This window comes from Lactuca saligna, chromosome 1, assembly GCF_052625555.1.
Source record: "Lactuca saligna cultivar CGN05327 chromosome 1, ASM5262555v1, whole genome shotgun sequence".
NCBI classification, from domain to species: domain Eukaryota; kingdom Viridiplantae; phylum Streptophyta; class Magnoliopsida; order Asterales; family Asteraceae; genus Lactuca; species Lactuca saligna.
Window position 1 is genome coordinate 176,872,675 of NC_136417.1, and position 72,089 is coordinate 176,944,763.

At 34.7% G+C, this 72,089-nt stretch overlaps 1 protein-coding gene across 1 annotated transcript; it reads right to left on the minus strand.

Moving 5' to 3' along the window:
- Positions 1-31,216: 31,216 nt before the first annotated feature.
- Positions 31,217-33,388, minus strand: LOC145014120 (uncharacterized). The gene has a single exon (XM_078972493.1). The coding sequence runs from the start codon at positions 33,386-33,388 to the stop codon at positions 31,217-31,219; it is 2,172 nt and encodes a 723-aa protein (XP_078828619.1).
- Positions 33,389-72,089: the final 38,701 nt, after the last annotated feature.

Sequence of the window (72,089 nt, forward strand, 5' to 3'; positions counted from 1 at the left end):
GCACTCGACGAGCTCCACCCCAGACAACATATTTTCGAGTTTTTTGGCTAGAAATGGACTAGGAACATTACCCTAAGTTGTTTTTGAACTTATAAACTTGTTTTTGTTGTGGTAATGTTCATGCTAATCCATTTTCAAAGATAATTGTCAATAGATTCATGTTTTGTATTAGTTTAAAGGTTAGACTAATTACATGAAAAAGTTTGATTTGAATTATCTTGTTCTTATGAGTTGCTTAGATTAATAGAAAAGTTAATTGAAATAGTTGCTTTCAATCCATTTTAATCTAAGAGTTGAGTATAAAATGTGTTTGTGTAACTTGTCCTCAAGTTACATGAAGAGTCACATTAAAGACTCATAAAACTCATAAAGTTGGCAAAGGTTACAAAAATGAAGAGTCTAGTTCTAATTAATTGGAGTTATGACTCCATAATTTGTCCTCAAGTTATGGAGGACCAAGAGTCTCTTCATTAAATAAATAAAAAAAAATAAAAAAATGTAACTTTAATTAATTTCATAAGTTATAAAATAAAGAAAAAGTTAATTCTTTATTAGTTTAAAGTCTTCCATAATTTGTCCTCAAGTTATGGAACTTGAAGAGTTTTTGGATTAAAACTACTTTAAACACATAAGTTATGGAATTAATTAGTTTTGAATAGTTTCAAAACTTGCCCTCAAGTTTTGGAATTTGTAAAGTTTTCTCTTATGAATACTTTAATTCCAAGTTAGCCCTTAGAATTTTAAAAGTTAAAATTCAACCCTTATACTTTATAATATTATAAGTTAATAATATATATATATATATATATATATATATATATATATATATATATATATATATATATATATATATATATATATATATATGTATGTATAAGAGTAAAGTTGGTCTTACCGCTAGTACGCCTCATTCACGAAGTCGATCTATAAGGTGGGTATAAGGTTGTTGCCTATAAAATGACAACTTAATGGGTGTCCACTCTCACCCACCGCTTGCTTGACCGGTGGAGGGTCGTTAGCCGAACGGGTTTGACAGGACTATAATTCTCCTTTCATTAAAAGTATTAATGATAAATACTAAGTAACTAAACTCTTAAAAAATACCCAATCTTAGTTACTTAGGAAAATGTGAAGAAGGTGCTAATCCATGAAATTACACTTTGCACTTTGTTTAAGTCGGTTAGTGGAGCGTGTGTGGTTAACCGGCACACTAACTCGTATTTAACAAGGTAGGCAAAGGGTAACTTAATGTTTATCATAGTATCGATGGAGCGTGTGTGGTTAACCGGCACATCGATTGAGGGGTAAACACTTAAGGGTACCAAGTAATTTGCATGGTTACTTCACACCTTGTTTTGTGATCCTCGGCATCCCAGTCATAAAACCTGAAGGGCACACTCGAGATTGAAACATGCCATTGAACAGTTCAATGAATCTCAAAAGATCTAGGAGTTTCAAAAACCAATTAAAACCTAATAATACATTTCGTTTATCTTGGTGGAAATTGGTGAATCGTCATTCACCTACCTTCAAATTGTTTTATTGCTTGGATTACGGCATACCTCTTCTAAGTTATAAAATAGTTTGTTGGGTCCTAGCCTTAATATTTCAAATTGGGTGTCATATTAAGGACTTTAGATCAACTATCTTGAATATCTCCCAAAACATGTCTGGTTTTGACATTTATGATCTTCCCAAATCTCTTGAAACAAGCTTTCCTAAATGAAGTTGATGCCCCATGGATATCATACTTCTTTCTCCTCCTCCAATTATTCTCCCTAACCCACAAGTTCTTGAAAAGTTTAAGATCACTCAAGCCCTATTGGCAAGGCAAGGTCTAGGTGTGATCACATCTTGGAGATGTAGTCACATATTGACAAGCCGGGAGAGTTGGGTGTCAAATTCTTGAGAAACTTGGTGGTTCAATCACTTTCTAAGTCACATAGTGAGTTCTCTTGGAACACCTATGAAACAGACAATGACAAGACCCTTAATGATCTTATCTATTTGCTAAGATCAACTTCCTGAAACTTTATGGACTTTGACAATAGTGACACAGGAAATCCAGAAAAGCATTCTCTTCCCAGTGGAAAGGGATTGACCATAGTCAACTAGGTTGAACAAATGGTAAAGAGAAAAGCTAAGTCTGTGATAGTCTCGTGTACCATTATCAAAGGGTCCATATGTTTATATTGCCAAAGGAAGGGGCATTGGTTGCGAAGCTGTCAAGTTTACCTAAGAATGTTAAAGTCAATAAGTTCGACTCTACTTCAGGTAAAGTCCACTAATCTAACTCTGTTAAGTTTCTATTCTGAGATTCCCGATACATGATGTGACTGGGTCACATGGTAATGTTTTAAGAATCAAAGAAAAGTAAAGGAACTTAAAGAAAGAATATGCTGAATCTGATCGCATAGATGGATTTCTATCGCGCAGTTTGAAAATCGGATTCTTGAGCTAATTCTTAGGAGTTATGAGATATTGCTAAGGAATAGATAACAACAGGTTTTCATATGGATTGTAAGGATAAGTTTTTCCGCATAGTTTTAAAATAAAAGAAAATTTTTTATTTTAGTTATTTTAAAATATCCTTACAATGGCATTAGAGGAAAAATTGTTGCTTATATGATTCCATTAATAGCAAGAGTGGAAGTATGAAATTGATTCTTTCATTTGTGGTAATGTCTAAATTTATCAAATAAAGGAAAGATTCTCATCACCCAAGTCTCAATTGGACCGGAACTTGGAATCATGCAAGGTGTATAGCATGATGAATGAGAACTTTCAAGTATTGGAAAATTAAGACTAATTACTTATTCATATGGATGTGTGAGTCAAGTAATGGACTAAGGGATCGAGTACATAGTCATGTGCACTGATTAAGTCCACCACAAAAGATTGATAAGACTATTCGTCATAGTTTACTAAAGCTCAGTAAATATGATTATACTTACAAGCTTAAGTGTAACTCTAAGACATTGGAAAAGGTTCCAATGCATGGCAGAGCGGATAAGAAGAATCAAATTAGGCAGAAGGATAAAAGTTTCTCAAATCTGAAAACATGGGAGAGTACTTTAGTATCAGTTTTGTGATCATCTTAATGATTAAGAAACCATATCAAAATTAGTTATCTAAGGAAGTCTTAGTGCATTCTTATGACTAAGAAGAAGGGATCTTGAATTGTTGAAATGGTTAAATCAAGAAGATGCGTCATACTTCGTTCCAATACAAGTCTTAGAGTCATACTCCAAGATTGTAATTTGAGTGACATGTCTTTAAGAAGGTTTAAAACACGTGTCAAATGTAAGAGTAAAAGTTTTCTACTCTTGTACATTTGAAATTGGTAAGTTGTGATGTTTTGGATAAAACAAAGACCAACTTAGGCCAATTGTGTGAAGTGTTTATCTTGGTTAGAATCCACACTATTCTTGGATGTTTGACAAGGGAGTCTTATAGGTCAAGAGGACAGTAGGAGTCTTAAAGGTCTTGAAAGTCTCAAGAACTAATCAAGAATAAAACCTGAAGTTCTTCACTAGCACACGACTTAAGGTTTATAGGCTATCGTGTTGACATATTTTGTGCCCATTCCAGTTAAAGTTGGATTTGCATATGAGTTCTTAAAGTTCTCAATTGGTTGCACAACAACTTGGAAGCAATGGTAGGCCCTTGAGCTGCCGGGTGGCAAGAAATTAAGATTGAGTTCAGTCCATATGAGTTCAGATTTCTCATTATCCTTGTCTTGTGACTATGGCTTTGACAATTCACATGGATAAGAACACATACACCATTAAATCTAAGTGTCATAAGTTTTCTCTCCGATTCATGAAAATGATGGTGAGGAAACACTTTCACTAAGCAGATTTTAGATAGATAGCAATTGTGATATTTGCATTCTCAAAGTCGTTAGTGGAGCATGTGTGGTTTACCGGCACACTAACCTGGACTTGTGAGAAGTTGCAAAAAGGTCTAACCATTATGATTACGGCATCCCTCTTCATAATTGTTTAGACACACAAGTGTGCTATCTAAGGGAAGGTGTATGATTTTGATAAAGTTCTATCAAAACAATCCAGTATCAGAAATCTGAACTTTGGTAAGAAAGTCAATAAAGTATTGATTTCTAGAAGTCCAGCTGATTTCTGAGTACATGTCAAAGCTAGTGGGAGCATAAGTGTTATGCTAATAATCATCATGTTAGTGGGAGCATGATAATTATGATAAAGATTGCAAGTTAGCAATGTTAATTATAGAAAACAAAAGGTTTCAATTGGGAAAAAGTTGTTTTTCTATAATTAAGGGAGAGGAAATTATACTTCATCTCAAATCTATAAGCTTAGATCGTGAGGTTTTAATCATTTAGTCAAGGATATATATGAATTTCATGTTGGAATGGCTCAACATAAGGAAATTCTGTATATGGGTCCATTATTTGCGTTCTAAAATTCGATTATGATTACGGCATCCCTTTTTATAATCTGAATTATGAGAACTTGGCAAATAGAAATGGAAATGTTATAGCAAAAGACTGGTTTAGTCTTTATGTGAGACATCATGAATCGTGTCCCATATGCTTCGGATATAGGATCGATTACATGTGCTATATTCATCCTTTCTAAAATTTTCCAAATGCCTAGGGCATTAAGAAGGGAAAAGGTTTAGAACTGGATATGACTAAAAGGATTAAACAATTGTCGAGGACAATCTAAGGTTTACCAAAGATTGGTTGCTCAAGGACAGTTGGAAGTGTAGTGATAATTTTAGAAGGACCATATTGACATAATCTGTAAGGAGGAAACTCTTGTTCAGAAGTGATAGTCAAAATGGAATCTGGAAATGTTTCAAAGTTAGAATTTTCAATCTGTTTAAGATTAGGAAGCTTAATGCAAGAAGGAAGTTTCCAAGGATTTGATCTCGTTTGGAATGCTCTGTAAAGGTTGTTCTCAAGTCTTTATGACTTTGTGCATAATCATTACAAGAGGATCAATGCATATAAGTTTAGAATCTAACAGATTTCAGTAAATGACATGAATTTGGAATTCTTGTATTTACAGTAAGGATTTGGGAGTGTGAAAAGAGAATCATTGAAGTTATCTTCAATTGATCTAGTTCACAAAGTAAAGATCATAGACAAACATAGTATGCATACTTGGTGTGTGGCATGACTAGTGTTTAGAAAAACATAGTGTACATGCTTGGAGCATGGGACAACTATTGTTTTAAATTCAAGAATAAAGTTGATAGCTGAAACAGTATACAATGAATAATGTGTAATCATATGGTGATAAATAAAAGGTGTTTTATTTATGTTCATAGGTTTTGATACCATATTGGATTCAATTATTATTGTGTTTCATTTTGCATGTTTTGACTTCCCGAATAAACTAGGTTATTCTTCCGGAATGACTAAGTTATTCAAACCATCCACAGTCGGTCATATGTTGGAAGTAGATATGAATTAAGACTGTCATGGGTTGGCTTGTAGAGGTCTAAGGTGTTGGACAAATGGCTACAACACTCATGAGTGCTCATAAGTTCTGAGTATTGGATTCAACCCGCGCTCATTGGAATCACTTCATGGGTTTTATCACGAGTGATCATGAGACGATAATATCTTATATTCTTCAAACCTAGAGATATGAGTTGTTACTATGAGTTGGTTGTACATTGATTGCACGAAACACATTGGTAACTCGATGTTATAAAACGTGCCTTTGTGTATGATTCAACAAGTAGTAGTACAAGCCATATCAGTCGAAGTTTATCCATTCCTTTTACCTTCGGGATAAAAGTGATACCTGTGGGCCCCTCGATGATTTGATGATGACAAATGGAAGTGCTCGGCCAGGCCAGGACTGATTTGATTTGTTCAATTAGTCAGTCGTCATAAATCGGAAATCGGGAAACAACAAATGGACAGAGAGAATGATTATAATCCATGTCTCAGTCCATATGATATCTAGAATGGAGGAATATATGATCCCTTATCTAATGGACAAGTCATTGACAAGATCAGAGTTCATCTACAAGGTCAGAGTTCGACAGAAGCTTTTGAGAGCTACGATTGCCAGTTGGTTCCTGAAGTCATACGCAATAATAGTTTTAGACTTATCCAAGTGGGAGACTGTTGGATTAATGTCTAAGTCCATAACTATAATTGGTAAAACTTGACCCGACCCGGCATGGTCCATTTGGGTTGCATACCATCATGCACTTGGATAGACTAAATGAGAGAAATAAGACACTTATGGTTATTAATATATTATAAGTTCCAGTATATTAATAATAAGAATAATGAGATTATTTAATTAGTATTGATCAAGAATTAATCTAGCATTAATTGAGTGATCAAAAGAAGACTAATTAAATATGTGGGTTGATTATGTAAATCATCCATACTTGTATAGTGGGCTAATGCTCCATGGATTATCTAGTTGGGCCAAAACCCATATGATGCTCCATGGATGCTCCATGGTGTATTTTAACCCATGGATCCAAGGAAATGGAAAGTCATGACAATTAGGGTTTACCCTAATTGTATAACTATATAAGCATCTTATTCTTGAGGAAAAGCGGCCACTAGTGAGAATAAGAGAGGGCTAGCTGATTTCATGAAGTGTAGAATTCTCTCTAAGTTATTCTAAGTGTTTTGATGATTGTGAACCATTTGAGGTGTCACACTTGGGGCACTAGGCACTCAAGCTTCATGAAGACAAGCACAATTAAAAGAGGTATGTATTCTATCTTGTTATATTGATATTTTGTATGCTAGATTAGGATAATACCTTGGATGTTCATATTTGCATGTATAATAGAGAAAACATAGATCCAAGGTATTTAGGGTTGCATGTACACTTAGGAGTGTTAGAATGCTCATAACCCAACATTTCCCTCTCGTTAGCTGGGTGTCTCCTACCTCAGCCCAGCACAACGGTGATCTACATTTACGCCCATATAATGCTTCGTAAGGAGCAACTTTGATACTCGAGTGATAATTGTAGTTATATAAGAACTCGATCAAAGGCAAATGGGTATCCCACGATTTTCCAAAGTCGATCACACACGCGCGAAGCATGTCGAATACCGTTTGAATGGTTCGCTCACTTTGACCATCCGTTTGTGGGTGGTAGGCAGTGCTCATATCGAGTTATGTTCCCATATCTTTCTGAAGCGATTGCCAAAAGCGTGAAGTAAATATACTATCTCTATATGAGATGATTGATACCAGTACTGCGTGGAGTCTCACGATTTCCTTGATGTAGATTATTGTCAGGCGCTCCATCTTGTATGATTCTTTTATTGGTAGGAAATGGGCGGATTTCGTTAGTCTATCAACTATTACCCAAATTGTATCAAAACTGTCCGTCAACTTGGGTAGTTTGGTCACAAAATCCATGGTGATCCTTTCCCATTTCCACTTGAGAATTACTGGCTGCTGTAGTAATCTAGACGGCTTCTGATATTCCACCTTTACTTTAGCACAAGTGAGGCACTTGCTCACGTAAGTGGCAATCTCTGCCTTCATATTTGGCCACCAATAATGTTGCTTAACATCCAAGTACATTTTGTCTGAACCTGGATGGATGGAGTATTGCGTCTTGTGGGCTTCGTTCATGACTACCTCTCTGAATCCCCCAATTTTAGGAACCCATATGTGGTTCATGAAGTAATATGCCCCATCTTCCTTCACCTCCGAGTTCTTCTCCATCCCACGCAGCGCTTCACTTGTTTTGTTTTCCGCCTTCATGGCATCTGACTAGGCTGTCCTGATTTGCGAGGTTAGGTGGGATTGGATGGTTATTGAGAGAGTTTTCACACGATGATTTGAGTATTCTTTTCGACTCAAGGCATCAGCCACAACATTAGCCTTGCCTAGATGGTACTTGATTTCGCATTCGTAGTTGTTTAGCAGTTCGACCCATCTTAGTTGCCTCATGTTTAGCTCCTTTTGGTTCAAGATGTGCTGAAGACTCTTGTGGTCAGTGAAGATAGTGCACTTGGTACCGTAAAGGTAGTGCCTCCAAATCTTCAGGGCGAAGACCACTGCTCCCAGCTCTAGATCGTGGGTCGTGTAATTCACTTCGTGAGTCTTTAGTTGTCGGGACGCGTAAGCTATCACCTTTCCACGCTGCATGAGTACACAGCCTAAACCCTGATTTGACGCATCGCAGTAGACTATAAAGTCTTCCGTTCCTTCGGGTAGTGATAGCACCGGCGCACTGGAATGTGCTTGCTTCAAAGATCGAAATGCGACTTCCTACTTGTCCGTCCATACAAAGGGTACGCCCTTTTGTGTGATCATGGTAAGCGGTTTGGCCGACTTAGAGAAGTTTTGGATGAATCTCCTGTAATAGCCTGCGAGACCCAGAAATTGGCGAATTTCGGTGGGTGTTGTTGGGATTGCCCATCCTTCGATAGCTTGGATTTTAGAAGGATCCACTTGAATTCCTTCCTGACTAATAACATGTCCCAAAAAGTTCACACTTCGGAGCTAAAACTCGCACTTGGAGAGTTTTGCGTATTACTTTTCGGTTCGTAGGGTTTCCATGATTTGTCGAAGATGTTGGCCGTGTTCCTCTTCGCTTCGGGAATATACTAGGATAACATCGATGAAAATGATTACGAAATTATCAAGAAAAGGTCGGTAGATTCGATTCATTAGGTCCATGAATGCGGCAGGAGCATTCGTTAGACCGAAGAGCATTACGACAAATTCATAATGTCCGTAACGAGTTCGGAAGGCGGTTTTTGGAATATCCTCCTCCCGTACCTTGAGTTGGTGGTATCCAGATCGTAGATCTATCTTTGAGAAGTGACTAGCTCCTTGGAGCTGGTCGAATAGGTCATCGATTCATGGAAATGGATATCGGTTTTTGATAGTGAGCTTGTTAAGTTCTCTGTAGTCGACACACATCCTGAATGTACCGTATTTCTTCTTGACAAAGAGAACTGGAGCTCCCCAAGGTGAGAAACTGGGTCGGATGAATCCTTTATCCAAAAGCTTGCTGAGTTGGCTGGACAGCTCTTGCATCTCCGCAGGAGCCAATCTGTAGGGCGATTTGGCGATGGCGGTAGCTCCTGGTACAAGGTCAATTCGAAACTCCACTTGTCTTTCTGGGGGTATCCCCGGAAGATCATCAGGAAACTCATTTAGGAAGTCACAAGCTACTGGAATGTCTTGAATGTTGACTTCTTTCTTGGATTTGTCTACTATGTGAGCCAGGAATTTCCAGTCCTTCTTTCGTAGGTGCTTCTGCGCTTTAATGCATGAGATAAGACGAAGGTTCGTGTTGGGTTTGTCCCTGTAAACAACTAGGTTTTCGCGATTTGGGAGATGAAGGCAAACGGCCATCTCGTGACACATAATTTCAGCATGGTGGGGGCTTAACCAATCCATTCCGATAATCACACCAAAATTCCTAATGGAAACAGGCATTAAGTTTATTTGAAAGACGTGGTGATTTAAGACTAGGGTACATCCGATATAGATTTCCCTAGTGGATTCTGTCTTCCCATTAGCCATTTCCACCGTGAAGGTTTCATTAAGCTTCTGGGGTTTTTTATTTAACAAGTGTTTGAATTTATTGCTCACGAAACATCGTTCTGCTCCGATATCAAATAAGATGCATGCATAAGTGTGGTTTAGAAGAAACGTACCAGTAACAAGAGTGTGATCCTGAACCGCTTCTCCCTGACCCATAGCTAGCACCCTTCCTGTTCTTGCGTTCACAGGGTTGTTGGTCTTGGGGAAATTCTGATGGTTATGCCCTGTCCTTCCACATCCGTAGCAAGTGGGGCTTGATCCCGTGTTATTACTGTTGTTGTTGGTGTTGTTGTTGTTGTTGCGGTTGTTGTTGTTGTTGTTGTTGTTGTTGTTGTTGTTGTTGTTTTTTCCTTGTGGTTGATTCTGGGGAGGATAGGTCCTGCAATACTTTACAGTGTGACCCTTCCGATTGCAACTGGTGCAATGCATTTCCCAGCATTCTCCATTATGGTGGTAGTTGTACTTGTTGCACTTTGGGAGATTCCTAGAATACTGCCTAGGAGCTCTTGGATTAGCTGAGGCTGGAGCATGTGGTGTGAAGGGTACTTGAGTGGTTGCAGCATTGACAGTCACCATTTGTTGCTTCTTTGCCAATTCCGAGCCTTGTCGCCATTTTCTCTTGTTGTGCTTTCCTTTCTTGTTATCATTCTCTTTCTTGTCTTCAATCTCCACTGGCTTCTTGCCCTTTTGTTGTTGTGGTCGTTCAGCTTCTTGGCCAATCTCTTGGCGCTGTCGAACATTTCAAGTTTGGCAGCGATCACATTTCCTTGGACCGGGGAGGTCAATCCCCAGATGAATCGTTCGATTTTCTTTCCTTTAGACGTAATCATGCCAGGTCACAATAATGACAACTCGCTGAACATTGATATATATGCATCTATATCAGAGTTTCGGATAGTGAGATCCCACAGCTCTTGCTCCATCTTCTGAATTTCGCCACGAGGGCAGTACTCAGCCATAAGCATTTCCTTCAGCTCCGTCCATGGCACCGAGTTGGCTACAGGGAGAGTCATGGCCTCTATATGTCCATTCCACCAGGTGAGAGCCTGGTCGACAAAGTTGCACGCGAAAAACTTCACTTTCAATTCCTTGGGGCATTCACATATTTCGAACACCGATTCCACCTTTTCGAGGCTATCACACCACCCGTGCCATTAAAGCTTCGCGGCATGGCATTGGTGAAATCCTTGTAGGAGCATGTTTTGGTCGGGCCTTGATTGATCCCGTTGTTCGAACTTTCTGCCCCTTGTCTGTTGACTCCTCCATTGTTCCCTTGGTGAATATGTGTCATTGTTGCGGTGACCGAAGCAGACACAGCTGCTTGGAATGCAACTGAGCCAACTTCTGGAGGGGTTGGTCTAGGGTTACCGCGAGTGGGTCAAGGCATCTTTCTGTCATGGAATGGAAAGATGTTGAGTGCCTATGGTTTTGTGAGATTGTGATCCTATAAACTAGGTGTGTAGCACGGATTTAAGCAATTTCACAACTTAGCATACAATCATGGACATATAACACATAGCAGATTACAACATCACAGTAGAACACATAAAACCTTTCATTAATATTATCCGCATTTTTGATACATGAAAATTCTGCTCGAAAGAGCATACATAAGTGGTGCAATTTCAGCAGCATAACGGCTCTATGAGTAGTGCAATCACTTAAACATAGAGTCGGGGTACATAGCATAGATCCTAATACTAGTAGGGTAAGTCTACTCCTAACACTCGATGGAGCGTCTTACGACTACAACGAGGTCATATGCCAAAGTGTTGTGCTAACAACTGGGCCATCTCAGTCATATCCCCAATGACTTCGTCCCTCTCATGCTAAGCTCGCACTGCTCATGTTTCCATAGCGAATAACTGTTGCCGCAGGGCGGCAATCTCAGCTTCTAGGGAGCGGTTCTCCCTTGTGGGATTTACTGGTGAGGCGGGATGGTCCGGCTGCGCCTCGCTGACAGGTTCCGTGGTAGTGTCCTCACCAGTGTCTTGTTCCTCCTCCATGTCGTCCTCAGCCTCATCGAACTCGTAATCAGTTTCTGTATACTCGTCAGGTCCCACGTTGTGTGCTACCCCCTGATCTCCTTCCGGCTCATCTTTGATCATCCCGTGGGCTACTAGGACTTGATGAAACTGAATGCCCTGGTTTTCTCCTTCCATGTCGACTGAGAGGGGCATGCGAATAACTATCATTACTCCTATGACGCTTCTATTATTGTATAGATTGAGTTGCGGTTCTCTTTTTGGTGATAAAGGGGTATGCTTTTAGGTTTTCCTACCATCACGGTTTCCTCGGGACACGTGATAGTTGTACCTTGGAGGAAATGTAGTTGATCAGGCTACATTCTCTCCTTGATACAACCATGTACAGTCTCGGCTCACCCGAGATGGTAGTATTATCTTGTTTGGTTTGGTATTATATTCTCTTTCGTAATTCACACAGGCAAAGATGTTTTATAGTTGTGTTTTATTTGTTTTGTTTTGTTCAGAGTTGGGCTAGTCCCTTTTTGGTTTATAGTTGCATATCAATGTGTGGTTAGATATGCTAGTTCACTATAAACAATGCTCTGATACCAACCTGTCACACCCCCGAACCAGACAGCGGAAACGTCCAAGGGCTAGAGTGACTTTAATTAAATACCTTCACAATGAATATACATGAATCATAACATAAACGTCACCACGCATCAATATATTACAACTGGAATTGTTCACATCAAGTACATTGTTTTAACATTACACATTCATACATAAATAGTTTGAGTGTTATCAACAACTTAACATCTAACATTACTTCATAATATTGTTCTGCTTACCTGATACCTAAGAATACAAGTTATTTTGGAAAAACGTCAACATATGAAATGTTGGTGAGTTCATAAGCAATGTTGTAATAAAATGATTTGTGTAGTTTTGTAAAAACCTAGAAAATCCGATATTTTCTGAAAAGACTTTTGTTTATCACAGTGTGAGATCCATAAGTTGATGCATGAATGATTTCAATATATATATATATATATATATATATATATATATATATATATATATATATATATATATATATATATATGAAGGGTATTTTGTATTATAGTTATAAGATTTCGAACGAGTAGTATTGAATTCCCCGGAAAACCCGATGTTTTCTGATATTGAAATGTATTCATGATTTCTGATTTTTTTTTATTGTCTTAGCGAATGAATATTGCTTAATCCACATAGTATATCGTCCTAATTTTGTCTACTTTGATTTCTCGTAAGCATTAGTGAACGAAGAGAAGGGGGGCATTATGTCCCACTACTATCGTAAGTACCTTAGGCTGTCGTGGATGCGAAGGACACAATGGTCCAACTCGCATTTGATTACTGTGACCTTACTAGCTTTTCTAATGGGACACTTTGGCCCACTAGCACATAAAAGCTATTGAAAGTTCTTTTATAAAATATTGGGTCATTGAAGGCCCAATAACATATAAGCATTATCCCTTTGGGCCCAAAGATCATGTTGGTGGGCTTGCAAGGCCCAACAAGCATGATTTGAAACTCATAAGCCCAAAGTTTGTAGGTTTATTCTTTTTAGTCATCACATATCTATTGGGGAGTTTTGTTTTAGCGATTGTTGTTTTGTGTTGATTCGAGACCAAATCAATTCGTTTATAACGATATTTGGTATTGAAGGTGTATTCGTTTTCCGTTTTGTCGCTAGTCGGGTATCTTGTATTTTGTCTTAATGAATTAATTTGTTTAAAAGTATGTTTTTTTTGCCTTTTCACTACCTTTCATTTATAAGAATGACACTTTTAGCCCCTTTATATAAAAGAATTTCGTTTTTAGTCCTTAAAACATTTTCTTGACACTTTTGTATCATAAACTTGTTGAAAAGACATTTTTAACCTAAAATTTATTTTGTAAACAGCTTTAGCCCTTCCAGAATGGTGTTTTCTCGGTTAGAACCCCAAATTTCGCAACTTTTATAGTTTTGGCCCAAAATATAAAAAGTTTACATTTTTTATCCTTTTTGAATTTGAAAAGCATTTTTGACCCTTGAAATAGTTTTATTTTACTTCAAATCCCCAGTTTTACATAATGTTAGAATTCAGCCCCTTAAAACTCCAAATTTCGCAATTTTGGGCTTATTGGGCCGAAAAGCCCATATTTAGCTCAATAACCTAAATTTTTGCATTTTAAGTCCTTTGAAAATTCTAATATTCAGAAAAATGATTATAAAAGCTGTTTCGACTCTTTTGACCCTCAAGAAACCGTGACTTGACAGTTTTTAACCCAAGTTTTGTATTTTTGACAATTTAAGCCCTAAAATGGGTTTTATGTTAGAATATGTTCCTCATAACCTTTTAAGCTATTTTTCTTGACTTTTTCAGTGTAAAATAACTTAGATTATGTTTGTTTCCTTTCTTAAGTCATAGATCTCGAATTATCACTCCTTTTTGTTACATATTTATCACAAAAACACATAACATCACACACATACATGCATAAAATCACACATAGCATACACATACACATAGATCTGCACATTTTCTTGTATTCTCCCCCATAAAACATATGAAAACCGAAAAAGAGGGGTATGAAGCTCACCTTGAGTTGTGTTTTCGGTTTTGAAGAAAGAAAAGAAGAAGATTTCGATCCTAGCAAGTCTTCTTGGTAGATCTCGAGTTTAGTGACTTCTAAGGTGCAAGATCACAAGTTGGAATAGATTTAGAAGAGATTTTTGATAAAACAAAGAGTCTAAGTCATAGATCCAAGTATGAACTTACCTTAGATGATGAGTTTTGTGGAGAAATCTCTTTGGAAGCTTCCTAGATCTCGAAAATTTGGAGAGGAATGGAGAGAGTTTCCTTGAGAGAGCTTGAGGGAATAGAAGGAATTTTTTTGAGTGTGTGTGTGTTGTGTTCGGCCGAGAGAAGAAGAGAGGAGAGAAGAGAGAAGGTTGATGAGATAGGTGTATGGAAGTATGAAAGTATGCATGGAAGTCCACTAAATAAAAATAAGTTGGCACACACAAGTCAACTCTTCCTTCTTGGTGGGCTTGGGCCGAGAATGGAGAGGGAAAGAGAAAGATTTGGGTCTTGAGTGCTTAGCCCTTATTATGACTCACTATAGATGAGGTTTGGGCCCAAATAAATCAAAGTGTAATTTTTATGACCTAATAGGGCTAAATTAATTTGGTTGTGACCCAATAAGGCCCAAAATATTATGTTTCATGTATATGGGTCCATTTAGGGCCCATTAGAGAGTTCTAGATTCAAGATGAATAATTTGGAAGTTTTTTAGTCCATTAGGCCCAATAAGGAAGTCCTAGTCCAAATTGGACTTAAACCGGGATTTCAAAGGTTTCCAATCCTTTGTTGATCTTTTGTAGTGCTAAAATGAAGTATTTGGTGAATTTTTGTTGTTATAGAATAATTATCATGCATGTTTTCTTGTTATTGATTAATAATTGTTATAAGTGTATTAGTTACAAGGCCTCAAAATTCCTAGTTGTGACATATTAGTAGGTCTATAATGATTGAGTGCATACGCTAAGGTTATATATATTCAAAGATATTATAGACTTAGAATTTATGACTATTTCTCTACTTCCTGTTCCTTGTTTGGTTGTGGACTTAGAGTAGAGTCATTTATTTGAAGGTCTATTCTATCCCAGATTATGTATAACTGGTATGCACTATGTGATTATAGAAGTGACTAATCAGGATCACCCCTATAAGTAATTGTAGGATTAGACGTCTATTAATTATCTCTTCTACCCCTATTCTTGCACGAACAACATGGCGGGAGCTCAACTACCAGGAGACCCCTATTCTCCTAACCAGGAAGACGGTGGCTAGAATGAAGAAAATCCTGAAGAGGATCCTGAGGAAATAATAGAAGAAGGTCCCGAAGATGATCCAAAGGAGGATCCGGATGAAGCGAAACCAAAAGAAGACCAAGACAAGAAGAAATGGGAGAAGACTCCAACGAGGAGCCCGAAGTCTATAGTACATCCCCAGTCAGCACACCTCGAAGAGATTTCCATGGTCTGGCACCTTGATGAGACGTAGATTTACAGAGATGGAGGTAGGAACAAGTTCAACGCCCTTCCTACAAGTATGCAAATAGGCTTCTACAACCTCAACAGAGGAGGATGAGTAGACATGGCCCTTCTTGTCATAATACGCAACATCTCTACCAGAAGGTACAAACACGAGCATCGGTCAGCCGAATCATGAAGGTTGGAGCTACCACCAAAACCACCGCAATTCACCTTCATCACCTGGATGGAGGCCATGAACAGATCAAAAACTACATCAAGCTTCTAGAGAGAAGTGACCGCAACTCGAGCCGAGATTAGAGAGTATCGGGAACGTCAAACAGCGTTAGAGAAAACGCGTGATAAAGGCAAAACATCAAATGACAGAAGCCAGGGCGGAGGTTATGGCAATGCAGACTTTCATGTCTTCATCCTATGGCCCACTAAACATCCCCGTCGTGAGTAGTACGCACACTACTGACATATTGATACAGACTCAGACTACTAGAATGCATTTAAATACTGCCCCTTCACATACATAAATTCGACCCTTCAAATTTAGGGACTACATTCTTCCAAGGGGTCGTGTCACTTCTAAAAGTTTTCCTTACATTAATGAAATGTAGACCTAATATAAGGTCAGACCCTCCCGGACTCTATGTACTAGAAGATATCAATGAAATTGGCATGCATTTTATTTCATTCGGAATTTACAATATATTTCATAAATTGGTATTACAAACAATTTGCGTGTGGTAACTCTGGGATTACTTAATGTATACCTCAAGGTTATGTTTAATTAAGAGACGATCGACTTAGAAATGGTGAGTCCGCCTTGGGTCCTGTTCCTTGTTTGGTTGTGGGCCTAGGGCAGACTCATTAAGTTCAACGGCCTATTAGACCTTAATTATACGCAACTCGTATATGTCAAGTGATCTTGGGAGTGGATCAAGAATGGAACAAATCACAAGATTACATTCGATTCACTACTATTAAATTCATAAGTTTATTTATGTGGTTTTCGTTATGAATTGCATGCAAGATACTTTTAAGTCGGAACATAATACAGAAAAATCTAGTTCAATAACATCCGACTTGTCACTGCTATTGGAGACTTACCGTCTGTCCGTCTTTAAAAACTTATGACAGAACTATGCCGCCGAAGAAAAATTCCATACCTTCCGACAGCGCACCAACACCACCTCCGCCACCACCTCCACAGTTAGATTCCGCAATGTTCCAAGTTGCAGTAACAACAGTCGTGGCAGCCGCAATGTCACAAATTGGTACGAATGGTACCGGTGGTGCTAGATCTGGCGCCACAAACTCTAACCACGGGGAGATTACAGGGCATACGAAGGAATATTCGTACAAGGATTTTACTAGTGGCAAACCCGATTCTTTCGATGGAAGCAGGGGCGCCATCACACTGATGCAATGGTTCGAGAAGACCGAATCGGTCTTCGAAATTTGTGCATGCCCCGAAGCAAGCAAGGTCTAATTTGCAGCTTGCACTTTCTCTGTCCGGGCCCTTACTTGGTGGAAAGGCCACGTTAAGTCACTGACGCTTGCAGTGGCTAACTCGTTAAGCTGGGAGGACTTAAAGACGATAATGCTGAAAGAGTACTTCCCAAGGGGCGAAGTGCAAAAACTATATCAAGAACTGTGGAATATCAAGATGATAGGCTCTGACCTTGCAGCTTACACTCACTAATTCTATGATCTAGCACTCCTTTGTCCCGCTATGGTCACCCCGGAAGACAAAAAGTTGGAACGATACGTCTGGGGATTATCTCCCCAAATTCAAGATATCGTGTTAGCCTCGAGACCGACTACCTTTGACAGCGCCAAGGAGTTGGCACAACAATTCATAGATCATAGTGTTGGCCATGACATGGTGACAACCGCCCCTGAGCAAGACGGAAGGGGAAACAACAAAAGGAAGTTCTGGAACGATAAGAAGAACCAACCGGACCATGACTCCACCAAGAAACAACATACTGTTTCTATGCATGCTGCCACAACCCGTGCCACTCCAGCACCCATTAATCGATATGCTGGAACCCTTACGAAATGTAACAAGTGTAACTTCCATCACACTGGGGTCTGTCGGGAGATGCATTGCAAAAATTGCAACAAGAAGGGACACATTGTCCGTTTCTGTAAGGCGCCGGTGCGACCCATCAACCAGATCCCCGACATGGGAGTAAGCCCATCTTGTTACGAGTGCGGTGAAACAGGACACTATAAGAGAGACTGTCCAAGGACAAGGAATGTTGGTGACGGTGGAAGGGTGCTTATGATCACCGTAGGAGAAACTTCCCCAGAACCACCCTTGAATATCGGTACGTGCTTCTAACCACCACATGTAGGATTTAAATTTTACTAAAACTAGTGTCAATTTAGGTTTTATCAACCATGGATCTAGAGAACATGACAAAACCCAAATAAGTCTTATCACGTATATAAAAACACAAGCTTTTTACTAGTGAATCTATGATGGCTAGTGTAAACATTATGGTCATATATCATTAAGATTCTATGGACTTATAATGTATAATTCCACCTTACTTCCTGTTCCTTTTTTGGTTGTGGGCTTAAGGCGGAGTCACTTATTCGAATGCCCTTGCAATCTTAATGATATACGACTAGTTTACACCAAGCGATTATAAAAGATCTGGTAGGACTTATTTTGCAAATTCGTCATTAATTGTCAAAGTACTCGTACTTCTAGTACTGACTAATTATATTATAAAATATTCATAGTAGTAATACCAAGGATAAAGCGGAGAGTATAAAGGCATATACATAGAATACACTATCATCCCCAAAACAAACACTTCTAGTTATAAATCAACTTAGCGTTGGCTACAATAATATGTCCCTACATCACTATGTAACATAAGCTAACTTGGTCCTCACCATATCAATTTCATGTGCGGCAAAAAGTACCCCCATCTTTTCCCCAAATTCTTGAAGTCCCAATCAAAACACCAATTTTGGGACGAAATTCCTTCTAACGGGGGGATGATGTGACAACCATCAATTTTTGGTCAGCTCAAAGTCAATTAAAGTCAACAAGTCAAACCGGTCAACTCAGCTAACCCTTGTATTTTGGGGGTTTGCAATATGTTTCCTATTATACAACTCGCAATCCTAATACAAAGTATCACTTAGAGCTTTCACGTGTTCGGAAATTCTAAACCCTAATCAGGGTACGTGATGAAACTACTCAATAAAACATTATCCCATACCCCACGAGGGCGTATAACGTTCATAACAAGGCTTAACGGGGTGTACAAACCTTGCATTACGAAGCCAAACACCTAAAAAGGTCACAAACGAAACCTCTCTCAATCTCTTTCACTCTATCTCTCTCTATCTAAAATCTCTCCCAAATCTCTCCTAAATCTCTCTCAAAATCTCTTTTAACTTTATAGAATCACTCGGGTCATCCCGACCCTTAACGGAGCTAAAAATCGCTCGAAACAAGAGGTTACTTGAAAAACAACCTTATAGGGCCGAAGATCCTATTAGGACCAAAGCTCCATTAGAGCCGAAACCCTTAAGAACCGAAACCCTATAGACCGAAACTGCTGGACCGAGCCGAACCTGCTGGACCGAACCGAACCGAACCTCGGAGGACCGAAGGTCCCTTCGGACCGAACCTCCTTTCGAGCTATTTCTCCTTCGGCCCATTTCTTCCCTTTCGTCTTCGGTCCTGGCTGCTAGGGGACCGAACTTCGGCCCTATCCGAGCAACTTCGCAGGAAGCCCCTTTTCACCCAGTTTTCGACCCCGACTTCGTTTTAAGCCTGTTTTCAATGATTTTCGCACGGGATTTTCATACAAATCCATATTTCATTATTTTAAACCTTCTAAAATCATTAGGGACCCATATCTTGGTGATTTCCAGAAGACAAAACCCTTACAATTGTGTGATGAAGTGCAAGGTACATAAAGGTACCATTGACTTCTCCCATAAAGTTATGACACTACTATTCATGCTTTATGTCACTATTCACATCAGCCCTCACCTACTCATTGTACTCTAACTCTTCTTCAACAAGCTTCCTTAGCTCAAACCCACAAAGGGACTTTACCATTCTCATTCCCTAGATCGCCAACACTTCACCAAAAAGCAAATACACTTTTCTCTCTCATTTCTCTTCTTCATTTCGAGATTTCCTCCAGGAGTTTTACAGTTCTCATCCATCTTTGGTAAGTAATTTCATCTCTCACTTGATTTCCTTACACTTCTTCACTCAAATCAAGAGTTCCTTACACAAATATCATCATATTTGTTGTTAGATCTACGAATCTTCAAGCATCTTCTAAGTGTTATTGAGTTGAAAACTTCTCTCCTTCATCATCCAACTACTAAAATCAATCAAGGTGAGTTCATACCCCTATATTTTCATGTTTTCTTAAGTTTTATGGGGTGGGGGGGAATACAAGTTAAAACACCAAGAACACAACTAAACTCAACCAACAGCTTTCATCAGAAACGTTGAGCCTCATTCACGGACTATTTTGACCTTCTTAAACTTTTTATCTTTCAAAACTATTTAATATGGAAGTAGTTCAGGCTCATAGCTTTAAAATTACTACTTGTACATCTCCATACGATTTTTCTACAATTTATGGTGATTTTTACAAAACAGCCTATCTTTCCATAAACAAATCCAGACCCGTCTGTGAATATGGACGTTTTCACACAAGTTCGAGGTCACTAAAAATCGTAATAAAATTTGTGAACAAACTAGACACATTTTATAAACTCTCAGAACTTACGGATTCTGATTTCGGCCTTTGATGATTTTTCTATAATTTTTCTAATATCAGTAACAAATAAGTAAAACTAGATAAATAGGTAACAAATTTCATTTGCACATTGTAACTTGCTAAGCAAGGTGCGTAGTATTACTTGAGTATATTTTGTTATATTACATGTCATTTTACTTGGTAAATAGGCATATATCAAAACACAAAAGGATTTCCATTGCATACAAACATTTTGATAAACTATAATAAGTAAAGCTTATGTCCACTACCACTACAACTTTTTGATAAACTATAAGAGGTATAGTTTAGGGTTCATTTACACTAAAAACACATTACTAAAGGTTTCATTTACACAAAAAGGGTTTTCATCACAAAAAACATTTTGATAAACTATAATACGTATGGTTTATGTTTCAGTTCAATACAAAAAGGGTTTTCAGTCGAAACACATAAATTTGTTAATGACTAATTTGTGAGTCAGTCGCTTCACGGTACTTTTAGAGTAACGCATTTTAAGTCATGTATTGTTACCAGAGTCTCTTGCAGGGAGAGCGTGATAGTTGTGTATAGATCTATATTGGGATTGACACCCCACACCTTACTGTTAGCTATAGTAGGACCTCGAGGTCTACGGGTGACAATTGTCATAACAGTTCCGACGCCTGAAGAACGTCGTCACAGGCCATCTAGGTGATAGCATGGTTATAATAACTCACATGGAGTATTAACAAAACATAGGATTTACGGGGATTTCATTCTTTTAACACAAGTTTTATGTCGATTTAAACTTACAAATACTATTATTAGTATGGAAAACACTAGTACATTTTGGGTCTTCAGTTTTAAGACTACTTTTCATCTAGGATTGTTAGTTTTTAGATATAATTGCTAAGTGTACATGTTAGGGTTATATAAAATTTAGTCGTAATCAACTTAGAATTGGTGGGCCCGCCTTACTTCATGTTTCTTCTTTGGTTGTGGGCCTAGGGTAGACCCATTATATTCGACGGTTTATTTAACTTAAATTTTATATAACTTATATACACTTGGAGATTATAGAAGGAAACTATAGGTATTTCTTGGATACACTATTTCATAACTTAGAAACTTACAATACACTCTTTAAGAAAATATTGGATTTTCTGGAATCACTTTATCGCTTTTACAAGGAAAACAACTTCTTCCTCAAATAAAACTCTTATGAACTCACCAACTTAACTGTTGACACTCTTCCAAAACTACTTGTATTCTCAGGAAATCAGTGAAAATGTAATCAACTGCTTTTGAGGACGGGACGCTAAGGCATTATGTTTAAAAGTCATTTTTTCATCATGATGTAATTTACTTGGAATCATGTAACTCGTACAACAATGTAACCTTTTAAATTATATTGATGATGGTTGTGTTTGCTTTCTTCATTATTTTATTCATTGTTATGATACTATACAAGAAGTTATCCGCCCCCGAATGTTTCCGCCGTTCTGGTTTGGGGTTGTGACATGTTAAGACATCTATGGTCTTCCCAAATCCTTAGGAACAAGCTTTCCTAATGAAGATGATATCCCAAATGGCAATCAGGGTGAAAGATCAATCCCTTTGTTGTGCATTAATGGGACATGAAATCATGCTTCGCTTCCTCCACCTCCTATTATTCTCCCTATCCCAAAAGTTCAAATACTTGAAAAGTTCAAGGTCACTCAATCCCTATTGGCAAGCCGGGAGAGTCGGGTGTCGAAGTCTCGAGGTAGCTGGCTATTGACTTGGTTCATCAGTCACTCCCTGATGACAGATTACAATATGACCCTTAGTGATCTTATCTATTTTCTTGATGATGCTAAATCAACAATGATTTGGGGCACTGGTAAAGCAAATTTGATTGGAAGATCTACTTCCCAAACTTCCATGGACATTAACAATGGTAACATTAGAAGTCCAGAAAATCTTTCTCTACCCAATGGTAAAGAAAAATGCCAAGTTTGAGATAGTCTCGTGTACCATTCCAAAGAGTCCATATGTTTCTTTTGCCAAAAGAAGGGGCACTAGTTGCGAAGCTGCCGAATTTACCTGAAAGTTCTTAAGGATGTAAAGGTCAAAAAGTTTAACTTTGTTTCAAGTTAAAGTCCATTATCTAACTCTATGAAGTCTCTTTTGGAGATTCTTAATACATAATGTAATCTAATTACATTTTGATGTTTTGTAGAATCAAAGGAAGCTTAAAGAAAGAGTATGTTGATTCATATCGCGAAGATGGATTTTGATCGCATGGTTCGATGATCAGAATTTTGAGCTGTTGCTTAAGAGTTATGATATATATTGCTTAGGAATAGGTAAAAACATAGTTCTCATTTGTATTTGCATAGTAAGGATAAGTTTTTCCGCAAATTTTAAAATAAAAGGAAAAGTTTTTTATTTATTTATTTTAATTATCCTTACAATGACATTTGTAAAATTTGTTGTTTATATGTTTCCATTGATAAGAAATATTGGAAAAATGAATTTGATTCTTTCATTTGTGGTAATGTCATAATTTACAAAGATAAAGGAAATATTCTCATCACCCAAGTTTCAGTTAGATAGAAACTTGGAATCATGCAACTTGCAATGTGTGATGAATGAGAATTTTAATCTTTGGAAAATTAAGACTAATTCCTTGTTCATATGTATATGTGAGTCAAGTGAAGGACTAGGGGATCGGGTACACTGGGTGTGCGTTGGTCAGGTCCACCACAAAAGATCGATAAGACTATTCGTCTTGATTTACTAAAGTTTAGTAAATATGGTTATGCTTACAAGTTTAAGTGTAATTCTAAAACATTGGAAAAGTTTCAATGTATGGCAGAACGAATAAGAAGAATCAAATTAGGCAGAAAGATAAAAGTTTCTCCAATCTGAAAAGATGGGAGAGTACTTGAGTATCTTGTTTTATGATTATCTTGGTGATTGTGAACCCATATCACAATTGATCCTCTAAGGACACCTTAGGGCATTTGTTTGGCTAAGGAGAAGAATCGTGAATTGTTGAAATGGTTAAATCAAAAGATAAATCATACTTCGCTCCAAAATAAAGTCTTAGAGTTATACTCCAAGATTGAGCCTTGAGTGACATAAGTTTATAACACTTGACAAATGTAGAGTAAAATGTTTTCTTACTCTTATACATTTGGGATTGGTAAGTTGTGATGTTTTGGATAAGACAAAGACCAACTAAGACCAATTCTGTGAAGTGTTAGTCTTGATAACAATCCGCACTAACTCTTGAATATTTGTTTTGTCAAGGAATGGTTATTGATAGGAGAATCTTATATGTCAAGAGGACAGTGGGAGTCTTAAAGATCATGGAAAAGTTTCAAGAAATAATCAAGAATAAAACATATTATTTAATCGCTAGCACACGACTTGAGGTTTATAACCTATTGTGTTGACATATTCTTATTTCTGTGCCCATTCCAGTTGAAGTTGACTATGCATATGAGTTCTATGAGTTCTCAATTGTTTTCATAACAATCTGGAAGCAATGGTAGGCCCTTATGCTACCGGGTGGCAAGAAAATGAGATTGGACAAGTTCAGTCCATTTGAATTAGGATTTGTCACTGACCTTGTCTTATGATTAAGGTTTTGACAAATTCACATGGATAGGAACACATACACCATAAAAATCTAAGTGTCATAAGGTTTCTCTTCGATTCATGAAAATGATGGTAAGGAAACGCTTTCACTAAGTAGATTTTAAGTAGATAGAAATTGTGATATTTGCATTCTCAAAGTCGTTAATGGAGCGTGTGTCACTAACATGGACTTGTGAGAATGACAAAAGGTCTAAACATTATGATTACGACATCCCTGTTCATAATTGTTTAGAGACACATGTGAGCTATCTAAGGAAAGGTGTATGATTTTGATAAAGTCTTATCAAAGCGATCTCGTATCAGAAATCTGAACTTTGGTAAGAAAGTCGATAGAGTATTGATTTCTAAAAGTCCAGCTGATTTCTGGGTACATGTCAAAGCTAGTGGGAGCATAAGTGTTATGCTAGTAAGATAATAATCATTGTGCTAGTGGGAGTATGATTATTATGTTAAGTGTTCCAAGTTAGCAATGTTAATTATAGAAAACAAAAGTTTCAATTTGCTTTGAAAAGTTGCTTTGCTATAATTAAGGGAGAGGATTTTATACTTCATTCCAGTTCTACAAGCTTAGATTGAGATTTTAATCAACTTTAGTCAAGTATATATATGAATGTTATGTTGGAATGGTTCAACATAAGGAAATTCTCTATATGTTGCGTTCTCAAAATTCGTTTATGATTACGACATCCCTCTTCATAGTTCGAATTGTGAGAACATGGCAAATAAAAATTTTATAGCACGAATTGTGTCCCATATGCTTCGGGTATAGGTTCGATTACATGTGCTATAATATTCATCCATTCTAAATTTTCCAAATGCCGAAGGCATTAAGAGGGAAAAAGGAATAGAACTGGATATGGCTAAGATGATTAAGCGATTGTTGAGGATAATCTGAGGTTTACCAAAGATTGGTTGCTCATGGATAATTGGAAGTATATAGTTAGGACCATATTGATATATTCTGAAAAGAGGCAACTCTTGTTCAGAAGTGATAGTCAAAATGGTAATATGGAAATGTTTCCATAGGTGGAAATTATTCTTTGAATCTGTGTAAGATTAGAAAACTTAATGCAAAGAAGGATGTTCAAAGCAATGTACTTTGAATTTGAGACTTCGGTTCCATGGAATTGTTTTCCATTGGAATACTTTGTAATGTTTGTTGCCAAAGTCTTCGTGACTTGGGCATTGTCATTACAAGAGGATCATTGCATATAAGTTTAGAATCTAACAGATTACAATAAATGGCAAGAGTTTGGTATTCTTACATTTACAATAAGGATTAGGATTGTGAAATGAGCCTCTTTGATCGATCTGTTTCACAAAGTAAGGATCATAAGACAAACATAGTGTGCATACTTGGAGTATGACATAACTATTGTTTGGATAAACATAGTATGCATGCTTGGAGCATTGCATGACTATTGTTTTATTCAAGTATTAAGTTGATTAATCGAAACATAAAATGAATAATGAGTAATCAATATGGTGCTTAGATAAAAGGTGTTTTTATTTACACTCAAAGTGTTGGGGCCATATAGGATTAGTATTATTCTTGTGTTTCACTTTGCATGTTTTGACTTCCCGGATAACTAAGTTATTGAAACCATCCACAGTCAATAATACGTTGGAAGTAAGTATTAAGGCAAGACTATCATGAATTGGGTTTGTAGATGTCTAAAGTGTTTAGACATAGAAAAAGGTTGTTGCAACATTCATGAGTGCTCCTGGAATGAGATTCGAGTATTGGATTCAACCCACGCTCATTTGAATCACTTCATCACGAGTGGATCATGAGACGATAATAACTTATATTCTTCAAAATTAGAGATATGACTTGTTGACTATGAGTTGGTTATACATTGATTGCACGAAAACGCATTGGTAACTCAATGTTATAAAACGTGCCTTTGTGTATGATTCAACAAGTAGTAGAACAAGCATGTGAGTCGAAGTTTATCCATTCCTTTTTCCCTTAAAGGGATAAAAGCGATATATTTGGGCCCCTTGATGATTTAGTGATGACACATGTGAGTGCTTGGCTAAGCCAGGACTGATTCGATTTGTTCAATCAGTTAGTCTTCATAAATCGGAAATCAGGAAACAACAAATAGATAGAGAGAATGATTATAATCCATTTCTCAGTCCATATGATATCTAGAATGGAGGAATATATGATCCCTTATCTAATGGACAAGTCATTGACAAGGTCAGAGTTCGACAACGACTTTAAGAGCTACGATTGCCAGTTGGTTTTTGAAGTCATGCTCAATAATAGTTTTAGACTTATCCAAGTGGGAGACTGTTGGATTAATGTCTAAGTCCATAACTATAATTGGTATGTACTTGACCCGACTCGGCATGGTCCATTTGGGTTGCATGGCATCGGGACAATTGGATAGACAAGATGAGAAAAAAAAGGATACTAGTGATTTATATTAATATATTATAAGTTCTAATATATTAATATATAATCATATTATTTAATTTGTATTGATCAAGAATTAATTTATTATTAATTAAGTGATCAAAATGAACTAATTAAATAAGAACTCTTATATATATGTGTAGTGGGCCAAGTTCATTTAGGATGGGCTAAGCTTTCATGGATAGTCCACGGAGCTTTAACCCATGTAGGGTTTAACCTTAATCCTCCACACTATATAAAGGGTCCTATGGTTCATTAAATGGGTGCTAAGCACTAGTGTGGATACACAAGAGGGCAAGCCGATTTCTATGAGTCAAGTATCCTCTCTCATGGTTATTCCAAATGTTCATGATGTTATGTGAACCATTTGAGGTGTCACACTTGGGACACTAGGCTCTTAAGCTCCATGGAATCAAGCTACAACAAAGAGGTATGTATTCTATCTAGTTTTGTTGTACTAATACATAAGATTGTATGCTAGTTAGGGTAATACCTTGGAAACTTCAAGTTTGCATGTATAATAGAGAAAACATAGATCCAAGGTATTTAGGATTGCATGCACACCTTAGGAGTGTTAGAATGCTCAAAAACCATCAATATGTATATATATATATATATATATATATATATATATATATATATATATATATATATATATATATCTGTGTGTGTGTGTGTGCTGATCAGCTGGGTCTTGCTTGTTACTGTGATATGTGATATTGTATACTGAGACTGCTGATAGTCTCCAAGGTTGCTAAAAACCCACTAGGCGTGCAGTTTCCCCACTGAGACTGTCGATAGTCTTCAGAGTTGCTGATAACCCACCAGACATGTTGTTTGCCCACTAGGATTGCTGATATTCCCCATGATTGCTGATAACTCATAGTTGATTATTTGTGTTGTGATATGCATGATATTTTGGGGAACTTACTAAGATTTGTTTTTACGATTTGTGGTTTACATGTTTCAGGTTTTCTTATATTAAAGGAGGGGCACGTCTCGATTCCACTGCATCAATAGGGGGCTTGTGCACATGATAACTTTTAATGATACTCTGATAAATGTCTTAAGATCTTGTAGTTATGAATTGAATAAACATTTATAGTTTTAAATTGAAAAAAAAAATTAGGTTGAAATTTGGAGCGTTTTAAAAAATCAGTCATTTATTCAATTGAACTGAAAGGTAAAAGCATGCCACCATAATTTCCATAACGATTACAGCTTACTTTTAAGAGTTACCTATTTCAAATGGCAAACACTCACCAATCTAAAAAGCATTTAGGTATATGGAAACATATACATCTATACCTACCTTCCACACATTGAGATTCAAGAAATTCAAATAAATAAATTCATTACTAGTTTAAAGTTAGTGATCCAACGCTTCACCAAGTAAAATATGAACATCACTAATAGTATAATACTAATATCATACATAATTAAACTTTAATCCCCAAATTTAAGCAAATACCAGAAAAAATTTCAATAGAGTAACATCTATAAATAAGTTTTTTTCTTTGAGTAAGGGCACATATAAAATGTATTAACTAAACTATTAATTACGAGAAATATTACCATAATTAAATATGAAATTTATTGATTATAGAAAATATTATTCATAATTAGTGCATTTCACATTTAATTATGGTAATATTTCCCATGATTAATAGCTATTATGTGTGCCTTTATGGCACATATTAGAAAATCTCCTATTCATTAGTTAAACAAAAAAAACTAATCACATACTTAACTTATTAATCACTTAAACGGTCAACAAAAAGATAAACCTGAAAATTAAAAGGAAAACCTTATAATCACAATTAATGGGTCTAATTTCTCTCATGTTGCTATGTTATTGTCCTTAAAGGACCGAAGCACCCTGGTTGAAGCATTTCATCTACCATTTGGAGTGCATAGTGAAACTTCCATTCAAATCTCAATATCTCCCATCTTTGATGTACTTTTATTGGTTTTGTATGTGTACCTATATGTACATATAGAAAGATGAAACTAGGTTTTTAGTGTAAAGGAGGTGTCGACAGAGACTGCAACTTATTGTTAAAAATTTTCAGAGAAAACACTAGTGACGATGGTAAAAAGAGAGGATGGGAGACTGCAACTTATTGTTGATAATTTTCTTGAACACCCACGTGTAGCAGCTCCAATTTCCCAAATACAATAATCACATAAAAATAAGGAACAACGCGTATGGGGAGTGGTGACGCATGCTAAAGAGATGTTAAAACATGTCATATCAGATTTTTTTTCTTCCACCGAATCTTTTGTCATAGAAAATATATGCACTTGGATTTTGAGAAAAAATATTAAAACAAAAATGCAAATAAAAGATGACCGCCTTTTAATTTTTTTAAAAAAATTAAAAATAAATACAAAATGACCAATGACAGCCCACACCAAAGATTCTTTTCCTCACTCTCTTCTTGCTAGTGAACTAGCGAACTCTACTTAGCGTGTTTGCTTAACATGATGTTAGGAGTGGTGTTTTGCTCATGTTAAGCTTTTGGTGAGTGGGCTTGGCGCCCCCGCTCCCTTTAGCCTAATAGAAGATACAACAGAAAATTTCAGTAGAAGATACATGAGATATGGAGAAGCGCATAAAAGTTTGCAGAGACGGAAGGATGAAAACGCACAACAAATAAACACATAGCCGATTGAAGAATATGATAGATAGGAGCAGAGTCGATAGGCGAAGTGGAAGGAAACGATTGATTCATAAGGGCGGTGCTCCGATTCATGGCGAAAACCAACCAGTGAGCAGAGAATTCCTGTCGGCAACATCAAAACAGGAAACCACCACCTCAAATATAAACGTTGTTCATAAACACTACTCATATTAATATGTATGTATATAATTAGTTTTTTGATTCCTCATTCTTGTGTAATCATATTTTTAATTTACTAGTAATTTTTTCCCAAATTACCTAACATCAATATTTAAAACTTAAAAGTTCAATACACATTTTTAAAAATAATGATAACCCTTTTATTTTTCACACATAGCCTCAAAATCATTGAACCATCCCCATTAAACTTAATATATTTCAATATAATATATGGAAAATACGCAATGGCTCTATTATGCATTTCAGCTTTACCTTTTTGGTCCTTCAATTTTTTTCCATGCCATTTAACAAAACAAACTGTTTTTTTTTTTTTTTTTTTTTTGGCTGGTTATCCTTTGCCACATTGACATTCATTTTTTACTATTGGTTCGTAGACGTTTGAATTTCTATATTTATATTAATTTCTTTTCACTTTAGAATTAAAAAATAAATAAATAAATATGGCTCTCTCTCTCTGTACCGAATCGTAATTCTCAGATTCATCGTCTTTGAAATCTATCCCTAAACCAAATATGATGGTGTATGATTGGATTATGCCAAGAATCAAAATCAATCATTGGACTCTACTACAGATGATTCGTGGGACTGTGGGTTTTCTAATCCCATATTGAAATCATCAGTGCACCAAGCAACGCCACACACCACTCTTTTGGTTTTTCCATCGAATTTGTGTTGGGTTTTCTTGAGATTCGAAGTTCGTAAAGAGGAATGAAGAAAAAAAATACAAACAGCTCTAACAGAGCCATTAATGAAATCTCTAGGATGGCTTTTGTTTTAAGATTTTGTAGGTTCGATGGAACTTCCAGGATGGAAGGAAGATACAAAAAGATATATCGAGTTTCAATTCCTAGATCTGAACGGAAACGTAAGCAACCGAATCAAACTCTGATTAGTATCAAAAGAACGCCGGTGTGGTTGTAAGATAGTCGGTCCTACCTGCGATGTTTAATTGTGTTGTTTCCCGTTGAAGTCGATTTTGATTATATGTTCACTTGTTCATAGATGAACACAATGAACACAAACAGACCCACAAATTGATTTTTGGTTTTGTTAGGGCTAGAAAGTGTTGAATTTAGAGCTGGAAAACGTCGACATGGCAGATTTATACAAATCTTAATTTCTGATCTTGATCTTGCTTATGTTTGATCTTAATCTTGCTTATGTTTGATCTGGAATGAAGGTCATATTGATTAAAGTTTTATGGGAACTAAATTGGAATGGATCTGATATATTAAAACAAACACGTTCATGTACATGGAGAGAGAGAGAGAGAGAGAGAGAGAGAGAGAGAGAGAGAGAGAGAGAGAGAGAGAGAGAGAGAGAGAGAGAGAGAGAGAGAGAGAGAGAGGGGTGGATTTAATTTATTTTTTTAATTAACTATAAACCACTCTGTCTATAGCTAAAAAAGGTTAAGGGACTAGATGATCACGTCAATAACCAAATTGTTCTCTTAAATAGTGGCACAAAAAAACTTTAGGGATTGAAAAGATAAAATAAAGCGAAAAAAACTTCAAAAACTAAAAGGGTAAAATCGAAATATATAATGGGTCGTTGCTTCCGTATATTATACCCAAACAAAGATGTGGGAAATGAAAAAACAAGGACATAAATATATCTTTTAGGGAAAACTTATTGAAAATCTTCACAATGGATTCAATCCATAATTTTTTTACAGATGATGCAGCCAAAATATGTAGTTACCTCAACGTTTGTGTAATCTTAAGTAACTTAATTCACATCGATGATAAAGGACAAATGATAAAAGGGAAATACAAGAGTCTATTTATTAAAACTTTATTTCATCGATACAGAAGCATTATGTCTTGTAAAGACTCCCTAAATGTATTTAAAAACTGAAACTCAAATGGTTAGAGATATAACAACAAAATGCATTTCCTAGTGTTATTTTAGACCATCTATTAGAACTCCCAGATAAGACATGAAACTACTTGCCAACAATGAGTTTTGCTCTTGCTTTTCCTTCATTAATTGGGTATTGATCACCCAAACCAAAATGAGCTATTAACAACCAAACGATAGTAATGAGCTCACCACCTTTGCTCACTTGGTCTGCTAGTGTGTTAGCTCTTGCATGGCTTGCACCGTAACATAACAACTCCACCCATACCTTGCTTATAATCGACCATTTATTATTACTCGGGTCCTTCTCCTCTATCCCCATCAAATCTTTGGCCAAAATGCAACTATCAAATAGCAAGGATTTGCTCCGATCACCACTTATAGTCACTGGTGGCACATCCGTGGGTACGTCAAGAATCTTCATGCAAGCGTTTCTCTGATCCCAATCAACTCCAATATTTAAAACCCTTTTGACCTCAGCACAAGTATCTCGGAACCGTACTTGTCCAATGCCTGCTACTATTACCGGCATCATGTTTGGTTGCATGATAAGAAGATACAACATGTAATCTGATAATACTTTTGCAATATCGCGAAGATTATGATCCTTTTTGTCATCTTTGGTTTCCGTTTTAAGTTCTTTGTTGTAGCATAACTCGGTGGCGATGTGCCATATAATGATACTTTGATCGTAGTCAACATCTACAACATGTGTAAGTAAGCTATGCCAATCTTGTTGCAACTGGATTACCCAACTTCCTCGTGCTGAACTTATCTCCTTTGTAGTTTCCAAGTCATCAGCGAGTTCTGATTTTATTTTTAACTCCTGGAAGATGAAGTCTTTGAGTTTTTGGTCGACATTTTTGTATTCCACATACTTGAGCCCGTCAAAAAATCCAGTAAACCCAAACTTGTCAATAAAACGTTGATTTAGGGTTGGGCGTGGGTGCAAGCAATAATCGATAAGGTTGTAAGTTGAAATAAATTCCCACCACCTTCGTCTTAAGAACTTAATTTCCCATTTGCGAGTTTGCGGATGCTCTTTTTTGTCCGAGAGTGGGCCCTGATCAGTCAAGAGTCGGAGGAATGCACTGATGATTGATGTCTTGATAGACTTTTTGTCGATCTCAACATGAAGAGATTTCCATAAATAAATGATGGTCCAATATGAAAACAAGAGCATGAGTAGAGCGGTCACATCCAAAATCAAAGCACCAAACAGCAAAATATAGGTAATCATCACATCAAAGCTTCGGAAATTTGTTTTGTCTTCATATATAAATAGAAAGATGGATGCGCAAATTGTTGCAAACGATAAAATCCGGCTAATGGCTCCGGTTAAACAAAACACCACCGGAAGTTTCGTAAAGAGAACATCATAGATTAAATTTAACTCAATCTCAATCACTTTGAAAGCATCTTTTGCGGTCCGATTTAGGAAGAAATCCCGACTCCGATTCTGTTGCCTCCGATTGATCAAAATCATATCAACAACAAGCCCTTTGAATGTTTTAAAGAACTCATAAGCATGTCGCACCATCTCCAACTCTGTTAAATTCCCTTTTATAGAGTTTTTAATTACTGAGTTGGCTCTATCCGGCTCTGGAACCATCTGAATTCTAGTCGGTAGTTTCGCCTCCCTCCTCGAATGATATTCAATTGAGAGTTTCGCATACATCGGCCCAGGATCAGGAGTTGGGAACATGTACTCTTTGAATCTGTTGGAACTAGCAAGAAAAAGAGAATACGTTTTTTCCGCATATTTTATGAAACCTGTTAAGAACATGAACATTGTCGGAATCCATAGCCGATTTTCAGGTAGTGACTGAATAAACACATAAAATGCAACAACACATTGGAAAAGAAGACCAAAAAGATGACGTGGCCACAACTCATTGTCTTCTAATGCAAAAGCTGTAATGGTGTCTGGACCACCGAGGTGCACCAAAAGAAATGGCGCCCAGAAAGCGAGAAGGTCTTTGTGATGCATACCCACCCTACTGTCTTTTTTGGCTTGGTTCTCATTAGGGTTCCCTTGGCTGCTTGAGATGAGCCCAAGAGCAAAGTTAGCCGCACAATCAGCTAGCAAATATGAACACCACAATGAAAGGATTATCCAGTTATTTTTTGTTCGTTTTCTCAAAGGAGCAACGAGAATCAAAAACATTTGAAAGAAAAGACTCAATATAATGAACACTCGGATATCCCATGCATAATACAACTGTTTCCATTTCTCAGGAATCGGAATCTCCAGCATCATTCTAAGCATTTTGCTTTCGTAAATGCAATTTCTTCTTGAAGTTATCTGTAAAATATTGAAAATCGCTACTTATTAATCGTTGACATAAATAAATTCAAATTTGCAGGTATATAGTACATATGTAAATACTCCCATATGATCTAACACTTTGCATATTTGGAAAATGGAAACTATTATGAAGAGATCAGATTCATGCATCTATTATGCCCTGAATGTACACGTTAATTGTCAAAAAATCAGCGACAGACTTGTGTCATTTCACTAAATTCTAATTTTGGAATATATATATATATATATATATATATATATATATATATATATATATATATATATATATATATATATATATATATATATATATATATATATATATATAGGGTAAAGTGAATATACCTAACAACCTTATATAAGCTTAGGTACCTAACCATATCATACTACGTAATTTTGTATCATATTTGTATTGTAACCACCCAAAGTTCTTAAAATTCAACCTCATAACTTGATTGCTTCCAAAATCTTTGGACTTTTACCATTATCTTCCTTCAAATGACGTCTTTCTATCGGAGACCCCCTGGTGGGCTTCATATACTACCGTTACAAATCAAATGGTGTAGGAGGAATATAATAGTGAATGTCTGAAAATCTTGGAAGTAAATCAAGTTAAGGGTTGAAGTTTAAGAACTTTAAACGATTGCAATGGAAATATAATGCAAAACAATGTAGTATAATGTGGTTAGGTAGCTAAGCTTATATAAGGTTGTTAGGTATATTCACTTTACCCATATATATATATATATATATATATATATATATATATATATATATATATATATATATATATATATATATATATATATATATATATATATATATATATATATATATATAGTTTGGGAATTTTTTTATTTCAACTATGCACATAAATTTTTTAGATTAAATCTAGAATTTTTATACTGAAATGGCAATTTATTTTCCAGTAAATTGAAATGGTAACATACAAAATTTTGCAACAAATATACGACAAAAATGAAAACGTGTTATTCCAAATTTTGCGACAAATTTCTAAGTACATTATTTGCGGCATCTTGTTTTCATTTAACATTCTACAATCTACATCAAGTATTGCAAAATGAATTATTATAGTTATCTAAGAATTATCTTGCTGACTTTGTTGCTAGTGGAGGAAATTTTTGCCGTGTTAATATATTATGCGATTATTATATTAATTTGAAATAGTAGTAATTATTTAAGAATTAATCATAATTAATAGGAATTAATTTTGGGTTAATTGAAACTAACAAAATATGCAAAGGTTAAATTGCAATTGGTCAATAGTTGAATAAAGATGAAAATTCTAGAACCTCTAGCCTATGGTAAGTTTTAAGAGACTTTTGGAAGGGTTCTAGAAGCTCTTAACTAGATAAGGAAACTATATTTGAATAGCCATAAAATAGTATTCTTTTATTATTCAAATATATGGTTTCAGGGTTATCTGGAAGCTATATAAAGGATGTTAACACTAAGCTAAAATCTATCCCTCCACCTCACTTAAAGAAATCAGTTTTCTCCTCTTTCTTCTATCTCTACTATTTTTTTTCATAAGGTTTTGGTGTGACACATTAGAGGCTACCACATTATTGGAGCTAGCATTCCAAAGAAAGGTTCTTGAAAGTGGTTGTTATATTCGATAGGTATGTGATTCCAAGTATGTGATTTTCGGTTTTACATATGGTAGTTTAGGTTTTCAAAGTATGTTGCTATTATGAGAAAAATCATAGATTTCTATGTTGTGTGTGCCCATAACTATTTATGTGAAATCATGTTGTGTAAATCATTTTTGATTAATTATTATGTAACCTACAATACCCATCAGTAGTATCAGAGCCTAGGGCATTGTCTATAAGATGCATATTTGTAAAACCCCTAAAAGAAACCTACAAAATTGAAAATCCTAGTCCTCTAGGGGTTTTCAGTTTTTCCGTCCCTCCTTGATTTTTTTAGAAACTTACTAGGGTTTCCCTAATTCCCTTGTTTGTTATTTTACTTGTAAAATTTAAACAACTAAAAACTAGGTAACCTAAAACCCAAAATTCAAATTTAGGAAAAGGGATTAAGACTAAATAGATTAGTTACTTAAAGATTAATTAAAGATAATTATTTAAGGATTGAGGAAATGGTTAACATTACTTTCATGTTGTAACATCGACTTTCTAAATTATTCAGTTAAAGACTTTAAGATTTTAAGAGTAGGGTTTTTAGGAAAAACCTGAAGTCACAACACGGATGGAAAGGGAACGCGACGCGACCACGTCACTTAAGTAGCGGCTTGGTCAGGTGTTGACCGCGGAGCGGTGGTAGCTGGGTTCTAAATCCTAGATTTTGGGTCTTAGGCTCTCTATAATGGTGCTACCTTTCTAGGGTCTCTCTCTATTGGAACCTCCTACTTTAGAGAACTAAACACTAGCCTTGCCTGTTTTGTGCTTTAGTATGTGTATAAGTGTTTGAGCCTTGAAGCACCATTTAGAGAAGAAGAAGATGATCATGGAGCTTGAAAAGATTTCTCTAGCTGAGTTTTTGCTTTCAAGCTTCTCAAAGATCTTCTACAGGTATAAAGTTCATACATTTTTGGTTTAATGATTGTTTATGCTTGTTATAGATTCATTAGTTTGATTTGTGAGGATAGTTATTGGAGTTTTAGAAACTCCGGAACTAGTGCTTGAGCTTTGGATAATTTACGGACCTTTTGGTCCCAAAAAGTTGTATGCTTTCCACCAATTCAAGTAATGCTTGTTTTAATGGTCATCTTGGGTTAATTTGAGTGTTAGGATTTGAGTTTTTGAGTTGGACTAATGGTGTAATTGATAAACTCAAGAGCTTCGTCCATTAAGTTCCTTAGAAGCATCATATATGAGCTTTTAAGTTATAGGTAGTAAGCGTTAAGAGTGTATGGACTATGTTGTCAAGACGTAAACCATGGTGCGATAGGTAGTAGGTTGCCGCATGGGTGGTGAGGTCCAAATGCAACCGTTTTTCTTTTAGTGACCGATGTGCAACCATGGAGCTGGTCGCGACATGCAGGTTATTGACCATTAATATTTTACCAGTAAGAATTTTGGTCAAACTTGGAGGTTTTGAGTTATAGAATGAGATTTGAGTCTCTATTGGTTTAAGCAGTTTGTTTAGCTAATCCTTTGGGGTTTCGAATAGTTGTCTTCATCTCTTGATCCAGATGAGACTTTTCACTTTACTTAGTAGGACATTATGTTTATTGGAATGCTTTTTTACTTTATGACAAATTCTTGTATGTTTATATGTTTGTTGGGCTAGGCTTGCTTGGTTAAAATAGATCGTTGGGCTAGGCCCGCTACATTAGGTTGTATGTAGTATCTTAGGGAACTCATTAAGCTTTGCTTTTACTATTTTAAGTTTAAATGTTTTAGGTACTTCTCATACCAAAGGGACTGGCACAACATGATTGCATTGCATCGGCTTTTATGATTTCAGATATTTCTACACATATAATTTTTTGACTCTAATTTATTTAATCAAAACGATTGAGATATTATTTTTATGATTGAATAACATGATTCCCATTGTTTTTTTAGAAATAAAAATTCTATTTGAAATATGGGACGTTACAAGTTGGTCGTAGAGTCTTGGTTTAAGGTACTGTGACTAGCACTATGAGTGTCTAAACTTAACAAATGACTGAGAGATTTCTTTTACGAAAACATTTTTATGAAAAGTTTAATAAAAAGAAAAGGATGTGATGCATACAGTCAGCCTAGCTCTAAGTAATTCCCAAAATACTCATAAATGTTTTATATGTAAGCCATGTTGTAGTTTGATATGCATGCTAGAGTTAGGCTAAGGATGGGCTCTGGAATTCATGCTAGAATGTCTACTTTGTAAAGGTATCTTTTATGCCTGTTATGTTTCTGATGGGTTATTGTTAGCGTTCATTCTTATATTGACAAATTTCTAATTGAATTTCCTAGGGTTGTACAAGACTAGGACTGGATAGTCTTAGAATTCTTGATTCACACTTATTGTCTTTTCTTTTCTGATAATGGACTTAGGGTAGAGATATTTATTAGAATGTCTATCTTATCTTTGGTTATGCATGACTTGAATTCATGAGGTGATTTATCGGTGTTACCTAAGACCTTTTCGGTTTGTGAGTAGAGAGGGAAATCATTTGGTTTGTCCCAAAATAATAGTCCACTTCCAAAATTATAGTTCATCTTTCATTTTTGGTCTGTGGACAATAATTTTGGGACATAGGAAGTATTTTTCAATACTTTAACAATATATTTTTAATCTGTGTTGTGCAACACGCGAGAATTCGTCTAGTATAAAATTATTACAGGTATCATATTTTAATAAAATTAATTATGTTTTTGGACACTTGTCATTATTTTAATAAGATAAAAAGATAATATATATATATATATATATATATATATATATATATATATATATATATATATATATATATATATATATATATATATATATATATATATATATATATATATGAGGATATTCTCCAAAGAGAATTGTGTTCAAATTGGTGGTGTAATTTTTTGGATAAATTACACGAATGGTCCCTATGGTTTAGGGTAACTTGTATGTTTGGTTCCTAACTTATTTTTCTAACTTGGAAGGTCCTTACTGTTTGTTTTTGTTACACGTTTGGTACTTATCTTACATAAAAAGTCTATTTTTCCGTTGATTTTTTAATTTATTTAAATAAACACACCCCTTACCTCACCCCCTCTGCTTACCTTACCTACCGTACCATTTTTTCCTATTTAAATAATTGTTTTTTTACGTAAGATAGGGACCAAACGCGTAATAAAAACAAACAATAGGGACCAAGCGTGTAACCTTCTGAATTAAAAAAATAAGTTAAGGATCATACGTGTAAATTAGCCCAAACCATAGGGACGATTCGTGTAATTTACTCTGATTTTTTTTTTCAAACATTTTTTATATGTAAATTCAAGTGTTGAAGTAAAGATTAAATTCCCACTCACTGTGACTGGTTACTTTTTTGATTTCCCAAAAGTGACTAGTATACGATTCCAAAACTGTGCTTATCAAACCTTAAATTTAAATTCCTTAGAATTCATTTCTCTATAAATCTTCGATTCCAAAACTGTGCTTATCAAACCTTAAATTTAAATTCCTTAGAATTCATTTCTCTATAAATCTGTTATTATATAAATAAAAATAATTTGGTCTTCATGGTAACTGTCTCCTCATTGCTTATTAAATATTTTTATTTTCATTAAAACCATTATGGCTTGACCAAAATCAGATTCGGGGATCAAAAATTATTTTATTTTCTAAAAATTCATATGCAAAATGTGTTAAACTTTGGTGACTTTGGTGATTGTCACACTATTACGGTAGTTGTGTTGTAATTCTTCTGCAGACATAAGTGATTTTTTAAAAACAAAATAAATGTGGTTCTTAGAATTAGTGTTTAGGCACTGTAACTTTAACATTAGAACAATCCAACTTGCTTTTTAAATGTTGTATTATCAGTGTTTTATTTTTCAATTTTGATTTCCTTAACTAGTTATTTAAATTAATATTGGTTGATAAACACAATATGTTTTGTAATGTAAAACCTAAATCATTTTTTATTATTAAATTATTATTATTATTATTAAAACAACTATTGCAGAGTAATATATACTTTGGTTTTTTAGTTTTTATACATTTTTCATATATATATATATATATATATATATATATATATATATATATATATATATATATATATATATATATATATATATATATAAAAGTTCAATAAAAAACCATAATTATTGGTTCTTCAAAGAACCATTTTTTTTTTCAATTTCTAGAGTTTATTCTTTATCGAAAAAAAAAATATAAAAATATCTAAATTCATATATTAACATTGTGAATGTGAAAAATATTTTTCGGATTCACGTTGTAAATTTTCAAAGATTCACATTGTGAATTTGACGTAAAAAAAATATCGAATTTATATCAGTGGAAAAAGGATAAAAAGTTATGAATTCTTGTACTTTTAGTTTTTTTTTTTTTTTTTTTTTTTTTTTTTTTTTTTGATAAAAAATAAGATCTAAAAGTTGATAAAACAACTGGTTTCTTGGTTCCTTGGCTAATTATAATTCTCTATTGAATCTCACCATATATATATATATATATATATATATATATATATATATATATATATATATATATATATATATATATATATATATATATATATATCATTTTTTATATTTTTTCATTTTTCTATATTTATCGCTTCTATTTTTTTTAATGTTGGAAGAATGTTTTCAAAGCCTCTTGTATCTTTTAGTTTTTGTTTTTTCACTTTTTTTGAATAAAATATTAGTTGGAGTTTTTGATATTTAACAGTTATAAAAGTTTCGAATCATAAAGCTATTATATATGTATTATTTTTAGATTATAAATATTTAAATCATATCATTTTGGGTCGTATTATTTTTTAAATCATAGTATTTTAATATTTTTGGAACATATCAATTTTTATATCTTATTTTTATTTTTAATTTTTTTATAAAAAGTCAAAAAATTCAAACAAAACGTTTGTATCAATAATATATATATATATATATATATATATATATATATATATATATATATATATATATATATATATATATATATAATCACTAAAATAATATTACCTAAAACTCTTTTGCTTATATGAATTTGGATAAATACGTTTCATTATATTTTATAAAAACAAATATTTTTTAAAATTAAAATATAAAAATTTCAAAACTTCTTTTTATTTTTTCTACAAAGTCCCGAGTATAGTGAATAGAGATATTTCTTATACTTTTGATAACTTTTACATAATTTTTATTTGGGTTTTAGGTCTTTTTTGTTACTTAACTTTTGGTTTTGTACTAATTTGGTCACTTAACTATTTTTAAGTTTTAAAAGGTCATCAAACTTTTGATTTTATGCTCATTTAGTCACTTAACTTTTGGTTTGGTCACATTTAGTCACCTAACTTTTAAATTTGTGTTCATTTAGTCACCTAACTTTTAAAATTGTATTCATTTAGTCACTAAACTTTTAAAAAAATTTAAAAATTTAGTGATTAAATGAGCAAAATTTTAAAAATTAGGTGACTAAATGTGACAAAACAAAAATTAAGTAACTAAATGAGTACAAAATCAAAAATTCAATGACCTTTTAAACTTAAAAAAAGTTAAGTGACTAAATGAGAACAAAACCAAAAGTTAAGTGACCAAAAATGACCTAAACCTTTTATTTAACAAAATAAAAAATAAAATAAATATATTTTTTTTCAAATTTTCACGCTTATAATCATTTTGTAGGATATTAAATATTAAGCACTTTTGTTTTTTCTAATTTTTCTCAGGAATAAAAAAAAGTTATGATAAAAAACTAAACAAGTGGAAAATACTTACCACCCAATAAGGGTTAGACATTTAGCGTAAGTGAGAAGATTGTTGGTTGGGACGCATGTGGTGGGTGAATTCATATTGCATTTTTACATTTTGTTTTTTCCATTTCTTTTTTATATATTTTTCATTGACCTTTCAAACATTTAACTTGGTCAGAAATTACCAAAAACACGCAATTAATTACCAAAACGTAATATCCTCTATCGACATTTTGACGGTAATAAAATCAAATCTTGACTATTTATTTATTCAATCTTAATCTTCAATCAAAGTTATACTCACGGGTCCTACCAATATTTGATTTCATATATATATATATATATATATATATATATATATATATATATATATATATATATATATATATATATATATATATATATATATATATATATATATATATATATATATATATATATATATATATATATAGTAACGATTATATGAAAAAACAGAAAAACCTTAAAAATCATAAACATGCATAAAAAAACTACTTAGACATCATAAATTTTTTTTTGACTTTATGTACTTTTAAAAAAAATACACAACCGATTTTTTTTTCAAAAAAAAATTTCAGCAAATTTTAATAAAAGTGTGCGATTTTTTGGTATATAAAGTCAAAAAAAAAAAATGTTTTGTGATGTCTAAGTATTTTGTATGCATTTTTATAATTTTTTGGGAATTTTTTTTCCTTAGAAGCAAATATATATATATATATATATATATATATATATATATATATATATATATATATATATATATATATATATATATAATTGCAAGAACTTCTACTCCATTTATCATTTCATCAAAACCAAGACCATAATTAGACTCCTAGAGCAGAGTCTAAAAGAGATCCATCGAAAAAAAATTAAGGATCTTCTTGAAAATTTTCATATATTTACATTTGAATGTTCATATATGTCCATGTACGCACATTTAGTTTTTTTTTTTTTTTTTTTTTTTTTTCATATTTAGTATTCAATACCAAAACAACAATGTGACTCTAATTCTAATGTTTAAGAGGATTGCAACTTAAAAACGTCAAAACAACATAGAAAACATAAATTTGCATGCATGTACAATTGGATGCGAATACAATATATACGTAGATATCCTAAAACATCGTCGAATATTTTTTTGTAACATGGATCTCTCTAAGCGGATCTATGAGTCAAACGGTGGTTTTGGTTTTGAATAATGATGAACGGATTAGAAGTCCTGGAATTCTAACAAATCTTTAGGTTATGAAAAAATAAGTTTGTCAACGTTTTGACAATGGAACTCTCTTAGACGCATCTCTATGGACATTCCTCTTTCTCTCTCTTTATATATATATATATATATATATATATATATATATATATATATATATATATATATATATATATATATATATATATATATAACTCTCCTCTTGTGGCAACTCTATTATCATTTAACAACTTTTGAAACTAATAGTTAAAAATGTAAATTAGATTTGCAATTTTTGAAAGGATTAAGGAGAAACATTGTCATATAACCTGATGTTTTGGTCTTTTGTGTAGTTATATATGTTCTCACCATTTGTCCAGTCAACTCATTTTTTACCAAGTATTTTTCTAATTTCAAGATAATACTAGGATTTTCGGAACAAAAAGTAATCACGATGGTGCAAAATTTAATCACTAGAACATTAAACCAAGGAGCCAATTATTGGATGATTTTTATTTAAATTCAAACCATAGATCTAATCGATGAAATGACAACACCATAAGAATGCGTGGTGGACTCTTTTTCTGGAAAACATTTATAAACTCTAAAGTTCTATATAACTCACTTCAGACCCATATAGCTAAAATAGCAGAAACCTTTTATTTCATAAACTATTGAATATAGTCACCATATATTTTAGCGCCTGGTTCCTGGTACGTAAATCTTATTTAAGTATTTCCCTTCTTTTAGCCTTGGACTCGGCGAGTCACAGGTCCGACTCGCCGAGTAGATGCGGGACCCGGGACACGTTTAAGTTGTCGACTCGACGAGTCCATATCCTGGACTCGGCGAGTCACAGCTGTTGGATGAAACCCTAAGTTTCAGGGGTTTGCACCCTATTTAAACAACTTATCCGCCCCAACTCTGTCCCCATTCACTCTCAGAGCCCTGTATCTTTCTCTAGCCGTGTTTCTTTGTGAGTTTGAAGTGTCTTTGTGGTACTCTTGAAGTTTTTGAGGGAAAAGAAGAGGGAATCAAGAAGAGGAGAAGGAGGCCAAGCATCTTTGTCTCATTCCAACGTTTCCCCTAAGGTATAGCTCGTTTCCCCTCTGTTTTTAAGCTTATTGTCCCTTATAGCTCCATTAAAGTCCTTTTTGAGCCGTTTCCTAGATTGTGTATGCTTGAGGGTTCGTAATAAGTTGATTGGCCTCTAGATCTGGACAAGATTGAGCTCTAGGAGCTCAGATCTGTTAGCTTTATGGACCAATGTTGCTTGTTCACCCTAGATCTACCATTTTGAGTGCATTTGGAACCCTAAAAACCATATTGGTAAGTATCTACACGTAAAGTTGGAAACTTTACGTGTGATTCGTGTCCTAGGAGTCCAGATCTGTGAATGGAATGGACTGGAATCGAGCAAATCTGTGTATTTTATGAGTGCATGGCAACGACTCGGCGAGTCGTTTATATGACTCGGCGAGTCTGCTCGTGAGTCTCCGAGTTGTCCCCTTTTTGCTGTATCGAGTTTGAGCAGTGAGTCACAGGGTGTGACTCGGTGAGTTGGAAGCTGAACTCACCCATGGTAGGACTCGGCGAGTCATGGCCTGGCTCGACGAGTCCAAGGAAATCTTCATAGATCAAGAACAGACTCGGCGAGTTGTTCATACAACTCGGCGAGTCTAAGCATGAGTGTTCATCGGATGAAGATGAACTCGGCGAGTTGTTCATACAACTCGGCGAGTAGGATGAAGGACTTGAATCTCAAGTCTAGAAGGAGAGCTCGTCGAGTCAGAGCCCAACTCGACGAGTAGGGTCGGGATTCAGGTCAGACGATTTGCTAGGGACTCGGCGAGTCGAGTCAACCGAAAGTTGACTCTAACTTGGTTTTAAGACATGATCAGGGGTAAAATGGTCATTTTACCCAAAGGACAGTTAGTAGTGTTTGATTGAGTATGTTGTGGGAATTGCAGTCGGAGGATTTCCGGAGCAGCGGCAGCAGCAGTAGGCAATCAGTTCCCGATCAGATCAGCAGCTACTCCGAGGTGAGTTACCTTCCAGTAGCGGTGGGTCTAAGGCCACAATGCCGGCCCACCAGTAGGAGTCGTATGTTAGATGATTGTCTTTGTGATATCATCTTCGTTGCTACTACCTGTTATGTTATATGCCAGCATGATACGTTATATGTGATAGTAGTAGAGTTCGGTTGTTAGGACCGAATGGTAGTCAGACACCCCAGAAATGTCTGACAGTACGTGATGATATGTTTGCATGCTGGTTTGTTATGTTATGCGGTAAAGGTAGTAGGAGGGGACCAGTCCCCGAGGATCGGTTGTTAGGACCGATGGGTAGTCAGCACCCCAGAATGGCTTGACATGGGTAGTCAGCACCCCAAAATGGCTTGATACGGGTAGGACGGCACCCCAGAATGGTCGTATGGGTAGGTCGGCACCCAAGAATGGTCGTACCGGGTAGTCAGGCACCCCATAATCGCCTGGCAGTATGTATGTTTTGTGTTTGTATAGTATGTGGTACGATGGGGGAACTCACTAAGCTTTGTGCTTACGTTTTTCAGTTGTTGTTTCAGGTACCTCTTCAGCCAAGGGGAAGGAGCCGGTGCGGTAGCAGCATGTCACACACACACTCTTGTTTCCGCATCTATGTGTTTTACCTGGGATTGATACTCTGATATGTTGACTATTTATCTTTGTGAATGTGAAACGGTTTAAGTGAGCAACGTTTTAATTACTAATGTTTCCTAAAGTAATGTTTTAAAAACAAAATTTTTAGACGTAAAAATTGGGACATTACATATATAGACAAAGACATTGGTGAAGGTTCTTCAGCAAATGACATATTAATGTCATCATAATGCAATCATTGGGGTAGAATCTTTTTAGTAAAAAAAGTTGCTACTTCTAATTAAGTATGCAAAGTATTGTGAGAAAGATGAGTACCTGAAGAAGAAGGTAGGTAGGTTTCTGAATTTGCCTAAAGATGATGCTTTGTGCTTTGATTAAAATAAGGAAATACTCAACATTTCTAGTAAAAAATAGCGAGAGCTTCAAGCATTAATTAAATAAAATGTTAGGGAAGTGTTCTTGCAGTTACATCTATAAAGAAAACTGAAATTACAGAAATGGTCCCTATATTTTTTTTTTTTTCAGATTTGCAGATTTATTCCAATCATGAAAAACTTTGTAGGTGACATCTACCTTTTTTAGAAAAGCTTCATTTAATACGTGTAAAATGACTATTTTACCCTTGTTTATGTTTTTTAGCTATATTGTTTTTTCATTAAATTTCTAAGGACCGATTACTAGCAAATTGACCACCTGTACTCTAGAAAAGCCCCTTCCGTTGCACTTAACCATCACATAGCCCCACCAACAGGTTCATCACTATTGGTGCAACCCTGAGTCGCTGATCTGATCGCTTTCTACACTTGTTGGCATCGTAGCTTCCGCACCGTCGCAGCAAGGCATCAACATACCTTGGCCTCCACTCCTTAGCACTAGGCAGCAAGACGACGATAAGTTTTGATTTTTTTTTAATTATTGTTGGGTAAATTGGGTATTCGACTTTGGGTTTTCCTCCAAACCCAACAAAGTACGCTCCCTTTTTTCAACATTATGTCTTGCATCAATGAGTTATTAGTTATTAGTTTGGTGTTCTACAATAGTTTGGTTTGAGGTTATGTTATTCGAGTAATGTCTCTTTTTTATTTTGTTTATTTTAATTTTTTTAATTAACAGATAATAATAAATGTTGATGTGTTTTTTGTGTACCGAAGATATTAGTTTTAGGTGATGGGGATAGATATAGATTTTGTAAAGTTCCTATTGTTTAATAAATTTTGGATTATTTAGTTTGTAGCTGTGGCTGAAAAATATTAGATATTTATGGATATTTTAAAAAAAAATATATATATGTAATTTGATTCTTTACTTGAATTTTGAATTGTTTTGTGTTCGGAGCTTTACTTTTACTGGTTTTAGGACAAAGAATATTATATATATTTTTTTATTACTTTAGCAATGTATGGTTTTGTCATGAGAGATTTTTAACATTTGATAGTGTAATTTTTATTTCTCTTTTATGATTTTGTACTTTTTATTGTTTTAATCAGGATAATTTGATTTTGTATGAAGAATTGATGTTTCATTTTGTATGGAGATTTCAGATCAACAACCACCACAACTGAAAATGTGAGGATGCAAACTAACAAATCCTTAGGTTGCGGAATCAACAAATTACCATGCCGCTTAAACAAAAAATTGCTAGGCTATTGAAAGAAAAAAAAATTGAAAACGATAGAAAAAATGTGAGAGAATTGAATAACCAACACACTCTTTCAAGAAGATGGTTGTTTTTATGTATTTTTTTTGAAGAATGTGTATGTTTTTTATGTAACTCTTATAAAGAATGGTTTCAGATTTTAACTGTTTGCTTTATTTTATATATATATATATATATATATATATATATATATATATATATATATATATATATATAACTCGCCTCTTGTGGCAACTCTATTATCGTTTAACAACTTTTGAGACTAATAGTTAAAAATATAAATTAGATTTGCAATTTTTGAAAGGATTAAGGAGAAACATTGTCATATAACATGATGTTTTGGTCTTTTGTGTAGTTATATATGTTCTCACCATTTGTCCAGTCAACTCATTTTTTGCCAAGTATTTTTCTAATTTCAAGATAATACTAGTATTTTCGGAGCAAAAGCTAATCACGATGGTGCAAAAATGTATTCACAAGAACTTTAAACCAAGGAGCCGCTAATTGGATTATTTTTATTTAAATTCAAATCGTAGATATAATCGATGGAATGCCAACGCCATAAGAACGCGTGGTGGATGCTTTTTCTTGAAAAACATTTATAAACTCTAAAGTTCCATATAACTCACTTCAGACCCATCTAGCTCAAAGTGTAGCATAAACATTTTATTTCATAATCAAATGGATATAGTCACCATATATAGACAAAGACATTGGTCAAGGTTCTTCAGCAAATGGCGTATTAATCTCATCATAATACAATTATTGGGGGAGAATCTTTTCAGTAAAAAAAGTTTCCACTTATAATTAAGTATGCAAAGTATTGTGAGAAAGAGGAGTACATGAAGAAGAAGGCAGATAGGTTTCTGAATTTGCCTAAAGATGATGCTTTGTGATTTGATTAAAATAAGGAAATAGTCAACTTTTCTAGTCGAATTTGCATATTTGTTAGAAAAGCTTCGTTTAATACGTGTAAACTGACTATTTTACCATCGTTTATGTTTTTTTAGTTATATTGTTTTTTCATTAAATTTCTGAGGATACCGATTACTAGCAAACTGACCACCTGTACTCTAGAAAATCCCCCTCCGTTGCATTTAAATCATCGCCTACCCCCACCACTAGTTTCATCACTATCGGTGCAACCCTAAGCCGCTGATCTGATCACTTTCTACACTTGTTGGCCTGGTAGCATCCTTACCGTCGCAGCAAGGCATCAACATACCTTGGCCTCCACTCCTTAGCACTTGGCAGCAAGATGACGAAAAGTTTTGATTTTTTTATCAATTATTGTTGGGTAATTTGGGTGTTCGACTATGGGTTTTCCTCCAAACCCAACTAAGTGCCTCTCCCTTTTTTGACCATTATGTGTTGCATCAATGAATTATTAGTTCTTAATTTGGTGTTGTACAATAATTTTGTTTGTGGTTATGTTATTCGAGTGATGTTTCTTTTTTATTTTATTTTTTTTATATGTTAATCAATAGATGAATATAAATGTTGATGTGCTTTTTGTGTATTGAAGACATTAGTTTTAGGTGATGGGGATGGATATAGATTTTGTAGAGTTCCTATTGTTTAATAAATTTTGGATTATTTAGTTTGTAGCCGGTGGTTGAAAACCATTAGATATTTATGAATATTTAAAAAAATATATGTAGTTTGATTCTTTACTTGAAATTTGGATTGTTTTTTGTCGGATCTTTACCTTTACTGGTTTTAGGACAAAAAATTTTATATCCTTTTTTTTTATTTTTTATTTTAATTTAGCACCGTATGGTTTTGTTATGAGAGATTTTTAACATTTGATAGTATAATTTTTATTTCTCATATATAATTTTGTACTTTTCATTGTCTTAATCAGAATATTTTGATTTTGTATGAAGAATTGATGTTTTATTTTGTATAGAGACTTCAGATCAACAACCACCACAACCGAAAATGTGAGGATGCAAACTAACAAATCCTTAGGCTGCGGAATCAACAAATTACCATGCTGCTTAAACAAAAAATTACTAGGCCATTGAAAGAATAAAAATTGAAAACGATAGAAAAAATGAGTGAGAATTGACTAATCAACACATTCTTTCAAGAAGGTGGTTGTTTTTTTATGTATATTTTTTTGAAAAATGTGTACGGTTTTTATGTAATTCTTTCAACGATATAAAAAGTTTAAACAATGGTTTTAGATTTTAACGAGATTTTTTTTAATGTAATTCTTCCAGGAAATTGTTTGCTTTATTATATATATATATATATATATATATATATATATATATATATATATATATATATATATATATATATATATATCACTATTGTAAAAATCCCGACTAGGTCCCGATTAATGTCCGATTAATCCTTAGGTGCTATTCGACCGATTAGATGGCGCATAACGATTAATCCCTACATACATAATGAGTGAAACATTATAAAATAATGAAATTTTAACATTTTAAAGAAGTTTTATTTCAATGGAAACTATTTGAGGCATGATTAGTGTTGTATTAATCATATTAATCTATTTTGTTATCATATTAGTGGTATTTACGAACTTTGATATGATATTAGTCATATTTAATTTTTTTTTAAAATTCAACAAATTAGCAATTAATGGTCCCTGATTAACCCCTCGATAAATCTCCGCCTAACCGAATAATCCCTTGACCATAGTCCACCGACTAGCTAACGTCGAGCGTTTTTTACAACCTTGATATATATATATATATATATATATATATATATATATATATATATATATATATATATATATATATATATATATATATATATAGAACTCGCCTCTTGTGGCAACTCTATTATATGTTTAACAACTTTTGAGGCTAATAGTTGAAAATGTAAATTAGATTTGCAATTTTTGAAAGGATTAAGGAGAAACATTGCCTAAAGATGATGCTTTGTGATTTGATTAAAATAAGGAAATACTCAACCTTTCTAATCAAAAATAGTAACAGTTTCAAGCACTAATTAAATATAATGTTGGGGAAGAGTTCTTGCAGTTGCATCTATAAAGAAAAATCTAATTACAAAAATGGTCCTTATATTTTTTTTTTCAAATTTGCATATTTATTCCAATCATGAAAAATTTTGTAGGTGACATCTACCTTTGTTAGAAAAGCTTCGTTTAATACGTGTAAAATGATTATTTTACCCACGTTTATGTTTTTTTAGCTATATTGTTTTTCATTAAATTTCTGAGGATACCAATTACAAGCAAACTGACAACCTGTACTCTAGAAAATCCACCTCCGTTGCATTTAAACCCTCACCTAGCCCCATCACCAGGTTCATTACTATCGGTACAACCCTAAGCCGCTGATCTGAATGCTTTCTACACTTGTTGGCGTCGTAGCATCCTCACCGTCGCAACAAGGCATCAACATACCTTGGCCTCCACTCCTTAGCACTTGGTAGCAAGACGATGATTAGTTTTGATTTTTTTTACCAATTTTTGTTGGGTAATTTGGGTGTTCGACTTTGGATTTTCCTCCAAACCTAACTAAGTGCCTCTCCCTTTTTTGATCATTATGTCTTGCATCAATGAATTATTAGTTCTTAATTTGGTGTTCTACAATAGTTTGGTTTGAGGTTATGTTATTCGAGTGATGTTTGTTTTTTATTTTATTTTTTTTAATATTCTAATTAACAGATGATAATAAATGTTGATGTGCTTTTTGTGTATTGAAGATATTAATTTTAGGAGAAGGGGATAGATATAGATTTTTTAGAGTTCCTGTTGTTTAATAAATTTTGGATTATTTAGTTTGTAGCGTGTGGTTGAAAAATAGTAGATATTTATGAAAATTTAAAAAAATATATATATGTAGTTTGATTCTTTACTTGAATTTGGGATTGTTTTGTGTTGGGACTTTACTTTTACTGGTTTTAGGATAAAGAATATTATATCTTTTATTTATTTATTTATTTATTTTACTTTAGCACTGTATGGTTTTATTATGAGAGATTTTTAACATCCGATAGTGTAATTTTTATTTCTCATATATGATTTTGTACTTTTTATTGTTTTAATCAAAATATTTTGATTTTGTATGAAGAATTGATGTTTTATTTTGTATAGAGACTTCAGATCAACAACCACCACAACCAAAAATGTGAGGATGCAAACTAACAAATGCTTAGGTTGCAGAATCAACAAATTACCATGCTGCTTAACCTTGCTAGGCTACAGAAAGAAAAAAAAGTGAAAACGATAGAAAAAATTAGTCAACACATTCTTTCGAAAGGATTAGGTAGAAACATTGTCGTATAACATTATGTTTTGGTCTTTTGTGTAGTTATATATGTTCTCACCATTTGTGTAGTAAACTCATTTTTTACCAAGTATTTTTCTAATTTCAAGATAATACTTGTATTTTCGGAACTCAAGCTAATCACGATGGTGCAAAAATTTAATCACTAGAACTTTAAACCATGGAGCCGATTATTGAATGATTTTTATTTAAATTCAAGTTGTAGATCTATTCGATGGAATGCCAACACCATAAGAACGCATGGTGGATTCTTTTTCTGGAAAAACATTTATAAACTCTAAAGTTCCATATAACACACTTCAGACCCAAATAGCTAAAAGTATAGCGGAAACATTTTATTTCATAAACTAATGGATATAGTTACCACATATAGACAAAGACATTGGTCAAGGTTCTTCAGCAAATGACGTATTAATGTCATCATAATGCTTGGGGTAGAATCTTTTCAGGAAAAACAGTTTCCACTTCTAATTAAGTATGCAAAGTATTGTGAGAAAGAGGAGTACCTGAAGAAGAAGGTAGGTAGGTTTTTAAATTTGCCTAAAGATGATGCTTTGTGATTTGATTAAAATAAGGAAATGCTCAACCTTTCTAATCAAAAATAGTGAGAGCTTCAAGCACTAATTAAATAAAATGTTAGAGAAGCCTTCTTGCACTTGCATTTATAAAGAAAAATCTAATTACAGAAATGGTCCTTATATTTTTGTCAAATTTGCATATTTATTCCAATCATGAAAAACATTGTAGGTGACATGTACCTTCGTTAGAAAAGCTTCATTTAATACGTGTAAAATGACTATTTTACCCACGTTTATCTTTTTTTAGCTTATATTATTTTTTCATTAAATTTCTGTGGATACCGATTACTAGCAAACTGACCACCTGTGCTCTAGAAAATCCCCCTCCGTTGCATTTTAACCATCACCTAGCCCCGTCACCAGGTTCATTACTATCGGTAGAACCCTAAGCCGTTGATCTAAACGCTTTCTACACTTTTTGGCGTCGTAGCATCCTCATCGTCACAACAAGGCATCAACATACCTTGGCCTCCACTCCTTAGCACTTGGCAGCAAGTCGATGATAAGTTTTGATTTTTTTTATAATTTTTTGTTGGGTAAATTGGATGTTCGACTTTGGGTTTTCCTCCAAACCCAACTAAGTGCCTCTCCCTTTTTTGACCATTATTTCTTGCATCAATGAATTATTAGTTCTTAATTTGGTGTTCTACAATAGTTTGGTTTGAGGTTATGTTATTCGAGTGATGTTTCTTTTTTGTTTTATTTTTTTTTTAAATATTCTAATTAACAGATGATAATAAATGTTGATGTGCTTTTTGTGTATTGAAAATATTAATTTTTGGTGATGGGGATGGATATAGATTTTTTAGAGTTCCTGTTGTTTAATAAATTTTGGATTATTTAGTTTATAGCGTGTGGTTGAAAAGTATTTGATATTTATGAAATTTGTTAAAAAATATATTTAGTTTGATTCTTTACTTGAATTTTGGATTGTTTTGTGTTGGAGCTTTACTTTTACTGGTTTTAGGACAAAGAATATTATAACTTTTTTTTTTATTTTTTTATTTTTATTACTTTAGCATTATATGGTTTTGTTATTAGAGATTTTTAATATTTGATAGTGTAAGTTTTATTTCTCATATATGATTTTGTACTTCTTATTGTTTTAATCAAAATATTATGATTTTGTATGAAGAATTGATGTTTTATTTTGTATAGAGACTTCAGATCAACAACCACAACAACCGAAAATGTGAGGATGCAAAGTAATAAATCCTTAGCTTGCAGAATCAACAAATTACAATGCCGCTTAAAAATAATTGCTAGGTTATAGAAAGAGAAAAAAAGTGAAAAAGATAGAAAAAATGAGTGAGAACTGATTAATAAACACATTCTTTCAAGAAGGTGGTTGTTTTTTTATGTATTTCTTTTTGAAGAATGTGTATGTTTTCTATGTAATTCTTCCAATGATGTAAAAAATTTAAAGAATGGTTTCAGATTTTAATTAGATTTTTTTAAATGTAATTCTTCCAGGAAATTGTTTGCTTTATATATATATATATATATATATATATATATATATATATATATATAACTCGCCTCTTGTGGTACCTCTATTATCGTTTAACAACTTTTGAGACTAATAGCTGAAAATGTAAATTAGATTTGCAATTTTTGAAAGGATTAGGGAGAAACATTGTCATATAACATTATGTTTTTGTCTTTTGTTAGTTATATATGTTCTCACCATTTGTCGAGTAAACTCATTTTTTACAAAGTATTTTTCTAATTTCAAGATAATACGTGTATTTTCGGAACACAAGCTAATCATGATGGTGCAAAAATTTAATCACTAGAACTTTAAACCATGGAGCCGATTATTGAATGATTTTTTATTTAAATTCAAGTCGTAGATCTAATCGATGGAATGCCAACACCATAAGAACGCATGGTGGATTCTTTTTCTGGAAAAACATTTATAAACTCTAAAGTTCCATATAACTCACTTCAGACCCATATAGCTAAAATTGTAGCAGAAACATTTTATTTCATAAAGTAATGAATATAGTCACCACATGTAGACAAAGACATTGGTCAAGGTTCTTTAGCAAATGACGTATTAATGTCATCATAATGCTTGGGGTAGAATCTTTTCAGGAAAAACAGTTTCCACTTCTAATTAAGTATGCAAAGTATTGTGAGAAAGAGGAGTACCTGAAGAAGAAGGTAGGTAGGTTTTTAAATTTGCCTAAAGATGATGCTTTGTGATTTGATTAAAATAAGGAAATGCTCAACCTTTCTAGTAAAAAATAGTGAGAGCTTCAAGCACTAATTAAATAAAATTTTAGAGAAGACTTCTTGCAGTTGCACTTATAATGAAAAATCTAATTACAGAAATGGTCCTTATATTTTTGTCAAATTTGCATATTCATTCCAATCATGAAAAACATTGTAGGTGACATGTACCTTTGTTAGAAAAGCTTCGTTTAATACGTGTAAAATGACTATTTTACCCACGTTTATGTTTTTTAGCTTATATTGGTCTTTCATTAAATTTCTGTGGATACCGATTACTAGAAAACTAACCACCTGTACTCTAGAAAATCCCCCTCCGTTGCATTTTAACCATCACCTAGCCCCATCACCAGGTTCATTACTATCGGTAGAACCCTAAGCCGCTGATCTAAACGCTTTCTACACTTGTTGGCGTCTTAGCATCCTCACCGTCGCAACAATGCATCAACATACCTTGGCCTCCACTCCTTAGCACTTGGCAGCAAGACGATGATAAGTTTTGATTTTTTTTCTTATCAATTTTTGTTGGGTGAATTGGGTGTTCGACTTTGGGTTTTCCTCCAAACCCAACTAAGCGCCTCTCCCTTTTTTGACCATTATTTCTTGCATCAATGAATTATTAGTTCTTAATTTGATGTTCTACAATACTTTGGTTTGAGGTTATGTTATTCGAGTGATGTTTCCTTTTTATTATTATTTTTTTTAATATTCTAATTAACAGATCATAATAAATGTTGATGTGTTTTTTGTGTATTGAAAATATTAATTTTAGGTGATGGGGATGGATATAGATTTTTTAGAGTTCCTGTTGTTTAATAAATTTTGGATTATTTAGTTATAGCGTGTGGTTGAAAACTATTAGATATTTATGAAAATTAAAAAAAATATATATGTACTTTTATTCTTTACTTGAATTTTGGATTGTTTTGTGCTGAAGCTTTACTTTTACTAGTTTTAGGACAAAGAATATTATATATATATATATATATATATATATATATATATATATATATATATATATATATATATATATATATATATATATAAATTACTTTAGCAATGTACGGTTTTATTATGAGAGATTTTGAACATTTGATAGTGTAATTTTTATTTCTCATATATGATTTTGTACTTTTTATTGTTTTAATCAAAATATTTTGATTTTGTATGAAAAATTGATGTTTTATTTTATATAGAGACTTGAGATCAACAACCACCACAACCCAAAACATGAGGATGCAAAGTAACAAATCCTTAGGTTGCGAAATCAACAAATTACCATGCCGCTTAAACAAAAAATTGCTAGGTTATAGAGAGAAAAAAAAAAAAGCGAAAACGATAGAAAAAATGAGTGAGAATTGATTAATCAACACATTCTTTCAAGAAGATGGTTGCTTTTTTATGTATTTTGTTTGAAGTATGTATATGTTTTTTATGTAATTCTTTCAACGATTTAAAAAATTTAAAGAACGATTTTAGATTTTAATTAGATTTGTTTTAATGTAATTTTTCCTGGAAATTGTTTGCTTAATTATTATATATATATATATAACTCGCCTCTTGTGACAACTCTATTATCGTTTAACTTTTGAGACTAATAGTTGAAAATGTGTATTAGATTTGCAATTTTCGAAAGGATTAGGGCGAAACGTTGTCATATAACATTATGTTTTGGTCTTTTGTGTAGTTATATATGTTCTCACCATTTGTCTTGTAAACTCATTTTTTACCAACTATTTTTCTAATTTCAAGATAATACTTGTATTTTCGGAACTCAAGCTAATCACAATGGTGCAAAAATTTAATCACTAGAACTTTAAACCATGGAACCGATTATTGAATGATTTTTATTTAAATTCAAGTTGTAGATCTAATCGATGGAATGCCAACACCATAAGAACGCATGGTGGATTCTTTTTCTGGAAAAACATTTATAAACTGTAAACTTCCATATAACTCACTTCAGACCCATATAGCTAAAATTGTAGCAGAAACATTTTATTTCATAAACTAATGGATATAGTCACCACATATAGACAAATACATTGGTCAAGGTTCTTCAGCAAATGACATATTAATGTCATCATAATGCTTGGGGTAGAATCATTTCAGTAAAAAAAGTTGCCACTTCTAATTAAGTATGCAAAGTATTGTGAGAAAGAGGAGTACCTAAAGAAGAAGGTAGGTAGGTTTTTGAATTTGCCTAAAGATGATGCTTTGTGATTTGATTAAAATTAGGAAATGCTAAACCTTTCTAGTCAAAAATAGTGAGAGCTTCAAGCACTAATTAAATAAAATGTTAGAGAAGATTTCTTGCAGTTGCATTTATAAAGAAAAATCTAATTACAGAAATGGTCCTTATATTTTTGTCAAATTTGCATATTTATTTTAATCATGAAAAACATTGTAGGTGACATGTACCTTTGTTAGAAAAGCTTCGTTTAATACGTGTAAAATGACTATTTTACCCACGTTTATCTTTTTTAGCTTATATTATTTTTTCATTAAATTTCTGTGGATACCGATTACTAGCAAACTGACCACCTTTACTCTAGAAAATCCCCCTCCGTTGCATTTTAACCATCACCTAGCCCCATCACCAGGTTCATTACTATCGGTAGAACCCTAAGCCGCTGATCTAAACGCTTTCTACACTTGTTGGCGTCGTAGCATCCTCACCGTCGTAACAAGGCATCAACATACCTTGGCCTCTACTCCTTAGCACTTGGCAGCTAGACGATGATAAGTTTTGATTTTTTTTATCAATTTTTATTTGGTAATTTGGGTGTTCGACTTTGGGTTTTTCCTCCAAACCCAACTAAGTGCCTCTCCGTTTTTTGACCATTATGTCTTGCATCAATGAATTATTAGTTCTTAATTTGGTGTTCTACAATAGTTTGGTTTGAGGTCATGTTATTCGAGTGACGTTTCCGTATTATTATTATTATTTTTTAAATATTCTAATTAACAGATGATACACAAGTGTTGATGTGCTTTTTGTGTATTGAAGATATTAATTTTAGGTGATGTTGATGGATATAGATTTTTTAGAGTTTCTGTTGTTTAATAAATTCTGGATTATGTAATTTATAGCGTGTGGTTGAAAAATATTAGATATTTATGAAAATTTTTAAAAAATATATATAGTTTGATTCTTTACTTGAATTTTCTATTGTTTTGTGTTGGAGTTTTAATTTTACCGGTTTTAGGACAAAGAATATTATTTTATTTTATTTTATTTTATTTTTTATTTTATTTTTTTTTTAACTTTAGCACTGTATGGTTTTGTTATGAGAGATTTTTAACATTTGATAGTGTAGTTTTTATTTCTCATATATGATTTTGTGTTTTTTATTGTTTTAATCAAAATATTTTGATTTTGTATAAATAATTGATGTTTTATTTTGTATAGAGACTTCAGATCAACAACCACCACAACCCAAAACATGAGGATGCAAAGTAACAAATCCTTAGGTTACGGAATCAACAAATTACCATGCCGCTTAAACAAAAAATTGCTAGGCTATAGAAAGAAAAAAAAGTGAAAACGATAGAAAAAATGAGTGAGAATTGATTAATCAACATATTCTTTCAAGAAGGTGGTTGTTTTTCTTTGTATTTTTTTTGAAGAATGTGTATGTTTTTTTATGTAATTCTTTCAACAATGTAAAAAATTTAAAGAATGGTTTTAGATTTTAATTAGATTTTATTTAATGTAATTCTTCTAGGAAATTGTTTGATATATATATATATAACTCGCCTCTTGTGGCATCTCTATTATCGCTTAACAACTTTTGAGACTAATAGTTGAAAATGTAAATTAGATTTGCAATTTTAAACATTGTGATATAACATTATGTTTTGGTCTTTTGTGTAGTTATATATGTTTTCACCATTTGTCTAGTAAACTCATTTCTTACCAAGTATTTTTTTCTAATTTGAAGATAATACTTGTATTTTCGGAACAAAAGCTAATTACAATGGTGCAAAAATTTAATCACTAGAACATTAAACCAAGGAGCCGATTATTGAATGATTTTTTTTTTAAATTCAAGTTGTAGATCTAATCAATGGAATGCCAACACTATAACAACGTGCGGTGGATTCTTTTTCTGGTAAAACATTTATAAACTCTAAAGTTCCATATAACTCACTTCAGACCCATATAACTAAAATTGTAGCAGAACCATTTTATTTCATAAACTAATGGATATAGTCACCATATATAGACAAAGACATTGGTCAAGGTTCTTCAACAAATGTCCTATTAATGTCGTCATAATGCAATCATTGGGGTAGAATCTTTTCAGTAAAAAAAGTTGCCACTTCTAATTAAGTATGCAAAGTATTGTGAGAAATAGGAGTACCTGAAGAAGAAGGTAGGTAGGTTTCTGAATTTGCCTAAAGATGATGCTTTGTGATTTGATTAAAATAAGGAAATACTCGACCTTTTTAGTCAATAATAGTAAGAGCTACAAGCACTAATTAAATAAAATGTTAAGGAAGAGTTCTTTCAGTTGCATTTATAAAGAAAAATCTATTTACAGAAATGGTCTTATATTTTTGTTAGATTTGCATATTTATTCCAATCATAAAAAGCTTTGTAGCTGACATTTACCTTTGTAAGCAAAGCTTCGTTTAATACATGTAAAATGTCTATTTTACCCTTGATTATGTTTTTTTAGGTATATTGTTTTTTTCATTAAAATTTTGAGGATACCGATTACTAGCAAACTGACAACCGGTACTCAAGAAAATCCCCCTCCGTTGCATTTAAACCATCACCTAGCCCCACCACCAGGTTCATCTCTGTCGGTGCAACCCTAAGCCGCTGATCTGATCACTTTCTACACTTGTTGGCGTCGTAGCATCCTCACTGTCGCAACAAGGCATCAATATACCTTGGCCTCCACTCCTTAGCACTTGGCAGCAAGACGATGATAAGTTTTGATTTTTTTTTTTTTTTTTTTTTTTTTTATCAATTATTGTCGGTTAATTTGGGTGTTCGACTTTGGGTTTTCCTCCAAACCTAACTAAGTGCCTCTCTCTTTTTTGACCATTTTTTCTTGCAAGTGGATTATTAGTTATTAATTTGGTATTGTACAATGGTTTGGTTTGAGGTTCTGTTATCTGAGTGATGTTTGTTTTTTTTTATTTTGTTTATTTTTTATTTTTTTAATTAATAGATGATAATTAATGTTGATGTGCTTTTTGTGTATTGAAGATATTAGTTTTAGGTGATGGGGATGGATATAAATTTTGTAGAGTTACTAGATTTTGGATTATTTATTTTGTAGCCTATGGTTGCGAAATATTAGTTATGTATGGATATTTAAAAAAAAATATATGTAGTTTGATTCTTTACTTAAATTTTCGATTGTTTTGTGTTGGAGCTTTATTTTGGAAAGAGAACTTCCCTAACGAGGGTTTCCGGGCCAGCTTTCACGCATCGACTAATCCCCCGCTGCAAACATAAAGCTTTGCCTCATGCCCTGGAGTCACTGCAGACGAACCTCCATGGCCACAAGGGCTGAGTGGTGCCAGGATTTGAACATGGGTCAATAGGTTATCCACCATATCTTCCACATGCCTTACCAAGTCACCACAACCCAAGTGGTTTATGAGAGATTTTTAACATTTGATAGTATAATTTTTATTTCTCATATATGATTTTGTACTTTTTATTTTTTTAATCAGAAATATTTTGATTTTTTATGAAGAATTGATGTTTTATTTTTTATAGAGAGTTCAGGTCAATAACCACCACAACCGAAAATGTGAGGATGCAAAGAAACAAATCCTTAGGTTGCGGAATCAACAAATTACCATGCCGCTTAAAAAAAATTGCAAAGTTATTGTAAGAAAAAAAAAAAGTGAAAACGATAGAAAAAATGAGTGGTAATTTATTAATCAACACATTCTTTCAAGAAGGTGGTTGTTTTTTTATGTATTTTTTTTGAAGAATGTGTATGTTTTTTTTATGTAATTCTTTCAATGATGTAAAAAATTTAAAGAACGGTTTTAGGTTTTAATGAATTTTTTTAATGTAATTATTCCAGGAAATTGTTTGGTTTATTATTATATATATATATATATATATATATATATATATATATATATATATATATATATATATATATATATATATATATATATATATAACTCGCCTCTTGTGGAAACTCTATTGTCCTTTACCAACTTTTGAGACTAATAGCTATAAATTTAAATTTGATTTGCAATTTTTGAATGGATTAAGGAGAAACATTGTCATATAACTTGATGTTTTGGTTTTTTGTGTAGTTATATATGTTCTCACCTTTTGTCCAGTCAACTCATTTTTTACCAAGTATTTTTTAATTTTAAGATAACACTAGTATTTTCGGAACAAAAGCTAATCACGATGGTGCAAAAATTTAATCACTAGAAGTTTAAACCAAGGAGCCGACTATTGGATGATTTTTATTTAAATTCAAACTGTAGATCTAATCGATGGAATGCCAACAGCATAAGAACGCGTGGTGGATTCTTTTTCTGGAAAAACATTTATAAACTCTAAATTTCCACATAACTCACTTCAAACCCATATAGCTAAAATTGTAGCAAAACATTTTATTTCATAAACTATTGAATATAGTCACCATATGTAGACAAAGACATTGGTCAATGTTTTTCAGCAAATGGCATATTAATGTCTTCATAATGCAATCATTAGGGTTTAATCTTTTCAGTAAAAAAAGTTGTCACTTCTAATTAAGTATGCAAAGTATTGTGAAAAAGAGGAGTACCTGAAGAAGAAGGCAGATAGGTTTCTGAATTTGCCTAAAGATGATGCTTTGTGCTTTGATTAAAATAAGGAAATACTCAACCTTTCAAGTCAAAAATAGCGAGAGCTTCAAGCACTAATTAAATAAAATGTTAGGGAAGAGTTCTTGCAGTTGCATCTATAAAGTAAGTGTAAATTACAGAAATGGTCTGTATATTTTGGTCAGATTTGCATATTTATTCCAATATTTGAAAAGTTTATATGTGAGATCCATATTTTTTTTTCAAAAGTAAACATTTTGGTCCTTCCATCTAACTTTGATAGAAAAACTTCATTCAATACATGTAAAATGACTATTTTACCCTCATTTATGTTTTTTAAGTAAATTGTTTTTTCATTAACTTTATAAAGATACCGGTTACCACCACCACCCCACCCCACCACCCGACCACTCTCATTCTCTATGGTCATCTTCTATTTCAATCAATAGTTAATTTTCACCCTTTATGTTTGTCATTAGTATTGGATCATGAATTACAATTTAAAAATACATAATGATTTCGAAAAATATCAACAAATCCATAAAAAGTTTGCAATATAATCACATGGTTTCCCTCAAACATTATAGTGTAGTTCGATATGAAAAAAATTAAAGGCATTAGTGTTCTTAGGATCTTGGTTCTCATATAACTACATTTTTTTTTTCTTAAGCATGATCTATAGTCACCAAATATGTAATCGGAACCCTTCATCCAAAACGATGAAACAAACCTAAATAGATGAAATCCAAATCTTCAACACAACAAAAGATATCATACCTTCAAGATTTGGTGTTTGGTGGAAAGTAGTTAGTATTTGGTATGACATATATTAAAAAACTAAATAAGAAATGGGTACCTATCCTCAACCCTAGAAATTATTTTGGATCCAACATTTTAACCAGTTTTGTAACATCGTAAAATTTTAAACAAAATTTTCGTTTAAAGATCACATTAATCGCATTAACATAAGTTGAAAAATCTACAAAATCTTAATTTATCAAACACATGTCCATAATAACAAAATCCAGGATCCTCAGAAACATAACTCCATCTCGTGTGTACAATCAAGCCGGCGCCTTCCCACGATCATGAGAAGTACCTGAAAACACATAACACATAACCCGGTAAGCACGAAGCTTAGTGAGTTCCCCAAAATACCACACATATCTCATTACCCTCTCATGGATATGCTTGAATAAGACCCCCCGGTCAATGTGTTTCAGTGGGACTCTCCGGTCCCACAACTCGGGTGGACCCTCCGGTCCTAACTTAGTAAACTTAGTATAATACACTACATAAATCACAAAGACATAATGCAGGATATCACAATACTCAATATAAACACATAATACCCTCCGATCATAGATAGATTACCACTTAAGGTAAGCATAGTGAGAAGACTCACCTTGTAAGAAAGCAAGGAAACCGAATACTCCTCGAACAGTCTAATCCCTGCCTATATGAAATAAGCATCTCTCATTAACACTTAAAGATCACAACCATAAATAAACTCATGCTAGATCCTCTCTAAGTCTTGGGATGGCTAAAAGACCATTTTACCCCTCCATGACCTCCATCACTCAAGTTTGACCAAACCCTAAAGTCAACAGAATTAAACACTCGAGTCAACATCCCATGTTGACCCAACTCATCGAGTGCATCTATGCAAATCGTCGAGTCCCTTCGTTTCCTCGGAACCCTCATGAACGTCCAACTCAAATCGTTGAGTTAACCCGCCAACTCATCGATTTACTGCATGTTCCGACTCATCGGGACAAACCCTAACCGACTCGTCAAGTCGGCTGATCGACTCGTCAAGTCTCTTAAGTCAAATTCTCATTCAGACATTTTACGGCAGAAATAATACCCCATACTCTGGATCTATCTTCCTAAGAGTCGATTATAACATAAAGCTGCAAGCTTTACGTTCATGCATTGCATATTAGGCTCATAATGCCAATACAAGCTCCAACAATGGTTAGATGCACAAGATCTTGTCTCTAGCTCAATAAAGCTTGGGTCTTTGGACTCACAAGACCCCCTACAGTACAAACCTAAGGTTTCAACCTCAAGACATGCTTAAATGACTCAATGACACAAAATAGATGGGAGAAAAGCCTAAAAACTCCCTAAACCAAGATCTCATAAGGAAATGATCATGTTAGCATCTTTTTACCTCCAACGGAAGCAAATATCTGAAAATCTCTGGATCCAAAAGCCCCCTCTTGATCCAAGCCTTGGTGGTTTCCACTTCTCCTCCAAAAGTGCACTAAAATCACAAGATTATCTTCTCTCCCTCTCTTAGCTCAATATGGACGATTAGGGTTTCACACAGGGGAGTAGGGTGGCTGGTGAGGCGGAAATGAGGGGTTTAGGTCTTCTAAATAGGACCCAACCCCATAGAATTAGGTTTCCTCACCCAACACCAACTCACCGAGTTGGTCCCTCCGACTCGTCGAGTCAGTGATAAAACCCACGTGGCCAAATCCGGCTCTACTCGATGAGTTAAGGCATCATCTCGTCGAGTTGCTCAAAAAATCTCAAAAATAATTATTTAAATAATATACCTGGCAGTCAGGATGTTACATGTTTGCAAGTTGGATTGCAACTAAGAGTTTTAGACAATTGTTTTAAGAATGATACGAAGAGAAGGGCAGTGGGGGTGGGAATTTGCAAAACATAAGCTATATAAAGTTATTTCTCTTATAAAATGTTGATGGCATTTGGTTTTGCTTAAAAGAAATCCGAAAGAAGATATAAAACGAGATGGTCATAAAATGAGATCTTTCATCAGCTAGGCCATACATGGTGACATACTCTAGATGAGTGGACAATCCCTAGAAGATCCTGATTCTGATGAAATAGTATGCCATATTGGAATGAAAGGAAAGTAAGCTTCTTCACGCCCCTTTCACTTTACTAGTTTTTAGGCCATGCAGAAGGAGCTAACTCGACCATTTACTGAGCTTTTTTTGAAATGGTAAGACTTTCTTGCTATATGAGAACGAACTCATTCCAAATGCTAGTTGAAATCCTCATTTTAATCCAATGCGCCAATATATGATTATAAAATGGGCAAAGCCTACAGACTTGTGAGTTCTCCCTTGTTAGCTTGAAGCTTCGTGAGAGCACATGAAGGTCTCGCCCCTTGTCCTTTTTCTCCCGAATAAAGGGATATGTCAATGGGAATGAGGAATGAGAGCATCCCTATGCTTCCCTCTCGACTAAAGCCCTTGATAGCATGAATAGATTGAGGTTCAAGGATCAACGTGATGGGTTTTAGCCATAAGAACTTTCCTATGTGCGCATGCAAAACCCTATTGCTTGGATCTAGGCTTTCTAATTAAACATGCTTTGAATCCAAGACTTCTAATGGCTAATTAGGTTAAATATCAACATTGAAACAGATCTAGAATCATACCTTTGAGTTCCTTGTTGATCTTGTTGTCTTGGAGCTTCTAGAGTCACAAATGTCACTCCTCTAATGGCTTACAAACACCAATAGCAAGCAAGATGATTTAGGAGAGAGGAGAGGGGAGGAATTCGGCCAGAGTACCTCTACTTTAGATGGTGTGTCGAATTCCCTCACCCCTAGGGTCTATTTATACTTGTAGACTCCTTAAGGGTTACAACCTAAACCCTAATTGGATAATCTTCTCTTAAGGCTATCCAAATCCATTCCATAGATAACCCTATGGACGATTTTGGCTTATCCAAGCCCTAGAAATCGTCCATCCCATCTAGGATAAGGATTTATAGTCTAAAGTGAAACTATCAAACAATTGACAATTTATACCCTCTTATTTAATTAATCTCTTTAAGTCACCAAATTAATTCCAATTAATTTATGACTTATATTAATCAAATAACCATATATTATTCCTTATAATATTTACTCTCTTTTAACAAATCATCCATCAAGTTGCTATGGTGAAGGCAACCCAAAAGGACCATGCACAACCGGATCAAATATTTGTCTAATATAGTTGCAGCCTTAGACACTATTCCAACAGTCTCCCACTTGGATAAGTCTAGTAACTATACAAGTACAATTCGGTTTGCAATCGTAGCTCTCAAAGACGCTGTCAACTCTGATCTAATCAATCTTGTCCTTTAGATAAGGGATCGTACAGTCCTCTGTTAGATATCATGCTGACAATCCTATGGAATGGTTAGTCTAGCATTTAAATTTCTCGATCTCCGATTTATTCGACATAGAACTTAATCAAACACATCAATTCAGTTCTGATCGGGCCCGACACATAAGTCAAATCAAATCATCGAGTGGCCAAGATATCTCTTCTACCCTCTTAGGATAAAATTTACAGATAAACTTCGACTTATATGCATTTACTTATTCATTAACCAACTATACACAACAATACGTTTTATAACACCAAGTTACTGATGCGTTTTCGCATTATCAATGTACAATCAATTAACAAATAATAAACCATATATCTAGGTTTTAAGACTATATGAAATTATTGTCTTGCGATCACCTTTTATATCATATTCCATAAAGTGATTCCAGCAAGCGCGGGTTTGTTCCAATGCTCAAAACCAGTTCATAAGCACTCATGAACGTTGCAGCAACCCTTGCTATGTCTAACACCATTTAGACAATCTACACACCACTTCATGACAATCTTCATTGATATCTACTTCCAACATATGAACGATTGTGGACAATTTGAATAATTCGATTATTCCTAATAAACTCAATTATTCTGGAAGTCAAAACAAGCATAGTGAAACAATAGTTAAACAATTAACATATGACAGTAACTTTACTTATAAATAAAACTCCTTTATTTAATCATCAAATGTTAATTACATTTATCTATTATACGTTTCTAAATACTATCTAATCTATCCTAACATCATCCTTCAGCCCAATACTCCTAGCATGCTGCAAGTGCTTAACCCTACTTAGTCCCTTCGTAAGCGGATCTGCTGGGTTATCCTCTGATGATATCCTCTTAACTATGAGTTGTCCTTCTTCTACACGATGTCTAATGAAGTGATATTTTCTGTCGATATGTCGAGATCTACCATGATCCCTCGGTTCCTTGGTCAAGGCAACCGCACCTTCGTTATCACAGAAAATCTCCATGGGCTTCTTTATGGCCGGAACAACTCCAAGATCACCAATGAAGTTCTTTAGCCATATTGCCTCCTTCGACGCTTCGCTCGCTGCGATGTACTCTGATTCGCACGTTGAATCAGCTACGGTTTCTTGCTTGGAACTCTTCCAAGTCACTGCTCCTCCGTTTAGGGTAAAGACCCAGCCCGACTGCGAACGGTAGTTGTCCCTATCGGTCTGAAAACTGGCATCACTATACCCTCGCACCTTCAAGTCATCATTCCCTCCAAGGACTAAGAACCATTCTTTCGTCCTCCGAAGGTACTTAAGGATGTTCTTCACCGCAATCCAATGTGCTTTGCCAGGGTTCCCTTGATATCTGCTAATCATGCTCAAAGCGAAGGCTACATCAGGGCGAGTACAAGTCATAGCATACATGATTGAGCCCACTGCGGAAGCATATGGTATTCGGCTCATTTCTGCTATTTCAGCTTCGGTACTCGGACTTTGAGTCTTACTCAACTTGGCATTTCCTTGTATCGGTAGTTCTCCCTTCTTTGAGTTTTCCATACTAAAACGTTTTAGTACCTTCTCTAAGTAAGTATTCTGACTAAGTCCAATTAGTCTCTTACTTCTTTCTCTTACTATCCTTATTCCCAAAATGTAAGAAACCTCTCCGAGGTCCTTCATAGCGAAGCACTTCCCGAGCCAGGACTTAACCTCCTGCAGAGTCGGGATGTCGTTCCCTATGAGTAATATATCATCGACATATAGAACGAGAAAGCTTAATATACTCCCACTGGCTTTGACATATACACAAGATTCGTCTTCGCTTCGTACAAATCCAAACTCTTTGACTTTCTCATCGAAGCAAAGATTCCATCTGCGAGATGCTTGCTTAAGTCCATAAATGGACTTCTCAAGCTTACACACTCTATTTGGATGCTTCGGATTCACAAACCCCTCTGGCTGAGCCATGTAAACATCCTCAGCCAACTTTCCGATAAGGAAGGCGGTCTTGACATCCATTTGCCAAATCTCATAATCATGAAATGCGGCAATTGCTAGCATCACTCTAATAGATTTAATCTTCGCAACTGGTGAGAAGGTCTCATCATAGTCAACTCCTGGAGTTTGAGTAAAGCCCTTCGCAACCAATCGCGCTTTATACGTGTGTACGTTCCCATCCACGTCGGTCTTCTTCTTGAAGATCCACTTGCACCCAACGGTCTTACGTCCGGGCACATGATCAACCAAATTCCAAACTTGGTTGTCGTACATGGATTGGATCTCGCTATGCATTGCCTCTTTCCATTTTGCAGACTCCGGGCCTGCCATGGCTTCCTTATAGCTATTAGGTTCATCAAGATTTACTAGTGTACCATCACTAATATACGTGTCCCCTTCGGTAGTAATATGAAAACCATAAAACTGGGGATGAACTCTAACTCTATCGGAACGTCTAAGAGGTAAGGATTCGTCAATCGGTTCAACCGGAGTTTCCTCCTCGGGTTGAATGCCAGTGGTAGAGGTTCCTTCATCTATCGACTCTTGAATCTCTTCAAGTTCGATTTGCCTCCCACTATCTCCTTGGCTTATGAGTTCTCGTTTTCGGAAAACTCCTCTCCTTGCAACAAAGACAACATTGTCTTTCGGTCTATAGAAGAGATATCCAAAGGATGTTTGCGGGTAGCCGATGAAAATACATCGCTCACTTAGAGGTTCAAGCTTGTCGTGAGTATCTCGTCTTACGAAATCCTCGCAACCCCAAACCTTGATATGTGCCAACGAGGGAGCTTTCCCTGTCCACATCTCGTGAGGTGTTTTGGCAACCTTCTTAGTAGGGACTCGGTTAAGGATATGGGCGGCAGTCTCTAAGGCATACCCCCAAAAGAAGATAGGTAGTGAAGCACGACTCATCATAGAGCGAACCATATCCAATAAGGTTCGATTACGCCTTTCTGCCACACCATTCAACTACGGTGTCCTAGGAGGCATCAATTGCGAAACTATTCCACACTCGTTGAGATAATCATGGAATTCAAGACTTAGGTACTCTCCTCCTCGATCGGATCGAAGCATCTTGATTTTCCTGCCCAATTGATTCTCCACTTCATTCTTGAACTCTTTGAACTTTTCAAAGGTGTCTGACTTTTGCTTGATTAAGTAGATATACCCATATCTACTATAGTCATCGGTAAAAGTCACATAGAAGCGGTTCCCATCCTTCGTGGTTGATCTAAAGGGTCCACATACATCGGTATGTATTAGGTCCAATAGCCCCTCACTCCTTTCACAAGTACTCGTGAAGGGTGACTTAGTCATCTTTCCAAGTTAACAAGACTCGCATGTGTCATCTTCCCTAAGGTCGAATGACTCCAACACTCCATCCTTTTGGAGTTGTGCTATGCGTTTCTTGTTGACATGTCCAAGATGACAATGCCACAAGGATTCTTTATCCATACTAGTGGAAGAATCAATATTCAAAACATCATTTCCTAAGTTATCAACAATCATAACTGTTTCATATATTCCATTACATGGTATAGCTTCAAAGTAAAAGACACCATTTAGATAAACCAAAATAGAACCATTATCATTATTAAAAGAAAATCTAAATCCTTGTCTATATAAACCATGAAATGAAATGATGTTTCTAGCCATTTCTGGCGAATAGCAACAATTGTTCAAATCTAAAACCAAACTATTCCTAAGCACTAAAGAATACACTCCAATCTTGGTCACAGGCGACGAACTTCTGTTCCCCATGATTAGATTGATCCTTCCTTGCTCTACATCCCTACTTCTTCTTAGTCCCTACACATTAGAAAAAATGTGATAACCACAACCGGCATCAAGAACCCAAGAAATAGCATGATTAGAATCGTTAGATTTGATTGTGTATATACCTGCGAAAGATGGCTTGATCTTTCCTTCTTTGTGATGGGTTTTGAGCATTCTAACACTTCCTAAGTGTACATGCAACCCTAATAACCTTGGATCTATGTTTGTCTAATTTGTCAGGCAAAGTTGATTTCCAAGGTTATATCCTATCTAGCATACATGGGGAACAATTTTAACATAAAGTATAGATAGAATAACTTACCTTGTTGTTGCTTGTGTTCCTTGAAACCTTGTGAGCCTAGCACCTCAAGTGGTGATGCCTCAAATGCTTCACACAACACCAAATGCTCTTGGAAGAACTTATGAGAGAATACACACTCTTCAAAATTGGCCAAGCCCCCTTATTACTAAGTGTAACCGATTTGGGAGGAGATCATATCACTTATATAGTGTTGACACATCTAGGGTTAAACCCTAATGTGTCATGACTCTTCATTTCCATGACCCATGGGTTTGTAACTCCCATGGAGCATCCATGGAGCATCCTATGGGTGGAACCCAACTTGATGATCCATGGAGCCTTTTAGCCCACTATACAAGATATGGATGATTTACTTAATCAACCCATATATTTAATTAGTTATCTTTTGATCACTTAATTAATTCTAAATTAATTCTTGATCAAACTAATCAAATAATATTATTAATATATTAGAACTTATAATATATTAATAATCTCCAAGTGTTATTTCTCTCATTTAGTCTATCCAATTGCATGGTGCCATGCAACCCAAATGGACCATGCCGGGTCGGGTCAAGTACATACCAGAAATAGTTATGGACTTAGACACCTTATCCAACAGTCTCCCACTTGGATAAGTCTAGTAACTATTACTGCAAGTATGACTTCAGGAACCGATCGGCAATCGTAGCTCTTTACAAGGTTTCTCGAAACTTGAGAAAATGATGGTACGCCATTTAAGATAAGTGATCATATAATCCTCTGTTCTAGATATCAGTCGGACAAACACATGGAACAATGTCTTTCTTATTGTCCAACATTTGTTTCCCGATTTCCGATTTGTTTGACAAAGAACTTTATTGAACACATCAATCTAGTTCTGACCGGGCCCGGTACATAGGTCAAAACAAAATCATCGAGGGGCCCAGATATCAGCTTCTAATCCAAGAAGGAACAGATGAACTTCGACTCATATGTTTGTTCTACTACTCATTGAATTACACATAAGAGCACGATTTTATAACATCGAGTTACCAATGCGTTTTTCGTACAATCAATGCATAACCAACTCGTAAGTAACAAATCATATCTCTAGGTTTAAAGACTTATATGATATTACTGTCTCACGATCACTCGAGATAGAATTCCATGAAGTGATTCCAGTGAGCGTGGGTTGAGTCCAATGCTCAGAACTTATGAGCACTCATGATTGTTGTAGCCTTGTCCCAGACCTCTACAACCAAACATGACAGTCTTGATTCATACCTACTTCCGACATATGACCGACTGTGGAGGTTTGAATAATATGTTATACCAAACAAAATTATTCTGGAAGTCAAAACATGCAAAAGAAATATAGTAAACGATCGACAAGAGATAGCAACACTTTACTCATAAATAAAACACTTTTATTCATCATCAAATGTCAATTACACTTTACAAATTTCGAGATTATCTAACTACTAAATCTAATATCATCCTTCAGCCCTATGCTCCGAGCATGCTGGAGATGCTTAACCCGAGTCAGTCCCTTCGTGAGGGGATCTGCTGGGTTCTCATCCGATGATACCCTCTTTGCCACGAGGAGTCCTTCTTCGATCCGATGTCTGATGAAATGGTATTTTCTGTCGATGTGTCTGGATCTCCCGTGATCCCTTGGTTCCTTGGCTAAGGCAACAGCACTTTCACTATCACAGAAAATTTCCATCGGCTCTTTAATAGCTGGTACAACTCCAAGGTCTCCAATGAAGTTCCTCAGCCATAACGCCTCCTTTGCCGCTTCGCTAGCTGCAATATACTCTGATTCACAAGTAGAATCTGCCACTGTCTCTTGCTTGGAACTCTTCCAAGAAATTGCTCCTCCATTTAGGGTAAAGACCCAGCCCGACTGAGAGCGGAAGTTATCCCTATCAGTCTGGAAGCTAGCATCACTATACCCTACAACTCTCAAGTCATCACTCCCACCGAGGGTAAGGACCCAGTCCTTAGTCCTTCGTAGGTACTTGAGAATAGTCTTTACCGCAGTCCAGTGTGCCTTGCCAGGGTTCCCCTGAAACCTGCTAACCATGCTCAAGGCAAAGGCTACATCAGGTCGAGTACACATCATAGCATGCATGATCGAACCTACAGCCAAAGCATAAGGTATTCGACTCATTTCTGCTATCTCAGCCTCAGTGCTAGGGCTTTGTGTCTTACTCAGTTTGGCGTTACTCTGGATGGGTAACTCTCCTTTCTTGGAGTCTTGCATTCTGAATCTCTTCAGAACCTTCTCCAAGTAGGTACTTTGACTAAGTCCAATTAGTCTTTTACTCCGATCTCTCAAGATCCTTATCCCCAAAATATAGGCAGCTTCACCAAGGTCCTTCATAGCGAAACACTTTCCAAGCCAGGACTTTACTTCCTGCAGGGTTGGAATGTCGTTTCCTATGAGTAGTATGTCATCCACATACAATACCAAAAAGCTAACTATACTCCCACTAGCCTTGACATATACACAAGATTCATCTTCACTCCTAGAAAAGCCAAATTCCTTGACCTTTTCATCAAAGCAAAGATTCCATCTGCGAGGTGCTTGCTTTAATCCATAAATGGATTTCTCAAGCTTACACACTCTATTAGGGTACTCGTTACTGACAAAACCCTCTGGCTGACTCATGTAAACATCTTCAGCCAACTTTCCATTAAGGAAAGCGGTTTTGACATCCATTTGCCAAATTTCATAGTCATGAAATGCGGCTATGGCTAACAGAACCCGAATAGACTTAATCTTGGCTACCGGAGAAAAGGTCTCATCATAGTCCACTCCAGGAATTTGAGAGAAGCCCTTTGCAACCAGTCTAGCCTTATAAGTGTGTACTTTACCATCCATGTCGGTCTTCTTCTTGAAGACCCATTTGCACCCTACAGTTTTTCGACCTGGTACATTCTCAACCAAGTTCCAAACTTGATTGTCATACATGGATTGTATCTCGCTATCCATAGCCTCTTTCCATTTAGCAGACTCGGGGCCTGCCATGGCTTCCTCATAGCTGTTAGGGTCATCTTGACTTACTAGTGTCTCATCACTAATAAGTGTCTCACCTTCTGCAGTAATATGGAATCCATAGTAATGCTCAGGTGCACTCCTAACTCTCGTGGAACGCCTCAGAGGTACAGATTCGTCAATTGGCTCAACAGGAGTTTCCTCCTCAAGTTGAGAGCTAGAGTTTGAAGTTCCTTCACCACTTGACTCTTGAATTTCTTCAAGATCAACTTGCCTCCCACTGTCTCCTTGGCTTATAAACTCTCTTTCTCGAAAGACTCCTCTTCTTGCTACAAAGACCACATTGTCACTAGGTCTGTAGAAGAGGTAACCAAAGGATTGTTGTGGGTAGCCGATGAAAATACACCTCTCGCTTCGGGGTTCGAGCTTATCATGAGTCTCGCGTCTCACGAAAGCCTCGCAGCCCCAAATCTTGATGTGGTCTAGTTTAGGTACTTTACCAGTCCACATCTCGTGAGGAGTTTTGACAACTTTCTTTGTAGGGACTAGATTAAGGATATGGGCGGCAGTCTCTAAGGCATACCCCCAGAATGAGATTGGTAGCGAAGCTCGACTCATCATGGAACGAACCATGTCCAACAAGGTTCTATTACGCCTCTCAGCCACACCATTCAAC

Coding starts and splice junctions, on each gene's coding strand:
- LOC145014120 (XM_078972493.1), bottom strand. CDS start 33,388: ATGCTGGAGATTCCGATTCCTGAGAAATGGAAACAGTTGTATTATGCA.